At 43.0% G+C, this 72089-nt stretch overlaps 1 protein-coding gene across 1 annotated transcript; it reads right to left on the bottom strand.

The window, feature by feature from the left end:
• Positions 1-23702: 23702 nt before the first annotated feature.
• LOC120023519 (gamma-aminobutyric acid receptor subunit alpha-2-like) lies at positions 23703-49456 on the bottom strand. The gene is made up of 9 exons (XM_038967543.1): positions 49386-49456; positions 48506-48627; positions 38452-38519; positions 36108-36328; positions 35855-35937; positions 32956-33099; positions 28864-29016; positions 25220-25422; positions 23703-24023 (listed from the first exon to the last, which is right to left on the bottom strand). The coding sequence occupies exons 1-9, from the start codon at positions 49454-49456 to the stop codon at positions 23703-23705; spliced, it is 1386 nt and encodes a 461-aa protein (XP_038823471.1).
• Positions 49457-72089: the final 22633 nt, after the last annotated feature.

A 72089-nucleotide genomic window follows, 5' to 3' on the forward strand; every position in this document is an offset into this window, starting at 1 on the left:
AAAAGCATTCCAGGTGAAGCTGGTTGAGAGAATGCCAACCGTGTGCAAAGCTGTCATCAAGGCAAAGGGTGGCTACTTTGAAAAATATAAAATATTTTTGGGATACTACATGATTCCATGTGTTATTTCATAGTTTTGATGTCTTCACTATTATGCTACAATGTAGAAAATAGTAAAAAAATAAAGAAAAACCCTTGAATAAGTAGGTGTGTCCAAACTTTTGACTGGTATTGTATATTCAAATACTTTTCATTAAAATTCATATGGTTTGGTTTCAATACTTAAAAACCAAATGGTAGGTCCAGGTAGTCACACATATAGATTGGTGCTGGTTAAATGGTGATTTTAATGATTGGAGCAACACAGAGCGGTTTTTAGTGGAGACAATGAGCAATGAGCGGGATTTCCAACTACACAACTCCGATCACATGCTCTGGCTGGTAGGAAGGTCTAGGGTTGCAAAGGGAGGGGATATTACTGGAAACTTTCGAAGTTTACCAGTAAACTACCAGAATTTTGGAATCTTTCGAGTATTTTATGTCTATCAAATGACATCTAGTGGCCGTTTTTGGTACTTCAGATTATCACAGGTGTTTATAATTATTTCTGGCCCTCTGTGGCCTTATCACATGTACAATATTTGAAATAATCAAACAAGATTATTTTAAAATAAAATAGAATGACCAAGCTGTAAAACATGATCCTAAATATAAACCATCAACTTACTGAATATCATTGGTGTTTATATGAGGGTTTCAGCATGAAATATATTTGAATATTTTTATTTTACTATGTCAATATGTATTTGTTGTAAATGTTTTGGCGTCAAACTGGTTGCAGTTGTGAAAAAAGTCAACAATTGGAAGAGTTAATTGAAAATAATTCCATCGTTTATTAGATGCTTTTTAAATTAATGAGGCTATTTTCTCTTGAAACACATGGTGTCAAGTATGAAGGTAAGACCCAGATGCAGACCACGTCGAATAAACAATAGTTTAATGATCCAATAGGGGCAGGCAATAGACAGGTCAAGACAAGCAGGGGTCAGTAAACCAGAGGTGAGGCAACGGTACCGGACGGCAGGCAGGCTCAGGAACAGGCAGAGTGGTCAGGCAGGCGGGCTCGGAGTCAAGACAGGCAAGGGTCAAAACCAGGAGGGTGAGAAAAGAGAGACCGGGGAAAAGTAGGCATTGAGAAACAAAACGCTGGTTGACTTGACAAACAAGACGAACTGGGAACGGACAAACAGAACACAGGTTACACAGGGGATAATGGGGAAGATGGGAGACACCTGGAGGGGGGTGGAGACAATCACAAGGACAGGTGAAACAGTTCAGGGTGTGACATATGGTATATCTACTAAACTCATGGACACAGATATAATAAATGAATATTGAATAAAACAAATGTAAGTTATCCAAGTATAAATTACCAAAGTTACGATAGATTGCCATAGATTTTCTGTTAATTACCAAAATTACAGAAGATTCCGGTAACTTTGGTAAATTACTGGTACCTTTGCAACCCTAGGTAGGCCTATGACCCAGAGTCTGGCCTTGTTCGACTCTGCTGCCTTTATCTGTGAGCTATTGCTTAGAAATATAGTACAGGTGTCACGATCGTTGGAAGCATACTCGGACCAACGTGCAGCGTGATTTGGGTTCCACATCTTTATTTATTTAAAGTAAGTGAACCACATAACAAAAACAATAAAGAATAACAAAACATGACGACAATGGAGTGCTGACATACAACTACACATAAATAATATCCCACAAAACATAGGTGGAAAAAAGCTACCTAAATATGATCCCCAATTAGAGACAACGATTACCAACTGCCTCTAATTGGGAATCATACAAAGTCACCAACATAGAAAAACAAAACTAGAACCCCACATAGAAATAATAAACTAGACTAACCCCCAGTCACGCCCTGACCTACTCTACCTGTAACGGTTTTCGTCGTCTGAAGAAGAGTAGTCGGACCAAAGCACAGCGTGGTAAGTGTTCATGCTTTTTTATTAGAACAGAACACTATAACAAAATAACAAGAGAATAAATGAAACCGAAACGGTCCTGTAAGGTGCAAAACACTAAACAGAAAATAACTACCCACAAAAATCATGTGGGAAAAAGCTACCTAAGTATGCTTCTCAATCAGAGACAACGATAGACAGCTGCCTCTGATTGAGAACCACACCCGGCCAAACACAAAGAAATACAAAACATAGAAAATGAACATAGAATGCCCACCCAAATTACACCCTGACCAAACCAAAATAGAGACATAAAAAGCTCTCTAGGGTCAGGGCGTGACAGTACCTACCCCCCCCCCCCCCCCCCCCAAAGGTGCGGACTCCGGCCGCAAAACCTGAACCTATAGGGGAGGGTCTGGGTGGGCATTTCTCCACGGTGGCGGCTCTGGTGCAGGACGTAGACCCCGCTCCACCTCTGGCTTGGCCCACTTGGGTGGCGCCTTTAGAGTGGGGACCCTCGCCACCGACCCCGGACTGGGGACCCTCGTTGGAGGCTCCGGACTGGAGGGCGACTCTGGAGGCTCCGGACTGGAGGGCGACTCCGGACTGGAGGGCGACTCCGGACTGGAGGGCGACTCCGGACTGGAGGGCGGCTCCGGACTGGAGGGCGGCTCCGGACTGGAGGGCGGCTCCGGACTGGAGGGCGGCTCCGGACTGGAGGGAGGCTCCGGACTGGAGGGAGGCTCCGGACTGGAGGGAGGCTCCGGACTGGAGGGCGACTCTGGAGGCTCCGGACTGGAGGGCGACTCTGGAGGCTCCGGACTGGAGGGCGACTCTGGAGGCTCCGGACTGGAGGGCGACTCTGGAGGCTCCGGACTGGAGGGCGACTCTGGAGGCTCCGGACTGGAGGGCGACTCTGGAGGCTCCGGACTGGAGGGCGACTCTGGAGGCTCCAGACTGGAGGGCGACTCTGGAGGCTCCGGACTGGAGGGCGACTCTGGAGGCTCCGGACTGGAGGGCGACTCTGGAGGCTCCGGACTGGAGGGCGACTCTGGAGGGTCCGGACTGGAGGAAGACTCTGGAGGGAGGAGACGCAGAGACAGCCTGGTGCGTGGGGCTGCCACAGGGCCCACCAGGCTGGGGAGACCTACAGGAGGCCTGGTGCGTAGAGGAGGCACAGGATGAACCAGGCTGTGGGGGAGCACTGGAGCTCTGGTGCGCAGCCTTGGCACCACTCCTCCAGGCTGAATGCCCACTTTAGCCCGGCCCCTCCAGAGTGTAGGCACAGGTCGAACCGGGCTGTGGGGGAGCACTGGAGATCTGGTGCTTACCACTCGCACCTCTCCATTTGGCTCAATGCCCACTTTAGCCCGGCACGGGCGGAGCGCAGGCATAGGACGAACTGAACCGTAACATATTCACCTAGACATCAAGAGAGAAACACACACATGTAAAAGTGAACTTTTTTCGCATCATTTCGTAAAACTTTAAACCCACTCTCCTCAAACCAGAGGCAAATGTGCACTTTGAAAAAAGATGGATGTCATCCATATCCCTTACCTGACTGTGTATGTGCGACGTCTGATGTGTTTCGTAAACCGACGAAAGCAAACTGGTTGAGTCTTGTTAAAGTAATTTAAATGTTGAAGATAATGATGAAATAATTCCACTCTGAAACCATATAATTGTATGAAATTGATTAGAATCATAAAATTATATTCTGATGTGTGTAGTTTTAGTCAGAATTAGGTTAAAACAATGTATCTGTATAGTGGAAAACCTAGACTGTCTAAGCAAGGCGTAGCTCAGGATTTGAACTTGTATGGGGGGGGGGGGGGGGGGGGGGGATACCGAAAACAGAAAGATACCGAAAACAGTTAGACTGTGTTTGAACCCACCTGGCAGGAACTGAGAAAACGTAGGAGGACAGGGAGGATTTCTCAAGGTCTCAGGTCAGCTAGGCCTCAGAGATTTGGGTAGTGATACAGTATGTGCGTAGGATACCTACTGTTTGTGTGTGAAGGTATGTGCGTAAGGAGCCAGTATAAAATGGATGGGTTTGTACAATGGGGGAAGAGTACTCTCATGAATAAACATTTGACTATTGTAGGCTGGGCCTCTGTCTGTTTTCATTTCAACCAGTATCTTACAATCTTCTGGGTTGCAGACTGAGTAGTTAATTGAAGTTCAGTTTATGAACATTGAGAACATAATTCTCTTAACAAGTCTCCAGTACCTTTGGTCGGCCACTTCCACAGAACGCTTTTGCCAACGGTACAGAATCTCATTTTTAGGATAGCCATCTAGAGAGGGGTGTACGGTTGAACACACACAACACACATACATGTAACATTAACCTTTCTCGCCCCGGGGTTCCGCTAGCGGAACACCCACAACATTCCGCTGCGAAGGCCGCGAAATTCAAAAATATTTTTTTGAAATATTTAACTTCCACACATTTTTATTTATTTATTTAACCTTTATTTAACCAGGAAGGGCTCATTGAGATTTAAAATCTCTTTTTCAAGAGCGTCCTGGCCAAGATAGGGAGCACCAAGTCATTACAAAAAATTACAGACAGACAACATGAAAAACTAAGTAATCTAGTAATCTAGTAAAAACCATTCATGAATTCACAAGAGTATAACAATATCAAAAACAGCAAATTAAAAACATTGACAGGTCAGGGAATCAGCCTCAAAATCCTTCATCAGTGATTTAAAAACACCAATCGGGACAAGTTCTTCCAGTTTAAAATTATTTTGTAAGGTGTTCCAAGACGATGGCGCAGAGTACATAAAAGACCTTTTACCAAATTCAGTTCGGACATTTGGAACAGTTAGCAGGATAAAGTCCAGTGAACGAAGAGAGTACCCACCACATTTCTGAACAATAAAAATGCCCAAATAAAAAGGTAGTAAACCCAAAATGGCTTTGTAAATAAAAGTATACCAGTGACTGAGCCTACGAGTGACTAGAGAAGGCCAGCCAACCCTGGTATACAAAGTGCAGTGGTGCGTAAGGGTTTTGCAGTTTAAAATAAATCTCAAAGTGCCATGGTAAAGAGTGTCAATTGATCTCAAACACTGAGCAGAAGCATTCATATATAAAATATCCCCATAGTCTAGTAAAGGCATAAATGTAGCTGATACTAGCCTCCTTCTGGCTTCAAAAGAAAAACAGGCCTTATTCCTAAAATAAAATCCCAATTTCAGCTTCAATTTTTTGTAAGTTGTTGAATATGCAATTTAAAAGAGAGGCCGTCATCAATTAGAATTCCAAGATATTTGTATGAGGTTACAACCTCAATCTCCTTGCCCTGACAGGTAGTAACAGGTGAAAGGTTCAGAGGTCTATTTCTTGCATTAGAAAACACCATTAGTTTAGTTTTGTCAGTATTGAGGATAAGCTTCAATTGACACAAGGTATGTTGAACAGTATAAAAAGCAGTTTGCAAGTTCTGGAAAGCTTTTGTAAGAGATGAGGCACAACAGTAAATAACAGTATCATCAGCATAAAAATGAAGTTGTGCATTTTGGACATTTCTGTCTAAATCATTTATATAAATAGTGAATAAGAGAGGACCAAGTACAGAGCCCTGGGGCACACCATTCAGGACAGACAATTTAACAGACATAAGCCCATCAAATTGAGTGCACTGAGTTCTATCAGACAGATAGTTAGCAAACCAAACAAGTCCAATACAGCAAATGAAAGATAAACATCTTGTGAATCCAGCCAACATGTCCGATTTTTTAAATGTTTTACAGCGAAAACACAATATATATTTATATTAGCTCACCACAATAGCCAAACACACAACGCCATTTATTCACCGCCAACATAGCTTTCACAAAACCCACAAATAGAGATAAAATTAATCACTAACCTTTGAACAACTTCATCAGATGACAGTCTTATAACATCATGTCATACAATACATTTATGTTTTGTTCGAAAATGTGCATATTTAGAGGTATAAATCGTAGTTTTACATTGCAGCCACCGTCACAAATAGCACCAAAACAGCCAGAATAATTACAGAGAGCAACGTGAAATACATAAATACTCATCATAAAACATTTATGAAAAATACATGTTGTACAGCAAATGAAAGATAAACATCTTGTGAATCCAGCCAATATTTCCGATTTTTTAAGTGTTTTACAGCGAAAACACAATATATATTTATATTAGCTCACCACAATAGCCAAACACACAACGCCATTTATTCACCGCCAACATAGCTTTCACAAAACCCACAAATAGAGATAAAATTAATCACTAACCTTTGAACAACTTCATCAGATGACAGTCTTATAACATCATGTTATACAATACATATATGTTTTGTTCGAAAATGTGCATATTTAGAGCTACAAATCGTGGTTTTACATTGTGAATACGTAGCCAAAATGCACCAAATTGTCCGGAGAAATGTTGGACAGTCACGTAATCTAACCAAAAAACTCATCATAAACTTTACTAAAAAATATATGTTATACAGCAAATGAAAGATACCCTGGTTCTTAATGCAACCGCTGTGTTAGATTTAAAAAAATAACTTTAGTACAACGTACAGCATGCAATATTGTGAGACAGCGCCCAGCAATTCTCCGCCTTGTTGGAGCCAACATAAACCACAAAAATACGAAATAACATCATAAATATTCTCTTACCTTTGATGATCTTCCATCAGAATGTAGTGCAAGGAGTCCTAGTTCCAGAATAAATCGTTGTTTTGTTTTAGAATATCCATTTCTTCTGTCGAATTAGCAACTTTGGCTAGCCATGTGGAGCGCACAGGTCCAAGAACTCTGGACGCATGGAACGAAAAATTCCAAAATTCACAATAAACGTCGAATAAACTGGTCAAACTCGGTTGAAAATCCATCTTTATGATGTTTTTCTCATATGTATCCAATAAAGTCCGAGCCGGAGCATTTCGTCGTGTATACCTAACGCATTTCAGAAGACAATGTGGGGTTCCCTGGTGCGCAGTTGAATACTGCCAATAGAGCGGACCTGTCACTCCAAAAGCTCTCATTCGGTCTCACATCAAGCTAGACACCCCATTCAACATTCTACTGCCTGTTGACATCTAGTGGAAGGCGTATGAAGTGCATACAGATCCATAAATAAAAGGCAATTGAATAGGCAAGCCCTGACACAGAGCCCCATTTTCAGAATTTTCACTTCCTGTTTGGAAGTTTGCTGCCAAATGAGTTCTGTTTTACTCACAGATATAATTCAAACAGTTTTAGAAACTTCAGAGTGTTTTCTATCCAATAGTAATAATAATATGCATATTGTATGATCTAGAACAGAGTACGAGGCCGTTTAATTTGGGCACGGTTTTTTCCCAAAGTGAAAATAGCACCCCCTATTCACTAACAGGTTAAGAACCTATCATTGTCCAGGCTTGTAGAAGCCACAAACCAGAACACAACAGTAAATCTCAGTTCACCACAGAAGGCATACTATATGGCCAAGCAGGGCAGCATTCAGGATGGAATATGTCCTTTAACCATGGGATGCCCTTCAGTCTACGCTGGGGGTTAAGATCATGACAACGAGACATGAGACGCTGAAGCACAATGCAAGATGGATGGAGAATGTCATAGATAGAGCATTAATCAGTTTGGAGGGTGGGGCTGCATAATTCATTAGTCTGTCAGAGAATAGGATTTTGTGACCTATCTCCCCTGGTGGAGGAGATGATAGATTATACAGGCTGAAGGGCCAACCTCAAGCAGATGGGCTTGTGGGGTGCTGTGACTCAACTCCTAACGCTGGCAAGCTCTGACACCCTCTCTGGGCTGGCTACTGAAGCTGAAGTCGAAATGACGGATCAAAACGGGGAGAGTGTTTAAAAACACCTACTGCTCAAAAACTCCAGCGGACACGAGTGCTCGTCCATAGGAAAGTTATGCAGCTTTCCGCATTAATAGTCAACCTGACAAAAACAGAGTCGTGACAAAGAAAAGTTAATTGTTTATGATGTTTTACATTCATTTTGTAATGTGTTTTTTCCTTCCAAACAGAGTTGATCATAACAATTACGAACTAAGTGTTTCCCTCTCCTTTATCTAAACAAATGCCAGGGAAAGCTAACAATGGCTTCAAGATCATGCTTTGACAAATAGCGGGTGCCTAAAAGAGGGCTACAAGACAAAAGTACAGATGCACAAACTAGAGCTGAACATACAACAAGTATTAAACACAGAGTCCTCGAGAACACAGAATGGCAGCAGTCATACTCCTACCTCAGCGTGTACATCACTCTCCCGTTGTTCCACAGTCGCAGCAGACTGTTTGGAGTGGTGATCCAGTGGGCGTCAGACATTCTTGAATTCCGAAAGAAGGTGTCAGGAATCCAGATCTTTCCCACCATATTGCTGTTGAGCATCAGGCCTTTCATGGAGCTGTTGAACTTGAGGCGACTGTCATACCACGTCTGGGCAAAGAAGATGTCTATGGTGTACTCCTGAAACAAGATGGACACATGGGTTAACCCTGCCATGAAACAGTTATTTTACGCAAATGTATTGTGCCTCTGCCATGACTATCTACACTACATGGCCAGAAAGTATGTGGACACCCCTTCAAATTAGTGGATTCGGCTCTTTCAGCCCCACCTGTTGATGACAGGTGTATAAAATCGAGCACACATCCATGCAATCTACGTAGAAAAACATTGGCAGTAGAATGGCTTGTACTGAAGAGCTCAGTGACTTTCAACGTGGCACCGCCATAGGATGCCACCTTTCCATCAAGTCAGTTTGTCAAATTTCTGCCCTGCAAGAGTTGCCACGGTCAACTGTAAGTGCTGTTATTGTGAAGTGGAAACATCTAGGAGCAACAACGGCTCAACCGCGAAGTGGTAGACCACACAAGCTCACAGAACGGGACTGCCGAGTGCTGAAGCGCGTTCTCTGTTGCATCACTCGCTCCCGAGTTCAAAACTGCCTCTGGAAGCAACGTCAGCACAAGAACTGTTCATCGGGAGCTTCATGAAATGGGTTTACATGTGCGAGCAGCTGCATACAAGCCTAAGATCAACATGCGCAATGCCAAGCGTCGGCTGGACCCATTGGACTCATTGAGCAGTGGAAACTTATTTTCTAGAGTGATGAATCACGCTTCACCATCTGGCAGTCCGATGGACGAATCTGGGTTAGGCGGATGCCAGTAGAATGCTACCTGCTCCAATGCATAGTGCCAATTGTAAAGTTTGGTAGAGGAGGAATAATGGTCTGTGGCTGTTTTACATGGTTCGGGCTAGGCCCCACTACAACATACAATGACATTCTAGACGATTATGTGCTTCCAACTTTGTGGCAACAGTTTGGGGAAGGACATTTCCTGTTTCAGCATGACAATGGCCCCGTGCACAAAGCGAGGTCCATATAGAAATGGTTTGTCGAGATCGGTGTGGAAGAACTTGACTGGCCTGCACAGAGCCTTGACCTCAACCCCATCAAACACCTTTGGGATGAATTGGAACGCCGACTGCGAGCCAGTCCTAATCGGTCAACATCAGTGCCCGAGTTCACTAATGCTCTTGTGGGTGAATGGAAGCAAGTCCACGCAGCATGTTCAAACATCCAGTGGAAAAACTTCCCAGAAGACTGGAGGCTGTTATAGCAGCAAAGAGGGGACCAACTCCATATTAATGACCATGATTTTGAAATGAGATGTTTGACGAGCAGGTGTCCACATACTTTTGGCCCTGTAGTGTATGTGCCACATGCTGGGTGATGTATTAGATTGTTGCTCTCCTGTAATCATTAGGTTTCAAAGAAGAGCATCAATGCACTACATACTGTACAAACCCTCATTGAATTGAAACAACCTAGTCACAACCACGACAAGACAGATTTACTGATGTAGGATCTTAATTTGTCCAGTTTCTCACAGCAGAAAATGTATCCTGCAGCAACAGGAAATGTAAATTATTGTGTAGATTATAATTAATGGACATTTTTGTACGAGTTGATAGAGTACATTTTTTGTTAGGGCAAATCAAGTCTGAAATGTTCAAGTGGAAATCACAAACTTTAGAAGCCTTTTTTAACCTTGAATACACTACAAGTATTTTGTTTGTTTATTGGATAGAGAGAGATAGAGGTGAAAGGTAGGCCAGTAACTGCTGAATGTTGGCTGGATTCAAACCCATGCTGGGTTCCACATCGTACTGTACATGGTGGCGACCCATCATTCAGGGCAGGTGGGGCAATTTTTTGTTGTTGATAATAATAATCAAATGAATTTGTTGCCTGTTTTGCATGTTATTTTGGCATTAATACGTATGACATATCAGTTTGCAAACAATGAAAAAAAATATATATATTTAGTTAGTAAAGCCTCATACAAACATGGTCTCTTTTTGCTTTATTGAGAAAGGCAGCTCCAAAATGCAGGTGTTTCACACTAGCTCAGTGCTTTCTGTGTTGGAGGGGTAGCCAGCAGAAAATACAGAGCGTAGGTGTTGGTACTCTTCTCTAGTTGAGCCGTGATTGGCTCAGTGTTCCGTCACTCATGGGGTCACCGCGAAATCTACAGGGAGAGATAGAAAGTTCAAGCCCCCTTGGCTGCTGCCATATATTTACATTTACATCATTGGCCACAGATAACATGATGTCAAATCACGTTATATCTACTGTAGCTTTGATTGGCCTGATCATGTTCACATCAAACTTTCTAAATCTTAGCTAGCAATCTAGACAAGCAGTAATCGTCATGAATCACGTCGACAATCTACTGGCAAATCCTTTTCAATCCTGTCAAATGAAGAGAAATTATAGATAAAATGTATCGGTGCTCAACGGCCATTTGACATAAACATTACGCAACAAGTTCAAAATTGCAAATTCAACACATGAGTGGTTTGGAAGGAATCAGTGGCTAACTACAAGCATTGCAAAGCAATCATTATTTTGCTTCCCCTGCCTGGTGTTCGGTGGAGAGGGTTCGTGGTCCAAGTCTGGGTTTAAGGGTGTCTTTTCCAAGTTTAAAAGGATAAACATTCACACACAACACCATGGGCGTCGGGAACTCTGGCCTCTTTCTAGAACTTCGACCTGAAGATCACTGATTCATTTTTCTTATTTTATTTAACCTTTATTTAACTAGGCAAGTCAGTTAAGAACAAATTATTTTTTACAATGACGGCCTAGGAACAGTGGGTTAACTGCCTTGTTCATGATTCATGATTTTTTTCAAGATCCCAGTTGTCTTGAAAGGCCCATTAATCCAGAGAATAACAGAATTTGATGACAAAGTTTTATGATAAACTTTGCCCACAAGAAGAACCGCCACAACACCATCCTGTTCAAGTGAGCACAGCACAACGGTGAGTCCAAAAATGTCTTGTATGCTGCTGCATAAATTATGTAATATGCCAGGCAGATATGTACACTGTAGCTAAGAAAGTAATACTAAGTGTATGTTGTGAAATAAGCTGTTAGTAGCCCATGTGCCTCACCCTAATAATTTGCCCCCTTTCCCCCCTCATAACTTAGCCTACTATTCTGACTTGGTGGTGCACATGTAGCCTATAGCCTTTTTTAGAGAAATGTCACCATCAATATTGTAAGAGCTTTCATTGTCTGCTCATATGCCCCCTTTATTTATTCTACGATTCTGACTTGGTGTACAGGGAGAATACTGTAAGAACGGCCCATGTTCTGAATTTTGTCGCTGTACATTTCAAAAGTGCTGAACAAATAGTTATATTGACTACGTCCATCTTAGCTTGCTCATTAATGTCTTAATCGAAATTACGGATTGCTTCTTATCTGCTCATCGTTCCCTTATGCCATAGTTTGTTCTTCTCAATTTTCAGTAGAAAAAGCATTTGTTAAAGCAAGTCAGCCATATCAGCTATGTTTTTTCAAAAGCCAGTAAATGAGGCTGAATGAAATGTTTTGCTGCCAGACAAGGCACCGCTGATAGCCTGGCGTAGCAGTGGTAAGGATTCACTCCATGGTGCTGAACAGAAAGCTCTGCTGTTGGTACAGATTTATGTATGGGACAGCAGTGGAGAAGATGGAAAGTTATAATTTCCTGGGCGTACACATCACAGACAAACTGAAATGGTCCACCCACACAGACAGTGTGGTGAAGAAGGCGCAATAGCGCCTTCTTCACCACACTGTCTGTGTGGGTGGACACGGTTTGCGTCTGCAAACCGTAGTCTGGCTTTTTTATGGCGGTTTTGGAGCAGTGGCTTCTTCCTTGCTGAGTGGCCTTTCAGGTTATGTCAATATAGGACTCGTTTTACTGTGGATATATATATTTTTGCACCTGTTTCCTCCAGTATTTTCACAACGTCCTTTGCTGTTGTTCTGGGATTGATTTGCACTTTTCGCACCAATGTATGTTCATCTCCAGGAGACAGAATGCGTCACCTTTCTGAGCGGTATGACGGCTGCGTGGTCCCATGGTGTTTATGCTTGCATACTATTGTTTGTACAGATGAACGTGGTACTTTCAGGTGTTTGGAAATTGCTCCCAAGGATGAACGAGACTTGTGGAGGTCTACAATTATTTTCTGAGGTCTTGGCTGATTTCTTTTGATTTTCCCATGATGTCAAGCAAAGGCACTGAGTTTGATGGTAGGCCTTGAAATACATCCACAGGTACACCTCCAATTGACTCAAATGATGTCAATTAGCCTATCAGAAGCTTCTAAAGCCATGACATAATTTCTGGAATCTTCCAAGCTGTTTAAAGGCACAGTCAACTTAGTGTATGTTAATTTCTGACCCACTGAAATTGTGATACAGTGAATTATAAGTGAAATAATCTGTCTGTAAACAATTGTTGGAAAAATGACTTGTGTCATGCACAAAGTAACCGACTTGCCGAAACTATAGTTTGTTAACAAGAAATTTGTGGAGTGGTTGAAAAACGAGTTTTAATGACTCCAACCTAAGCGTATGTAAAATTCCGACTTCAACTGTGTATGCTTCAACAACGATATGCATAGAAGTATCAGTAGTAGGTGTATCAGTAGGCTATGTTCCAACCCTGCCATGACTTAGCTAGCCTATATTGACTTCGAAGATACCGCTCCTTCAAATTATGTCTATAAACAAAATGTATCTAGTGACTTGCGAGCCTATATCTGTCAATGTTTCCACAGTTCAAACAATGCTATTTAACAACTTTCCATCAAAGTTCCCACAACCCCTGAACCCAACCTACAGGATTGTGTTCTCACAAACCAACCTATGGATAATTAGCAACTCTACTTCAATGTTCCCATAAACCAACTTACTGTAAATTACTCTACTTCAATGTTCCCACAACCCCGCCAAGCTTATGACTATCCCTATGCGACACTTTGCCACACGACAGAGGTAAAGATCAGATGTTGATTAAACAAACAAGTTGTAATAGCAGCGATCAGCGATTCAGCACCACTGAAGTGGACAGCAACTTTTTGAGGGGCAGCCATTCAGCCTGGGTGCCAGTATGTTTCTACTCTCTTGCCAACTCCTTATGGAATTGTCATGCCAAACAATGACTGACAAGGAGTTAGCAAGATACCAGAAACAAATATTGGACTAGGCTACAGCCATCCCCAGTAGAATCCCTGAAAATGGAGGAAGGCCAGCCTAACCAGGCAGTGATTAGCCTAGAAGCCTGGAACCGGGAGGCTCACCTATCTGTTCAGCCTTTTTCAGTCATATTGACTTTTTTTTAAACAAACCTTAGAATTGTAAATAACAGGGAATAGATTGTAAGCTAAAATGTACCTCTCCATTTCTTTGAAATCCCAGCCTACAACACAAGCAATAGTAATGATACATCTGCCTTAAAGCACATTTTCCACTGGTTACATTGGACAGTATCCAACAGATATTTTTTAATTTAACCAGTCTTTAACCATACCAATCAATTGTGAACCAGTTCATTAATGATAGGCTATGCCACAAATCTTGCATTATTCATCAGACATCAAACAGTAACCTAATATTACTATGGTTTTCTCTGCCAATATCACGCCCTGATCTGTTTCACCTGTCCCTGTGATTGTCTCCACCCCCTACAGGTGTCGCTTATTTTCCCCAGTGTATTTATCCCTGTGTTTCCTGTCTCTCTGTGCCAGTTCGTCTTGTATGTTTTTCCCGTTCTCCTGATTTTTGCTATTTTCCTTTTTCTAGTCCTCCCGGTTTTGACCCTTGCCTGTTTCTGGACTCTGTACCCGCCTGCCTGACCATTCTGCCTGCCTTGACCATGATCCTGTCTGCCACTCTGTACCTCTTGGACTCTGATCTGGTTTTGACCGTTTTGCCTGTCTACGACCATTCTCTTGCCTACTCCTTTTGGATGAATAAACATTGTAAGACTCCAACCATCTGCCTCCTGTGTCTGTATCTGGGTCTTGCCTTGTGTCATGATAGCCAATCGCAGTGATGAATAATATGTGCTGCTGAGGCAGGGGAGCGTAAAACGCTAGTCAAATTAGTATGCAGCCAGACGCACTCCAGAAGGTGTCAGTGCAATAACATGAATAGAACCATAGAATTAGGAATAGGATCTCTATGGATAGAACTGCATGTCACCATGGTAATATCACTCATTAGCATTCCAAACTGCTCTGAGTCTCTCTACGCCAAACAAATCTACTGATGTCTGGCCAACAGGTACATGTACTTCTACACTACACTTGGCCCCCTGGGTATGGACAAATAAAAGGGGAGCAGGAGGGGGTTCTGACCCCAGCCTATTAAAATGTCAGCTGGCATGTTATCCGTTCTCCTTTTCTGTTTACGTGCCTCTATACAGTGATTTCCTATAGAAAATCAGATCTGCTTTTGAAATGGTTCTGACACCAATGGTCCAATGAGATGTATGTTCTAACAAAAAACATCCATCTTAATGCATGTCTAATTTCCTTTGAGGATGACCCTGAAAGGGAGGCCATGATAAATAAAAGGCTGAACGAGTCCTCTGAAGATAAGAGGAAGACCGAAGAGTAGCTGACATCACCATGGCTGTCTTAGGAGGACTATTCTATACCCACTCAGCAGTCAAAGTGAAGCCTCTCTGTTGGATGGTTGACTTTTTGCCTCTCACCTGTCTTGTTTTATGAAATGATCCTATGATAATCCAGACACGCAATCCCGACTCAAAGGGGGTGTTCACTTACTTTCAACATCAAAGCATCTGTTAGAAGACCTATCCGCTGTTGCTAGGCAACTGTATCAACACCCTGATCAGCTTGACTGGTGTGCCTTTAAAAGGGAATCTCGCATCTCCTGTTTTTTCCTTCACTGTTTCCTATTTTTCTCTGTTCACCAGAGCTGCGTCTTTCTGTGAACCCGTTAGGAGACCTGTGCGAAAAGACCTCATTCAAATATAATACTTTATGCTTTCTATATCAGGATAGCCAAGCCTCACATGCAGTGGTGGGCCGTCAGGGCCTGCAAGGCCTTCTCTGCTGGCCTAAACATCATCAGAATATAATTTTTTTTAAATATATTTTCCCACAAATATGTATTAAATTATTCCCCAGAGTAAGAGTTATACTCTTCATTTCATAGCTTTCCTCTTGGTTGCACTGCTTCCAGCCCCAGGTTGAGATTTGGAGGGCTGGTCTTTATGTTAGATCTTTTATCCAATCATATTCAGCCATCATGTGTTGCCAGGGATCTAAAATCTGCCCTCAGGCCTTCAGAATCAACAGTGCGGGCGCTTGTAGCTTATAGTGAATGGATATGAAAATTTAGTGTCAACCAATTAGCTTTAGAGTTGGCTATTGTACGCCTGCTGGCTGGCTCCAGTGTTACACAGGAGCCAGCTAGCAGGCGTAGTGCGTGCACGTCTTTTGATTGGATTACCAATATTGAGAGGCAGGTCCTATGGGCAGGTATATGCAGATCTAGGAAACTGAATTTGATAAACGAATTAATTTGCGTACTACTAAGCTGTTTTTTCAACCCACAATGGCGGAAGGAGGAGAAGATATCGATTTGGTCGAGGATATAATTATAACGCCATTCTCAAGACGAACTTTTCAAGAAAAGTTAGACATTGTAAGGGGTTGTTCGCTCGCCACTTTCAAAGTTTCAACTACGAGCGCTGTCAATGGCTCACAGGCTCCCCGAGAAGCACTGCAAACTGTACTGCTGGGAATGCCTATTATTTGCAAGTGATCGATTTGGTGTTTGGAGCCACACTGGCTTTGCAAACTTGAGTTGTCTAACCAAGGCAGCAACGAGACACCAAAGTACGGCTGGGCACTTACAAGCAATGGTGCTTTTGAAAACTTTTGGGGACACCGGAGTGGATCTACAGCTCAAAGAACAAGCGCGCAGGGCAACTGAGCTGCACAATGAAAAGGTGAAGGGAAATATTGAAAAGACTCATTGATTGTGTCATGTTTTTGGGTAAACACTGTTTACCCAAAAATGTCAATTTGTCAATTTCAAGGTGACGCAACGCCTGGTTATACTGCGTTTCTGTCTAAATGTATAGTGTCTAAAGCCATGGCATCATAATGATGGTAGAGGTGGATTAATTCGGGTGGGACTGTGTAGTACCTCACTGAAGGCCCAGGCCCCAGGCCCACGGCACGCCACTGCTCACATGCAAACACCAACGCAGTCCAATTCCATTCATTCTCAACTTCAGGATAAAATGGCTGACAGCCAAGTATTCGGGAAGACCGTGATGAAGTCTGCATTTCTGCAACTCCTAACGCCCATCTCCAGAGAGAAAATATAAAATATTATTTCTGAACAAAACTTCAGACTACCTTGATTTCTAATAGGCTCCTTTAGAGGGCAAGAAGTAGATGGGTGAAGGCTGAGAAGGAGAAAACTGTGAAGTGGGAGAGTAGGGTGGAGGAAGCGACTGATAGTACAAGGCAAGAGGGAGGGAAGGTAGATAGCCTAGGTCTTAGTTCACATTCTAAACTTCTCCACGGCCTAATTAATCTAAATGAGTCGACTCTGCTGTGACCTTGGCTACAAACAAACAAGTACATAAGAAACTATATATATGCATATTCTGAATACATTTGCAGTTTTCACATAAAAAGGCAAAGACTTGATGTTGATTCCTAAAATGAATTTTCTGTTTGGTTTCATATACTTTTTTTTTCTTCAAAAGAAGGGTTTCCCAGAGGGCTAGATAGAGGGTAGGAGGTACATAAACAGACAAACTGCATTGAGCTCTCTTGAGCCATGGTTACTCATGTTTGGATCGTTTGTCTCCTCTGGCAAAGGAGTCTGTTGATTATGTTTGGCAGGATCCTGTCCCAAATGGATCATACTGCACTGTGCCTGTCGACAAAGAGAGCTGAGGCAGAATTACATTTGGTATGTGGTCTGCGCTCCTGTTGTTTTCGCTGTGTGGCCGGTATGGATGTTTACTGTGGTCATGGAGGTTTGCGGTTGTGTTCAGTCTGTGCATTATGTGGATGCTATGGTTTGTTGTGGTTGGTGCTGTGATTGTGGTAAACTCATGTGACCTCACCTCAGTTTAAGCAAATCTGTGCATAAACCATACAGTGAAATGTAACTTACTTTATTGGAGGACTAAGTTTACCTTAACCTCCCCCCAAAAAGAACAACATTTATATAGGAAAAATACAGTGGACTCATTTCATGCTCAAAAATCTAAAGACTACTTAATTGTTACATTTTTGCACACAGGAAGACTGTGCAAACAAGCACACAGAAACCATTCATTAACTTTCCAACCTCTACCTTCCTAACAGAACAGTTGTCACAGTGTTTTTCAGTAACCCAGCCTAGACCCCCAAATTAATGTATCAATCAAGGTTATTGCTTAGTTAGTAACTCCCCTCAAATGGATGCCTAGTACTTAATTGGACAGGAATTGAAAATAAATAACAGAACCAGCTGCCACTCAGGCCTCCGAGATTTGAGTTTTACACCCCTGATTTACATCAAGCTGATAGGACAAGCCCCTATTACTGTAACCAGCACGTATTTTAGCTTTTCCAAGCCGCTGTGTATTTTCAGTCTAAGGCACCCATGCCTTTGAGCTCATATAGCAGGGAGATAAAGACAAGCTCCCTTGACATCTGCAGACAGACACAGGCTGACTGGTTAAGGGGGCACAGTGGGATGCGGTAGTGGAGATAAAAGTTCTAATGACACTCGACAGTTCTGCCCACTGGCAATGGGCTGGCCTTTAGAGGTCCACCTTAAAATAGATCAGGGAAGAGAGTTTATGCTTCCCCTGAAGGCCAGGTGGCATGGTATGTATGTGTGGACAAATGTAAGCTGTACTGCCATAGAGGGGTTATGTGTTAGTGTGTGTCTGTGTAGAGTATATGTCTGTGAGCCTGGATACTACTGTTGTCCTTATGCTTTAGGGTGCCTTCAAATAAAAACATAGTGGGGTGGGGAGAAATGATTCTGTAAAACGCTGTTCTACCTTTTCAATTGGTTGACGGATACGTCCTTGTAACTTTTCTGATGAACAGAGCAACACAACAATAGGCCCTGCCCCAATGCACTGCCCCCATTGAAAACATTGAGTTGTTCCGTTTTTACGCATCAGTTTGTCTAGTTTGAAGGCACCCTGAGTGCATGTGAAAGCGTCAGAGAATTTGTAGAATTTCGACTGTAGACAATAGTCTGGTATCTTCTATCACCCTAACGTAACCGCCACATGAATGATGTGTTATATAGAGGGCCTACATTATACCTACTGCCCATGGTTTAACAACCTCGTCAAGCACCATTTTACTTTCCAACGCAAGCATAGGATATAAGAGTACCGTACAGTTCATCTGAACAGGTCATGAACGCAACATTTGACTTTCAGCTACTTAATCAATTTATGGATAATATTAATTGATGGATAATATTTAGGACTATATGGGTTTCTAGGGAGGTCAATCTTATTGGAGTTTGCAGTTCGACACATTCAAAAGCAGACAAAACCTGAAACAAATAGGTAGAGAGACGATTTGAGGATTAAGGGTGAGCAGAAATGAAGATTCACACAGTGAGGTAATTCTGTTGACATACTGTGCAATGCTTGCTGTTTTCTTTAGAACACTGTACTGTATAGCCTGCTCTTATATAAATTGTGGCAAGTTCAGTGACACCAGGTATTCAGTAGTGTTGGGGTATCAGCAGTGTGGGTATTTCAACAACACTACAGTAGGTATTCAGTAGTGTTGGGGTATCAGCAGTGTGGGGATTTCAACAACACTACAGTAGGTATTCAGTAGTGTTGGGGTATCAGCAGTGTGGGGATTTCAACAACACTACAGTAGGTATTCAGTAGTGTTGGGGTATCAGCAGTGTGGGGATTTCAACAACACTACAGTAGGTATTCAGTAGTGTTGGGGTATCAGCAGTGTGGGGATTTCAGTAACACTAGGTATTCAGTAGTGTTGGGGTATCACAGTGTGGAGATTTCAGCAACACCACAGTAGGTATTCAGTAGTGTTGGGGTATCAGCAGTGTGGGGATTTCAACAACACTACAGTAGGTATTCAGTAGTGTTGGGGTATCAGCAGTGTGGGGATTTCAGTAACACTAGGTATTCAGTAGTGTTGGGGTATCACAGTGTGGAGATTTCAGCAACACCACAGTAGGTATTCAGTAGTGTTGGGGTATCAGCAGTGTGGGGATTTCAGCAACACTAGGTATTCAGTAGTGTTGAGGTATCAGCAGTGTGGGGATTTCAGTAACACTAGGTATTAGTTAGTGTTGGGGTATCAGCAGTGTGGGGATTTCAGCGGCACTAGGTATTCAGTAGTGTTGGGGTTTCAGCAGTGTGGGGATTTCAGTAACACTAGGTATTAGTTAGTGTTGGGGTATCAGCAGTGTGGGGATTTCAGCGGCACTAGGTATTCAGTAGTGTTGGGGTTTCAGCAGTGTGGGGATTTCAGTAACACTAGGTATTGTGGTGTTGGGGTATCAGCAGTGTGGGGATTTCAACAACACTAGGTATTCAGTGGTGTTGGGGTATCAGCAGTGTGGGGATTTCAGCAACACTAGGTATTGTGGTGTTGGGGTATCAGCAGTGTGGGGATTTCAGTAACACTAGGTATTCAGTGGTGTTGGGGTATCAGCAGTGTGGGGATTTCAGCAACACTAGGTATTCAGTAGTGTTGAGGTATCAGCAGTGTGGGGATTTCAGTAACACTAGGTATTCATTAGTGTTGGGGTATCAGCAGTGTGGGGATTTCAGCGGCACTAGGTATTCAGTGGTGTTGGGGTATCAGCAGTGTGGGGATTTCAACAACACTAGGTATTCAGTAGTGTTGGGGTATCAGCAGTGTGGGGATTTCAGTAACACTAGGTATTGTGGTGTTGGGGTATCAGCAGTGTGGGGATTTCAGCAACACTAGGTTTTCAGTAGTGTTGGGGTTTCAGCAGTGTGGGGATTTCAGCAACACTAGGTATTCAGTAATATTGGGGTATCACAGTGTGGAGATTTCATCAACACTAGGTATTCAGTAGTGTTGAGGTATCAACAGTGTGGGGATTTCAGTAACACTAGGTTTCAGTAGTGTTGGGGTATCAGCAGTGTGGGGATTTCAGCAACACTAGGTATTCAGTAGTATTGGGGTATCAGCAGTGTGGGGATTTCAGTAACACTAGGTATTCATTAGTGTTGGGGTATCAGCAGTGTGGGGATTTCAGCAACACTAGGTATTCAGTGGTGTTGAGGTATCAGCAGTGTGGGGATTTCAGTAACACTAGGTATTCATTAGTGTTGGGGTATCAGCAGTGTGGGGATTTCAGCGGCACTAGGTATTCAGTGGTGTTGGGGTATCAGCAGTGTGGGGATTTCAACAACACTAGGTATTCAGTAGTGTTGGGGTATCACAGTGTGGGGATTTCAGCAACACTACAGTATGTAATCAGTAGTGTTGGGGTATCAGCAGTGTGGGGATTTCAGCAACACTAGGTATTCAGTAGTGTTGGGGTATCAGCAGTGTGGGGATTTCAGCAACACTACAGTATGTAATCAGTAGTGTTGGGGTATCAGCAGTGTGGGGATTTCAGCAACACTAGGTATTCAGTAGTGTTGGGGTATCAGCAGTGTGGGGATTTCAGTGACACTAGGTATTCAGTAGAGTTGGGGTATCATCAGTGTGGGGATTTCAGCAGTTTTAGGAGCGCTGGGATTTGGGTGCCAGATGTCCTGCTGCTGACTGTCGTGTGTTGGCTCTGGGAGTGCTGAGGCTGCCTAAGGGAGGTGTGTGTGTCTGTACATTTCCATTTCCATTTCCCTTTAATTTGAGCATTTGGAGGTTTTGTACAGTATGAAATATATGCTTTATGAAAGGATGTGTTGGTGAGGTACAGTAAGGGAAATTATTGTTTACTTCATTAAGATCTGTGATTCAGCCACTCCCCCGGGCTTGAAGTGGCCTGAAGCCAGTAACAGTCAAGGACAGGCAAGGGCAGAGGTCAGGTTGGTAACACCAGGTCATATTACTGGACATGCTAGGTTAACACTTCCCTTCAGGCAGCTTCAAATAAAAGTCTTATGAATTCAGCCATTTTTTCTGAATATATTTTCCTGCTTCATACTATATGTCTACTGGCATAAGTATGACATTATCAATTCTCAGGCATTATGTCACTCTAATGGCAGTGTTATGTAGGCTCTGTGTACAGACTCCTCAAGTCAAGTGAAAAATAACTACTGTCTGTTTAACTGAAGCCAATAGTTTAAAGGAGGATGTCTTCACATGTCTTGTTAACTGATTAATCACAGGGAGGCTACTGTGTGAGAACGCTGACTAAATCCTTAATAGGGGAGCTCAATTCACCACCATTCATTGAGTCACTTCTAACATTTCTGTATCATATCTATTTGAAATGTTACGGTTGGAAAATCTCCACAATTTGGCACCTAATTACCATTGAAGTATTTTTATTTGTTATTTTATTTATTTAACTAGGCAGGTCAGTTAAGAACAAATTGTTATTTACAATGACGGCCTACCAAAAGGTAAAAGGCCTCGGGCGGGGACGGGGACGGGGGCTGGGATTGTAATTTTTTTTAGGACAAAACACATCACGACGAGAGACACCACAACACCATATAAATAGACACCTAAGACAACAACATAAGGTATCTAGTTGTTACAGCGCATGATAGGTATTTTTCATTGGATTTTTTTTGTTATCGCTGCCATGTCAAACTGAAATGCAGTTTGAAACCGCAAGAAACCGCAAGAAACACCTGTTCAGTTCAAGGGGACAGCTTCAAAATGGGAGATGAACCAGATTGTGTGCTCAGAGTTTTATAAACAACAATATCACCATGACAAAGCATGAGAGTAACAACAATTCCAGACATCCAGTAAAAGTTCAAAATTCATTGATTAGTAAAAACACTTAACATTGTGATTTTATAGTGTGAATTATCATCATAAAGTAAGTTGTACTACTATGGCTGACCATGTAAAGCAACACATTTCACTGCATCTATCCGGTGTGTAACAATAAACATGTATTTTGTTATTGTCTATTTTGTGCCACATCTTTAAATATACCAAATTTGTGTACAACACAGTAACAATTTCCACTAAACTACATATTTACTTACAACAGAAATGCCATGGCATAGTGCCCTCACCCATGGCTAAAACAGAAATTTGATCCTATGATGGAGTTAAAAGAGTGATCAATAGGGACAACTTGATGCCCTCAATCACACAAAATATACAAAAAAATAAGAACCCATGAATTAACTTAATTGTTAACAAACTATGAATTACAAAATAAAGTGTTACTTGATATGACCAAATGTAAAGCATTTAACATGATGTATTTGGGTCCTTTGATCTACATCAGAGAAGAAGGCTACATTGCTTTTAAAATTGGAAACAGGAAATCACAGACTTGATAAAGTCATTAAATTAATCTGTAAATACAAAACATTAATCTATGATAGATAAGGGTGATATTACATATTGGCACACAGTACATTCCTGCAAGCTTCACTTACACTTTGTGTCCATTCACTGCCCTTTGTCACAGTGTCTTAGAGCCTGTGAGTCATTACAAAAGCTACGATAAGAACAGTGAGTCTTCATCCATCCCTGAACTCATGGTGAGTCTAGCGGTGTACTGTAGGGACCTGCAGGATCAACACTCACTTGTGTGTACCTGGTCCAAAGACACGACACTGTGCACACTGTGTGACGAAAAAATGGTGCAACATTTCTTTCCAATGTGTGAATTGACACAATAAACATAAAGAAAAGCTCAAACGTGAACATGTACAGTATGTAAAATATGATGGGCATGGTGAGGGTTAATAATGGAACAAAAACAGGAAATTGGTGTCTGTGCTTTCTAATACAGGAGTCTTCAATAAAGGGTTATAATAAGGATTTGGTCACTAGTTCTCATGTTGATTGAATCGTGGCAGTTTTCTTTGAGGTTCATTAATCAGAACCTCAAATAGAAGTTAGATAAAGCATCAGATGTTTCTTTCTTTATATAAATATAAAATCCTTACACCACTTTTAAGTTAATGTGAACCTCTTTAACAAGTATAAATTACAATTTAACTAGAAAATTGTTAAAATTTACCCGCCTATCATCTTGTAATGAATGCACCTGCAATAGAAAGCAATCATACTGACTCCAGTGCATGCCACAGCTCCATGTAGCCTAACTCACACACAGATCCTCAGTCATGGGCCGGCAGCATAAAGTGAGTCCTGTCTCTTTGCAAAATAAATATTTAGTACTCATTTGGACGGGACCATGTCCTTTATGACTGGTTCTCTGTTCAGGTAGGTGGCCCAGTAGACCAGGTTGAAACCACCGAAGAGCACGGGGAACATAATCCGGGACATACGGTCAATTTTGCTGACGCTGTTGAAGGTCTTCTTGTTCTGCTCTGGCTTGACCTCTGGCTTGACCTCTGGCTTGGCCTTGTTGGGGTCAGAGGTGGCGCTCTTGGAGATGGTGGGCAGACCACTTTGGTCCTTGGTGACGTTCGGGGCATAGTTTGCCACAGCAACGGCATAGGCGTTGTTCTTCTTCATGGTGGACGCCTCCTTCTTCTGCTGAGGAGAGAAATAAAATACACAGAGACTTGGGAGGTGTTTGCAAGAAAATGAGAGGCACTAAAAGCAGGAGGTGATACTCTGAGACAGTGTTATGACGGCTTCCCGATCCTTCAAGTGTTTGATTGTTACTAGATTATGGTGTTTGTTTTCTCGGTACCTCTCACACAGCTAAGAGCTCACCTCAAGGTGTCAGACAGGGACCTGAGATCAAAAGTACAACACTCCATGTCTACTTGACTTGAGAGGCAATACCTCACAACAGTAGCCTATAGCTACTTCACAGTAATTATGATTCTGCCTTATTAACCATCAAAAAGTGTCTAATCTGTTAAATTGCCTGTTAAACCTTATGGGTTTCATCTGAATATCAATTTGGATGGAAATGTCCAGTACCTTTGAGGTCCTCAAGGAGTGTGAATCTCTTTGAAGTTTCTCATGACCATTTTAATTGGCCCCACTTGTCAAATATGTATTATGGCAGGATATATGTATGGCTACAACCAGCACAGATAATAATAGTTATTCTGAAGTAAAAGCACAGTCATCACTTTCAATGTCACACCCATTTCTCTGAGTATGTGAGCTGTGGAGAGAAAGTGTAATTATCAGAAAGGCTGGGAAAAGAATGAGCTGAAATCAGAACTACTTACGGAATGTGATTGTTGCCGTCACATAATTCTCTCGCTTAACTGTATCAACTGTCTCCTCCTTGAGAGATCACAGATCCTTTCTGCCTTTCTCCTCTGTGTTTGAAGCACACACACACAGCTCCTCATCTCCTTTTATCTTCCATTTCTTTCATCCCTCCCTCTCTTTTAATAAAGTACCGCTTTAGATTCAATATCTCAACATGGATATTCAATGAGGCAAACACTTCTGGGTACTAGACAGCTTGCTTTGAGTTTAATTAATCTATTTATATGCTTCATCTTTGTGCATTTCCTTTACATTTAATCTGTACATTAACTGAATGTATTATATTGTTCAAATTGTTATTTGTCTTAACAGCTGTTGTTCACTTGTTTTACACATGCCTCTTGTCACATCACCAAATGGAAACTGCTGTTAGTGAATACAGTAGAGTGATAAAGATGCAGTGTTCTTAACTCAAATGCAGGATTGCATGTGACACTCAATTTAATGAACAGCTCCAAGCACAATACGTCAGTGGTCAGTGTGGTTGCCATAGTTACCTTGACGTTGACCACACTTTTGCCATCCCAGGCCCAGCCTCTTTTGGTGAAGTAGTTGACGGTAGCAAACTCGATGAGGGCAGAGAACACGAAGGCGTAGCACACTGCAATGAACCAATCCATGGCCGTGGCGTAGGCCACCTTCGGCAGAGAGTTACGGGCACTGATACTGAGAGTCGTCATAGTGAGCACAGTGGTCACACCTGTGTCATTACAGGACAAGAAAACCAAAAGACAACAGTTCTTAGAAAATGTAGATCACAAGCTGATCAAAATGTTGACAGTAAATTAATTTCAATGATTCACAATAGTGATTCCATCTACGGTAAGAGAAGAGTACTGTAGTACTATGTTCACTTGTTTTTCTATTGTGAAAAAAGACAATGGTATTTCCATCCACATTGAAAAAGCTTATTCTTGTGGATAATTCTGTGGTATTTTCAGAAAGAAAAAATGCATTTAGATTACTGCATTGCAGGAGAAGGAGAAAGAACAAACAAACCTGGAAAACTTTTGCAGCAGACACACGCATATAAATAAACAGGGAGTCATTTCCTCCTTCAAACCTCTATGACTAAGATGACACTGATAGTGAAAGAATGGGGGTATTATTTTCCCACATGGCTGCTGACATGTTTTTTCGCTCTTTTTTCATTCCATTTGAGGGAACATGAAACTACATCAAACAACATCAAGCAGGCTAACGGGGTAAAATAACAATCCCGTGATTGCGAGGATCAAACAGCCTGTGGGGATGTGTTTCAGAGGCTGGAAGTGGTACATGCATTAATAATTTAACCAGGACAATACCACAAAGTCAGACATCATAAAACAGAGACAACAAGGAACAAGTTCTAAAAGAAACACTTTACTTTAGATGGCCTTTGCATTAAGCCCTATCTAGCCATTCCTAACACCTAAATGACATGATACATGACATAATGTTATCTATTAGCATACTGATGGTAGACTTAGGGATCAATCTATAGTGCTAAAGGGCCACGTTATAGCGCGATTGAAATGTAAAGGTCTTTTCCGATTGATCTGACATACTCAGTGTTTACCGTTAATGCAATCTCAGCGAACACGGTAACATTGCCTTTGGATTTAAAATGCGCTGTAGCGCGGATCTTCAGCGCTAAGGATTGAATCGAGCCCTTCATGTTACAGTGTATTTGTGAGATATTTGACAGGAGAAAGTCAAAAAACATTTGTAGGAAATTGCTTTGTTTTAGCCACAATTGTTTATGTAATTCATTCCTAGCTACCACAGGGGGAGACAAGTTACAGAGTGTGCCTTTATAGCATATTCATAACAACTTCATGACACCATTTCATTCTTTTGGTGTAGAATGGGAAGGGAGAGAAGGAAGATGTGTACCAAATCACAATGAAGAGAACGAGAAATCAGCCACAGTTCTTTGGCCCCTCAGAAACAGCTGGATTTACCAGTGAGTATCTGAATATTAAATCTTTAATAGTCTATCTATTCGTGCAAGGTTGTCTCAATGAGTGACTCACGAGGATTACCACTGAACATGTTCAGAATAGTAATCAATGTGTTCGATGCACTGGAAAACTGAGGGAGAATTGTGAACAGGTTAAAAGAATAGACTGAAAATCCTGCAGGTGTTGAATGTGTATGGTGAGCTGACCCCAAAATGTCAACAATAAGAAAAGACCAAGCTCATAATATAAAAGTATTCAAAGGAAAATAAATCTGTTCCATTAATGGATAGACTATCTCTTAAAATTGCAGAAACGTATAGAAACTATTCTACAATAATTTATGGTTAAATGGTTAAAGTTGTTTTTATATGGGGGCTGTTTAGTTGCAACCAAGGGCATTTAGAATAAGTGATCCTTAATACGCCTGTGGTCTGTGTTTACATAATTAGCCCTGATTATATGAGGGGAATCTACATTATGGAGCAGACAGAGATAGTGTATAGAAGCCCCTTGTTAGAGACCTCGGGCCTCAGGTCCAAATGGGATATACTGTATGTGTCTAGGCTTTTTTTAAACTTTGCGGTAGACTGGGCTTCTTGTAATAAGCATGCTGAGGGCTTGTCAGTGTGACCTCTTGGTTTGCTCCCCTCGTCTGTGATGCCCTGGTAGTGTTTTAATCCCAGCCCCGTCCCCGCAGGAGGCCTTTTTCCTTTTGGTACGCCGTCATTGTAAATAAGAATTTGTTCTTAACTGACTTGTCTAGTTAAATAAAGGTTAAATAAAAAATAAATACATAAACAATTACCCTGTCAGATTTAACACCCCTAATTACGAGAGACTAGTTCAGTCTGAGCTTCTACACTTCATGGGGCTCTGTACAGTATGTGCATCATGTGACTACAAATCAAAGAAATTTTGAACAGGCTCTGATCTAAGAACAGGTGTTGGACCTGACTGTAGAGTAACAAGTGTTGGACCTGACTGTAGAGTAACAAGTGTTGGACCTGACTGTAGAGTAACAAGTGTTGGACCTGTGTAACGGTTTTCTTCCAGGGGTGAAGGAGAGGACCAAAGTGCAGCGCGGCTAGTGTTAAACATGTTTAATAAAGAACAAGTGAAACACTACAAACAACAATACAAAATAACAAATGTGCAAAAACCGACACAGACCTATCTGGTGCAGACAATCACAGAGACAGGAAACAAACACCCACAAAATCCCAACACAAAACAAGCCTCCTATATATGATTCTCAATCAGGGACAACGATTACCATCTGCCTCTGATTGAGAACCATATTAGGCTGGACATAGAAACAGACAAACTAGACACACAACATAGAATTCCCACCCAGCTCACGTCCTGACCAACTAAACACATACAAAACAACAGAAAACAGGTCAGGAACGTGACAACCTGACTGTAGAGTAACAAGTGTTGGACCTGACTGTAGAGTAACAAGTGTTGGACCTGACTGTAGAGTAACAAGTGTTGGACCTGACTGTAGAGTAACAAGTGTTGGACCTGACTGTAGAGTAACAAGTGTTGGACCTGACTGTAGAGTAACAAGTGTTGGACCTGACTGTAGAGTAACAAGTGTTGGACCTGACTGTAGAGTAACAAGTGTTGGACCTGACTGTAGAGTAACAAGTGTTGGACCTGACTGTAGAGTAACAAGTGTTGGACCTGACTGTAGAGTAACAAGTGTTGGACCTGACTGTAGAGTAACAAGTGTTGGACCTGACTGTAGAGTAACAAGTGTTTGACCTGACTGTAGAGTAACAAGTGTTTGACCTGACTGTAGAGTAACAAGTGTTTGACCTGACTGTAGAGTAACAAGTGTTTGACCTGACTGTAGAGTAACAAGTGTTTGACCTGACTGTAGAGTAACAAGTGTTTGACCTGACTGTAGAGTAACAGGTAGGTTTTTGACCTGACCATCTAACAAGTGTTGTTTGGCTTGAAAAATGGAACATAGGATGTGTTTGACTTGACCATCAATGTGTTTGACCTGACCGTTGAGGAGCACTCGTGACCTAACCACTAAAGAGCAGAGACTACAGTGGAAGAATATGTTTTACTTGACTACATATGAAAACATATTCTGCCTGACTGAAGACAAAAGCTTGTGGCAGTAATTTCTATCTGCTATGAGTAAATAATTGTGTTTGAAAGCGATGATTTGAAGTGCTCACCAAAGACAGTTCTGGCGGGTACAGACTCTCGGTTGAGCCAGAAGGAGACCTGGGAGAGGATGACGGTCATGATGCAGGGCAGGTAGGTCTGGATCACAAAGTAGCCAATCTTCCTCTTCAGGTGGAAGTGGGCCGTCATGACAGTGTATTCACCTGCAGAGAGGGAATGAGTAGAAAATATACAGATGAGAATGTGTGTGATAATTTTATCTTTTTACACAAGTTGTTAAAGAGATTGTTGTCTCTGCTTGGTGTCTCTGCTCAGATCTAGTAGTGGCTACTGGTCTAGACTAGGGTTGAATGGCAGGAACCCGGTTACTGAGATTTACCATGATTTACTGCCCAAAACCACTCCCTTTTCCCATGATAAATAACTGCGAGAAACCGGTAAATTATTTATATGAACAGCATGATGTGAAATGGAACTGTTAAATTATATGCAAGGTCTTCTCTACGACCTCTGCATGATGAATCATCAACGCTCAGGGTGGGGACAGACAGCCCATCTCAAATTGAATGGCACTTCACAATGCACGTATCTCTATCTCATCATGGTAACTTTTTTTCTTGTGACAGGTAGGACAAAATTTTCTGCAGCATATTCTATAATATAAATAACTAATGCACATCTAATTGACCCATCTCCATCTGGCTTTCAGTAGGCACCTTATTTTATAATTGTAAAGTTTTTTTTTTTAATTGCAGCTGAATAGTTTTAAAATAGACTATCACTCGAATATCATTGCTTTAAATCAGTGCACGCGTGAGCACTCTCTCGCAGTCTCTCTCGCTCCATCAATTCCATTCAAATTGCATCACAGATAATCCTGTTCTAGATTGATATACTGTACAGTGCATTCGGAAACTATTCAGACCCCTTGACTTTTCCACATTTGTTACTTTACAAAGCTTTATTCTAAAATAGATTAAATTCAAAATGTTCCTCCATAATCTACACACAATACCCCCTAATGACAAAGTGAAAACAGGTTCTAAGAAAGTTTGGCAAATTTATGAAAAATACAAAACAGAAATACCTTATTTACAATGCAGTATTAGCCTTAAATTTATATAATTAATGATGGATTATGCATAATAAGCTTCTAACTTATAGCCTCTGTGTAATGGTTTTCGTCGGAAGGAAGAGACCAAGGCGCAGCGTTCTTAGAGTTCCTCATAATTTAATCACGAAGTGAAACTAAAACAGTACAAAACAATAAAGAATACAACGACCGAACAGCTTCGATGTGCAAACTCCCTGCACACAAACAAAGAACAAGATCCCACACAGAAGTAGGGAAAAGGGCAGCCTAAGAATGATCCCCAATCAGAGACAACGATAGACAGCTGCCTCTGATTAGGAACCACACTTGGCCAGAAACAAAGAAATACAAAACCTAGAAATACAGAACATAGAATGCCCACCCAAATCACACCCTGACCAAAACAAAATAGAGACATAAAAAGGATCTCTAAGGTCAGGGCATGACACTCTGTCTCTTGCACAATACGCAAGCACCTGTGCTCTGCTGGCCTCTCCTTAAAAAACGCTGCTTAGCTCTTGGCGTCCCATGCAGTAAAAAGCTAGACTAGAATAGCTTGCTGGATATTATTTTTTTTTGTTGCATTTCTTATACCAATAGATTATTTGAAGAGGTGCGCAAGCTTGCGTTTGCTGAATGTTAAATACAGCAGCCAACAGTGTGCCAACAATACAGCACACAGACAGTGTGCTGAAGAAGGTGCAACAGCGCCTCTTCAACCTCAGGAGGCAGAAGAAATTTGGCTTGGCACTTAAAACCCTCACAAACATTTCCAGATGCACAATTAAGAGCATCCTTTCGGGCTGTATCACAGCCTGGTACGGCAACTGCACAGCCCGCAACCGCAGGGCTCTCCAGAGGGTGGTGCGGTCTGCCCAACGCATCACCGGGGGCAAACTACCTGCCCTCCAGCACCCCCACAGCACCCGAAAAGATCATCAAGGACAACAACCACCTGAGCCACTGCCTGTTCACCATGCTATCATACAGAAGACAATGTCAGTACAGGTGCATCAAAGCTGGGACCGAGAAACTGAAAAACAGCTCCTATCTCAATGCCATCAGACTGTTAAATAGCCATCACTAGCACATTAGAGGCTGCTGCCCTATATACATAGACTTGAAATCACTGGCCACTTTAATAATGGAACACTAGTCACTTAAAAAAAAATGCATATTTTGCCTTACTCATCTCATATGTATATACTGTATTCTATCCTACTGTATCTTAGTCTGTGCCGATCTGACATTGCTCGTCCAAATATTTATATATTCTTAATTCCATTCCTTTACTTTAGATTGTGTGTATTGTTAGATATTACTTGTTAGATATCACTGCACTGTTAGAGCTAGAAACACAAGCATTTTGCTACACCCGCAATAAACACATGTGACACATTTGATTTGATTTGATTTGATATATGTGTCAGACTACGAATTGTACAAATAGGCCCTATTAGATTTCAAAATTCAAATCAAATTCGCTATCCTATACTTGGCCCCATGTGCTCCAGCAGAATCCCATGTTCACCTCTACTTTATCATGGTTTAACATACAGTATAATACAATAGAGTACAGTAATACAGTTCACACAAAAAGATTAGCCTACTGGAGCGAGTTTCATTTATTTACCCAGGAGAGCATATAGTTAGCTACATCTATGAGCTTTTATGTTTTTCTGTCATGCTTAATGTTCAGTAGCCTATGTCATATAGTACCAGTCAAAAGTTTGGACACACTTACTCATTCAAGGGAGATCATCCGTTCACCTACTCTGCGTCTCACAAAGACACTGGTCTAATGTCCATTGCTCGTGTTCCTTGACCCAAGCAAGTCTGTTCTTCTTATTGGTGTCCTTTAGTAGTGGTTTCTTTGCTGCAATTCAACCATGAAGGCCTGATTCACACAGTCTCCTCTGAACAGTTGATGTTGAGATGTGTCTGTTACTTGAACTCCGAAGCATTTATTTGGACTGCAATTTCTGAGACTGGTAACTCTAATGAACTTTATCCTCTGCATCTTCCTTTCCTGTGGTGGTCCTCATGAGAGCCAGTTTCATCATAGCGCTTGATGGTTTTTGTGACTGCACTTGAAGAAACTTTCAAAGTTCTTGAAATTTTCCGCATTGACTGACCTTCATGGACTGTCGTTTCTCTTTGCTTATTTGAGCTGTTCTTGCCATAATATGGACTTGGTATTTTACCAAATAGGGCTATCTTCTGTGTACCACCCCTACCTTGTCACAACATAACTGATTGGCTCAAACACATTAAGAAGCATTAAGAAGGAAATAAAATCCACAAATTAACTTTTAACAAGGCACACATGTTAATTGAAATGCATTCCAGGTGACTATCTCATGAAGCTGGTTGCGAGAATGCCAAGAGTGTGCAAAGCTGTCAACAAGCCAAAGGGTGGCTACTTTGAAGAATCTCAAATACAATACAAGATTCCATATGTGTTATTTCATAGTTTTTATGTCTTCACTATTATTCTACAATGTAGAAAATAGTCAAATAAAGACAAACCCTTGAATGAGCAGGTGTGTCCAAACTTTTGACTGGTACTGTATATGTATTGGATAACGACACAATAATTTGGCCTTTTTTGGGCTTGGGCTCATTAAAGGTCTTTAATGTAGGGCTCATTAAATGTTTTTAATGTATAGCTCATCAGGCTCAGGTAGCATCAGGCTTGAATTTTTGATCAAGGCTCTAATCAAATCCAGACATAAGCCTATTAATATGCTTTATAATGCTTTTGAATGACACTTCCGGTTTTGGCGGGAAATACCGGGTTGCCCGGGAGAACAGTAATTAATTCTCAGGATGGAACATTTGTAAAACAACGGGAAAATATTCAACCCTATTCTAGACTTATCAACTCGAAAACTCACACTCACTGCTAAGAGTCAAAATACTATTACTAGTGAGTGTGGTTTCTCGTTTTCCAGTTGATTTGCCTTTCCAACCCTTCACCCAAAGAGTTTTGTTTAAAGAATATTTGATTTGAGCATGCTAAATCTCGATCATTCTGGTCTAGACTTACCAGTGCTTGATTTAATGGTCTCTGTCCCCACAGTTTGTCCCTGAAGGTGATACTGGTTCAGTCTGGATCCATCTAGTGCTACCTCCACTGACGCCGATGCGTTTCGGGTCCAAATGTACGTCACCTCGGCCATTGTGTAGGCATCTGCAGACAATAAAGGTCAATACAGTTCACACTACATAACAAGGGACAGATAGTGATTATGAGGGCCTCTAAAGAAGGAGAGGTGAATAGAATAACTCCCCATCTACAAAGAATAGTAGGCTTTCAACTATGTCATTATGCACAGCCATGTGCTCAGCACAACATGGGGTATACTTTACAATCTGATCATGTTGACGCATATATAATAATCAATATCTGTTAGTGTGAAATTTGAAAATTACATTTCACATAGAAAGGAGAGAAATTCAATCACAATGAAATGCAAAACAGACAATATTTTCTGATAGAAGATCGATAGGACTTGGCAGATAGGTCTTTGTAGAGAGGCACATGATATTGCTGTTTATGAAAATCCAGATATAATGAAGCGTTCCCTTAATCCTGGCAAAGCGAAGGTCTGGACCACATTTTCAGCCGCTTCAAAGGTCAGATTTTTCTTGACCTTTTCTTGTACAGCAACAACCCGCACTAGCTTTTTATAGTGGAACTTGACTCGTGAACTCAGAATGAATCCAATTAACCTGCCAAAACTAGACGTTTCAGTCTCACAGGCAACCAGCTAAACATAGCTGCAACCAGCTAAACATAGCTGCAACCAGTTAAACATAGCTGCAACCAGCTAAACATAGCTGCAACCAGTTAAACATAGCTGCAACCAGTTAAACATAGCTGCAACCAGCTAAACATAGCTGCAACCAGCTAAACATAGCTGCAACCAGTTAAACATAGCTGCAACCAGTTAAACATAGCTGCAACCAGCTAAACATAGCTGCAACCAGCTAAACATAGCTACAACCAGCTAAACATAGCTACAACCAGTTAAACATAGCTACAACCAGCTAAACATAGCTACAACCAGCTAAACATAGCTGCAACCAGCTAAACATAGCTGCAACCAGCTAAACATAGCTGCAACCAGCTAAACATAGCTGCAACCAGCTAAACATAGCTACAACCAGCTAAACATAGCTACAACCAGTTAAACATAGCTACAACCAGCTAAACATAGCTACAACCAGCTAAACATAGCTACAACCAGTTAAACATAGCTACAACCAGCTAAACATAGCTACAACCAGCTAAACATAGCTACAACCAGCTAAACATAGCTACAACCAGTTAAACATAGCTACAACCAGCTAAACATAGCTACAACCAGCTAAACATAGCTACAACCAGCTAAACATAGCTACAACCAGCTAAACATAGCTACAACCAGCTAAACATAGCTACAACCAGTTAAACATAGCTACAACCAGTTAAACATAGCTACAACCAGTTTAACATAGCTTCAACCAGTTAAACATAGCTTCAACCAGTTAAACATAGCTACAACCAGTTAAACATAGCTACAACCAGTTAAACATAGCTACAACCAGTTAAACATAGCTACAACCAGTTAAACATAGCTACAACCAGTTAAACATAGCTACAACCAGTTAAACATAGCTACAACCAGTTAAACATAGCTACAACCAGTTAAACATAGCTACAACCAGTTAAACATAGCTACAACCAGTTAAACATAGCTACAACCAGTTAAACATAGCTACAACCAGTTAAACATAGCTACAACCAGCTTAACATAGCTACAACCAGCTTAACATACCTACAACCAGCTTAACATACCTACAACCAGTTAAACATAGCTACAACCAGTTAAACATAGCTACAACCAGTTAAACATAGCTACAACCAGTTAAACATAGCTACAACCAGCTTAACATAGCTACAACCAGCTTAACATAGCTACAACCAGCTAAACATAGCTACAACCAGTTAAACATAGCTACAACCAGTTAAACATAGCTACAACCAGCTTAACATAGCTACAACCAGCTAAACATAGCTACAACCAGCTAAAAATAGCTACAACCAGCTAAACATAGCTACAACCAGTTAAACATAGCTGCAACCAGTTAAACATAGCTGCAACCAGTTAAACATAGCTGCAACCAGCTAAACATAGCTACAACCAGCTAAACATAGCTACAACCAGCTAAACATAGCTACAACCAGTTAAACATAGCTACAACCAGCTAAACATAGCTACAACCAGCTAAACATAGCTACAACCAGCTAAACATAGCTACAACCAGTTAAACATAGCTACAACCAGTTAAACATAGCTACAACCAGTTAAACATAGCTACAACCAGTTAAACATAGCTACAACCAGCTAAACATAGCTACAACCAGCTAAACATAGCTACAACCAGCTTAACATAGCTACAACCAGCTTAACATAGCTACAACCAGTTAAACATAGCTACAACCAGCTTAACATAGCTACAACCAGCTAAACATAGCTACAACCAGTTAAACATAGCTTCAACCAGTTAAACATAGCTTCAGCCAGTTAAACATAGCTACAACCAGTTAAACATAGCTACAACCAGTTAAACATAGCTACAACCAGTTAAACATAGCTACAACCAGTTAAACATAGCTACAACCAGTTAAACATAGCTACAACCAGTTAAACATAGCTACAACCAGCTTAACATAGCTACAACCAGCTTAACATAGCTACAACCAGTTAAACATAGCTACAACCAGTTAAACATAGCTACAACCAGCTAAACATAGCTACAACCAGCTAAACATAGCTACAACCAGCTAAACATAGCTACAACCAGCTAAACATAGCTATAGCAAGAAAGAATGTTCTGCCGCTAGCTCAATCGGTTCTTTACAGAGTAAAATAAAAGCAAGAATGGGGAGATAAGCTTACAGCTGCCAAACTTCAGTGGACAGGAGTGGGAATCCATGGGGAAATCTTCGAGGTGCATGGGACATTCTGCCTGGACCGTTAACCTGAGTAAATATACAAAGACACAAGAGTTCACATCATACCAGAACCTCACAGCTATTCTCACAGTGTTGTTATTGGGCTGCTGCACTGACATCGTGGGCTGCTGCACTGACATCACCTTGTCTGAGACCTGAGGACAGCTCTGTTAGCTCTCTAATGAAACTAAGGATACCTCATAGTGTACAGCAGTGTTCCATCCTCCATGATCCGGAGCAGTTTGTTGGGCATGGTCATGTTGTGAGCCACAGATTTCTTCCCGTTGTGGAAAAAGGTGTCGGGCGTCCAGATCTTACTGGCCATCAGGTTGTTCAGCCGCAGGATGTTCATGGGACCGTTGAACTTCAGCCGCTCGTCAATCCAGCTCTGACGGAAGAACACGTCCACAGTGTACTCCTGACACAGAGAAGATGACAAAAGACCGTAGCACAGGTTGGGGTTTTGGTAATGTCCCCCCCTTCCATCACAATATGTAATGAAGAGACTGGAATGGCAGAGGGTGTTATTAAAACATATTTAAACCTACAGCTGCATTGTAACATGTGTTTTGAATAATTAGAATGAAATCCACTTTTATCACCTGGTCAGGCAAATGAAAGAGTTTTATAGTCTAGAGATTTCTAGTACAATAGTAATAATGATTAGTTGTGTCTCACACACAGAGAGACAGAGAGACAGAGAGACAGAGAGAGAGAGATACCACTATCAGAAAAACACTATCAAAGAGTGACGGCCCAAGAGTGAAATTTTCCACCTTGAGTTAAAAAGATCCTCTAAATGAATTATACATGTGCCATTTCTTCTTCTTTTTTAAGGCGCTGGCTCGGTGGTGGCTCGGGGGGGGGGGGGGGGGGGGGGGGGTCTAGCAGGAAAAACTGTTACAGAATTTTCCCATTATAGTGTACCTGGGTTTCCAACGGCAACAAAGACAGACAAAAACAGAAGCAGTAGTGATGCTACCCCAAAATCACATGAAATGTTGATGGAACAACCTCAATTTAAAGGGTCAGTCCCTGTCCTACATAAAATGTATGTGAAATATATTACATACATTTGAAGTCGGAAGTTTACATACACTTAGGTTGGAGTAATTAAAACTAGTTTTTTAACCACTCCACAAATTTCTTATTAACAAACTATAATGTTGGCAAGTCGGTTAGGACATCTACTTTGTGCATGACACAATTGTTTACAGATAGATTATTTCACTTATAATTCACTGTATCACAATTTCAGTGGGTCAGAAGTTTACATACACTAAGTTGACTGTGCCTTTAAACAGCTTGGAAAATTACAGAAAATGATGGCATGGCTTTAGAAGCTTTTGATAGGCTAATTGACATCATTTGAGTAGATGGCATCATGAGGCAGGAAAATTATGTGGATATATTGAAGCAACATCTCAAGACATCAGTCAGGAAGTTAAAGCTTGGTCGCAAATGGGTCTTCCAAATGGACAATGACCCCAAGCATACTTCCAAAGTTGTGGCAAAATGGCTTAAGGACAACAAAGTCAAGGTATTGCAGTGGCCATCACAAAGCCCTGACCTCAATCCTATAGAAAATTTGTGGGCAGAATTGAAAAAGCGTGTGTGAGCAAGGAGGCCTACAAACCTGACTCAGTTACACCAGCTCTGTCAGGAGGCATGGGCCAAAATTCACTCAACTTATTGTGGGAAGCTTGTGGAAGGCTACCCGAAACATCTGACCCAAGGTAAACAATTTAAAGGCAATGCTACCAAATACTAATTGAGTGTATGTGAACTTCTGACCCACTGGGAATGTGATGAAAGAAATAAAAGCTGAAATAAATCATTATCTCTACTATTATTCAGACATTTAACATTCTTAAAATAAAGTGGTGATCCTGACTAACCTAAGACAGGGAATTTTTACTAGGATTAAATGTCAGGAATTGTGAAAAGCTGAGTTTAAATATATTTGGCTAAGGTGTATGTAAACTTCTGACTTCAACTGTATATCAATATACAGTATATGTCACGCTCGTCGTCCTCCTCGTCTGAGTTGGAAGGATCGGAGGACCAAAATGCAGCGTGGTATGTGTTTATCATGAATTTAATAAACAGAGAACACTGAACAAACTATACAAAACAATAAACGAACAAGACGCTATATAAGAAATGTGCTGACACAAGCAACTAACATAGACAATCACCCACAACCCACAATGACAAAACAGGCTACCTAAATATGGTTCCCAATCAGAGACAACGACTAACACCTGCCTCTGATTGAGAACCATATCAGGCCAAACACAGAAACAGACAAACTAGACATACAACAGAATGCCCACTCAGATCACGCCCTGACCAAACAAAACATAAAACATACAAAGCAAACTATGGTCAGGGCGTGACAGTATATTGTTAAACATAAGCTTATATCAAAACAATTAAATAATGAAATGCTGTGTCTTCTTAAATAAAACAAGCTGAATGTATTTTACTAAAGGCTGTGTCACAGTAGTTCATATGTATAATACCTAGTATAACACTTACCATGTCTGTGTCTGACACTGGACCGAAACTTGTGACATAAATATCAGTCTTCACCTCCGTCACCCGATCTGTAAAATATACACATATTTAATCTTGTTTGATATAATATTTTTTTCACTAAATTGCAACAACCCTTTTGAATATTTCATTCATGTTTTATATGTATCTTTGTAGGTCCATATTGCTCAGCGACAGCCCCGAAACCTGAAGGATCTGGAGAAGGTCTGTATCAGGGGTGTCAAACTCATTCCACGGAGGGCCTAGTGTCTGCAGGTTTTTGGTTTTTCCTTTCAATAAAGCCCTAGACAACCAGGTGTGGGGAGTTCCTAACTAATTAGTGATGTTAATTCATCAATCAAGTATAAGGGAGGAGCGAAAACCCGCAGACACTCGGCCCCCCGTGGAATGAGTTTGACACCTGTGGTCTGTATGGAGGAGTGGGCCAAAATCCCTGCTGCAGTGTGTGCAAACCTGGTCAAGAACTACAGGAAACGTATGATCTCTGTAATTGCAAACAAAGGTTTCTGTACCAAATATTAAGTTCTGCTTCTCTGATGTATCAAATACTTATGTCATGCAATAAAATTCAAATTAATTACTTAAAAATCATACAATGTCATTTTCTGGATTTTTGTTTTAGATTCCGTCTCTCACAGTTGAAGTGTACCTATGATAAAAAATTACAGACCTCTACATGCTTTGTAAGTAGGAAAACCTGCAAAATCGGCAGTGTATCAAATACTTGTTCTCCCCACTGTATATCTGCTCATACGTTAACAAGGCATCCACTCCCAAATCCCATGTTAAGACATGTTATGTTTCTGAGAACTGTGACGTACATCTGGAAAGAGATGTGGTTGAGAACAATCCAGTCACTGAAAGCCATGATTTCACATTAATTTTAGATGACTGCTGTCATGGCAACGCTTTGTCCACAATGCCACATTTACAGTACATTCGTCCTCTTTCCTCAGACTCCCCCATGGATGGTGTGAAGGCAACACACACTCCTGTGAAATCTGAGTGAGAAATCACACTCCCTCCTCACTGCCCTTCAGACACTTTAGGAGCATCTCAATTGGCTAAAGTGGCCTCCTTTCCTGGTGTCCAACTCTCCATACACTAGGAATGAATATGACCTCTACTGCCTGACACTAATGCTTTTGTCATCTTTAAAAATATCAGTCAAAGCAATAGTGGATGTCTACCAAGTGGGAGCTACATATTGATGGTGGGTAGGGCGAATTAATATACTCCCAAATAATCTAAAAGCAATAGCCCAGAAAAGGCTCCCTCCGGCCGACATTTGATACCTAGTGAAAAGCACAATTTAAATCTAATCCATTACTAACATATCATCAATAGACACTTATAGAAACGCAAGTGTCCACGAAAACTCAGGCCATTACACACATTCACAAACACAGCCACACTCACAAAGAATATGGGGAAGGAACAGCAAACAACTGCCAAAAGCAAAAGGGTTCAAGCAGCACCCCAGTGATGAGTCACACTGAGTAAATGTGGAGTAAAAGTGCTACTGTCACGACTTCTGCCGAAGTCGTTGCCTCTCCTTGTTCGGGCGGTGTTCGGCGGTCGACGTCACCGGTCTTCTAGCCATCATCGATTCATTTTTCATTTTCCATTGGTTTTGTCTTGTCTTCCCACACACCTGTTTTCAATCCCATCCATTACCTCTTGTGTATTTAACCCTCTGTTTCCCCTCATGTCTTTGTCAGAGATTGTTTCTTGTTAGTATTGTTTTTTATGTGTATAGGTGCGCGACGGGTCTTCGTACCCATATTTTGTTTGTTCGTTTCTTATTAGTGTTATGGAGCATGTATTTGGACTTTCATTAAAAGACTCCATTTTACACTCCGTTTGCCTCTCCTGCGCCTGACTTCCCTGCCACCTATACACACGACTCTGACAGAATCTCTGACCAAAATATGAAGTCAGCAGGAGAGGACACTACGCTTATGGAGGTGGAGGAACGCGTCCGGAAACAAACGGAGGAGATTGAATGTTTGACCGCAGTCATGGATCGCATTGTCCAGAATATGGACCGCTGGGAGAGACAGGGAGTTTCTCCAGCGCCTCCACTCCCACAACCAGGGTATTCCTTGAACACTTTTTCCCCTCCTGAACCGAACAAAATCCATTTACCCCTACCCATTGGATACAACGGAGATACTGCCGGCTGCCAGGGTTTCCTCCTTAAACTTAAGTTGTATCTGGCCACGGTCTCCCCAGTACCATCGGACCGTGAGAAGAGTTACGCCCTCGTCTCATGCCTCACCGGGAAAGCCCGGGAGTGGGCCAGCGCTGTGTGTAGAGAGGAGGATGCGGCGTTGGACCATTTTGAGGAGTTCATCCGCCATTTCCGGATGGTATACGACCACCCATCCGAAGGCAAAGCGGCGGGTGAGCGCCTCTATCATCTGAGGCAGGAGACGAGGAGTGCACAGGAGTTTGCTTTGGAGTTTAGAACCTTGGCTGCCGGCGCTGGATGGAGCGACAGGGCCCTGATCGACCATTACCGCTGTAGTCTACGCGAGGACGTCCGTCGGGAGCTGGCCTGTAGAGACACCACCCTCAACTTCGACCAGCTGGTGGACATGTCCATCAGGCTGGACAACATGCTGGCTACTCGTGGACGTCTAGATCGGGGTCTGGTTGTTCCATCCTCCCGCACCCTCTCTCCCGAACCTATGGAATTGGGAGGGATGGTGCGCAGGGAGACCGGAGGGGGTTCCCGCTCGAGCACCATCTATGGTCGCAGAGATCACACTGCTGGTCGGTGCCGGGTTGGTTCCTCTGGGAATAGAGAAGGCAGGCAGGGCACTCTGGCATCACCCCAGGTGAGTAGGCACCATTCTCATCCAGAGCCCTCTGTCGCACTAATGTTTGTCTCTGTCACTTTTCCGGATTTTTCCCTGCATTCCCAGTATAAGGCGCTAGTAGATTCAGGCGCAGCTGGGAATTTCATTAATAAAGATTTAGCTCATAGTTTAGGGATCCCTATTGTTTCTGTGGATATGCCTTTCCCTATTCATGCCTTAGATAGTCGACCATTAGGTTCAGGGTTTATCAGGGAGGTCACCGCACCTTTGTGTATGATAACGCAGGAGGGTCACAAGGAGAAGATTAGTCTTTTCCTTATTGATTCTCCTGCGTATTCTGTGGTGCTAGGCCTACCCTGGTTAACTTGTCATAACCCCACTGTTTCTTGGCCACAGAGGGCTCTCACAGGGTGGTCGCGAGAGTGCTCAGGTAGGTGTTTAGGGGTTTCCGTTGGTGCTACTACGGTGGAAAGTCCAGACCAGGTCTCCACCGTGCGCATTCCCCCCGAATATGCCGATTTGGCTCTCGCCTTCTGTAAAAAGAAGGCGACTCAATTACCACCCCATCGACGGGGGGATTGTGCGATAGATCTCCTGGTAGACGCTGCATATCCCAGGAGTCACGTGTATCCCCTGTCGCAAGCGGAGACGGTGGCTATGGATACATATATCTCTGAATCCCTGCATCAGGGGTTCATTCAGCCATCCATTTCACCAGCCTCTTCGAGTTTCTTTTTTGTGAAGAAGAAGGATGGCGGTTTACGCCCGTGCATTGATTATCGATGTCTCAATAAAATCACAGTGAAATATAATTACCCGTTACCTCTGATAAATACAGTTATTGAGTCAATGAACGGGGCACGCTTCTTCACAAAATTGGATCTCAGGAGTGAGTACAATCTGGTGCGTATTCGGAAGGGTGATGAGTGGAAGACGGCATTTAGCACCACCTCAGGTCATTATGAGTACCTTGTCATGCCATATGGGTTGATGAATGCTCCATCAGTCTTCCAATCATTTGTAGATGAGATCTTCAGGGACCTGCATGGGCAGGGTGTAGTGGTGTATATCGATGATATTCTGATATACTCCGCTACACGCGCCGAGCATGTGTCCCTGGTGCGCAGGGTGCTTGGTCGCCTGTTGGAGCATGATCTATATGTCAAGGCTGAGAAATGCTTGTTCTTCCAACAATCCATCTCCTTCCTAGGGCATCGGATTTTCACTTCAGGAGTGGAAATGGAGAGCGACCGCATTACAGCCGTGCGTAATTGGCCGACTCCAACCACGGTAAAGGAGGTGCAGCGTTTTTTAGGGTTTGCCAATTACTACCGGAGGTTTATCCGGGGTTTTGGTCAGGTGGCTGCTCCCATTACCTCACTGCTAAAGGGGGGCCCGGTGCGCTTGCAGTGGTCGGCTGAGGCGAACAGGGCTTTTGGACACCTGAAGACTCTGTTTACCTCGGTGCCTGTGTTGGCTCATCCGGATCCCTCTTTGCCATTCATAGTGGAGGTGGACGCATCCGAAGCTGGGATAGGAGCAGTGCTCTCTCAGCGTTCGGGTGTGCCACTGAAGCTTCGCCCCTGTGCTTTCTTTTCGAAAAAGCTCAGCGGAGCGAAACTATGATGTGGGGGACCGGGAGCTGTTAGCTGTCGTACAAGCCTTGAAGGCGTGGAGGCATTGGCTTGAGGGGGCTAAACACCCTTTTCTCATCTGGACTGACCACCGCAATCTGGAGTACATCCGGCAGGCGAAGAGACTGAATCCTCGCCAGGCAAGGTGGGCCATGTTTTTCACTCGTTTTGTGTTTACCCTTACTTACAGACCAGGCTCCCAGAACGTCAAGGCTGCCAGTAGTGTGGGAGCTGGACGCGGACATTGAGCGGGCGTCACGTGCAGAGCCCTCTCCTCCTGAGTGTCCAGCTGGTCGTCTGTACGTTCCGTCTGCTGTCCGCGACCGATTGATCTATTGGGCTCACACGTCACCCTCCTCTGGTCATCCTGGGATAGGTCGGACGATGCGCTGTCTTGATGGGAGGTACTGGTGGCCCACTTTAGCCAAGGACGTGAGGATTTATGTTTCCTCCTGCTCGGTGTGCGCCCAGTGCAAGGCTCCTAGACACCTGCCCAGAGGTAAGCTTCAACCTTTACCCGTTCCTCAACGGCCGTGGTCGCACCTGTCGGTGGATTTTTTGACTGATCTTCCACCTTCACAGGGTTACACCACGATCCTGGTCGTTGTGGATCGGTTTTCGAAGTCCTGTCGTCTCCTCCCTTTGCCCGGTCTCCCTACGGCCTTACAAACTGCAGAGGCCCTGTTTACACACGTTCTCCGGCACTATGGGGTGCCTGAGGATATAGTGTCTGATCGGGGTCCCCAGTTCACATCAAGGGTCTGGAAGGCGTTCATGGAACGTCTGGGGATCTCGGTTAGTCTTACCTCAGGTTTTCACCCCGAGAGTAATGGGCAGGTGGAGAGAGTTAACCAGGATGTGGGCAGGTTTTTGCGGTCCTATTGCCAGGACCGGCCGGGGGAGTGGGCGAAGTTCGTGCCCTGGGCAGAGATGGCCCAGAACTCCCTACGTCACTCCTCCACTAACCTCACTCCTTTTCAATGTGTATTAGGGTATCAGCCGGTTCTGGCTCCTTGGCATCAGAGCCAGACCGAGGCTCCTGCGGTGGACAATTGGTTTCGGCGCGCTGAGGAAACCTGGGAGGCAGCCCACGTCCACCTTCAGCGCGCCAGAAAATTGGCGCAGACCGTCGCCGCAGTGAGGCCCCGGTGTTCGCACCAGGGGACAGGGTCTGGCTCTCGACCCGAAACCTGCCCCTCCGCCTGCTCTGCCGGAAGCTGGGTCCGCGGTTTGTGGGGCCGTTTAAAGTCCTGAGGAGAGTGAACGAGGTATGTTATAGGTTACAACTGCCCACTAATTACCGTATTAACCCCTCGTTCCATGTGTCTCTCCTCAGGCCGGTGGTGGCTGGCCCGCTCCAGGAGGCTGAAGTGCGTGAAGTTCCTCCGCCTCCTCTTGACATCGAGGGGGTCCAGGCGTACTCTGTTCGATCCATTTTGGATTCGAGACGTCGGGCGAGGGGCCTTCAGTACCTCGTGGACTGGGAGGGGTACGGGCCGGAGAAGAGATGCTGGGTTCCGGTGGAGGACGTTTTAGATCCTTCCATGTTAAAAGAATTCCACCGCCTCCATCCGGATCGCCCTGCACCTCGCCCTCCGGGTCGTCCCCGAGGCCGGTGTCGACGCGCAGCTGGAGCCGCGCGTCAGGGGGGGGGGTACTGTCACGACTTCTGCCGAAGTCGTTGCCTCTCCTTGTTCGGGCGGTGTTCGGCGGTCGACGTCACCGGTCTTCTAGCCATCATCGATCCATTTTTCATTTTCCATTGGTTTTGTCTTGTCTTCCCACACACCTGTTTTCAATCCCATCCATTACCTCTTGTGTATTTAACCCTCTGTTTCCCCTCATGTCTTTGTCAGAGATTGTTTCTTAGTATTGTTTTTTATGTGTATAGGTGCGCGACGGGTCTTCGTACCCATATTTTGTTTGTTCGTTTCTTATTAGTGTTATGGAGCATGTATTTGGACTTTCATTAAGACTCCATTTTACACTCCGTTTGCCTCTCCTGCGCCTGACTTCCCTGCCACCTATACACACGACTCTGACAGCTACTGAGGTCTTGACAGGCCATAGTTAGGCTACACCACCATCCACACTATTACTGAGCTTGACAGTCATCCTATTTAGTATAGCCCCCTCAACATTCCAGTCTTATATTGCCATTCTCTATGAAGAACATTGACTGTTACTCCTAATTAAGCTGGAAAATGCATGTCATCAACCACTAGCTAACTAGTTGTAGATGGGAATGACTTGTGGCTATACAACTTTTGAGTGTTAGTATATCAGTTTCAAATCAAGCTTTCTATAGGGCCCTATTCAATCCAAACCAAAATCTGTAGATTTCTGCAGTGAGGGAAAAAAATTATACCAGGATGCTGTTTGGATTACACAGTATTATCCAATTAAATCATGTTTCAGTTTACACTTGTGTATGTGTGGACAGGGTGTAACATCAGTGGAGCCCTACGTTACCTCAACCAGTGTTTTGAATCCCATTATAACTTTGTTTTTTGTATTCTTTGTAATCTCAATGCCCCAGAATGAATGCATTTTCTGTTTGTTATGAAGTAATTTGCTGAGCTTGTTAAATTTCTTCTTAACCTTTCTACGACACACGTTCCGCTAGAGGAACCCCCCCACAACATTACGCTGAAAAGGCAGCGCGGGAAATTCAAAAATATTTTTTAGAAATATGTAACTTTCACACATTAACATGTCCAATACAGCAAATGAAAGATAAACATCTTGTTAATCTACCCATCGTGTCCGATTTAAAAAATGCTTTACAGCGAAAACACAACATATGATTGTTAGATCACCACCAAAAAACACACAGCCATTTTCCCAGCCAAAGATAGGAGTCACAAAAACAGAAATAGAGATAAAATTAATCACTAACCTTTGATGATCTTCATCAGATGACACTCATAGGACATCATGTTACACAATACATGTATTTTCTGTTCGATAATGTGCATATTTATATCCAAAAACCTTAGTTTACATTGGCACCATGTTCAGAAATGCCTCCAAAATATTCGGAGAAATTGCAGAGGGCCACGTCAAATAACAGAAATACTCATCATACACTTTGATGAAAGATACATGTTTTACATATAATTAAAGATACACTTGTTCTTAATGCAACCGCTGTGTCAGATTTCAAAAAAACTTTACGAAAAAAAAAACACCATGCAATAATCTGAGACGGCGCTCAAATATAAATAACATTTCTCCGCCATGTTGGAGTCAACAGAAATACGAAATTACATCATAAATATTCCCTTACCTTTGAATATCTTCATCAGAATGCATTCCCAGGAATCCTAGTTCGACAATAAATTGTTGTTTTGTTCGATAATGTCAATTATTTATGTCCAAATAGCTGCTTTTGCTAGCGCGTTTAGTACACATATCCAAACGCTCGTGCAAGTGACACATAACGTCGGACGAAAACTTCAAAAAGTTACAAGTCGAATAAACTAGTCAAACTTAGTAGAGAATCAATCTTCAGGATGTTGTTATAATATATATCCAATAACGTTCCAACCGGAGTATTCCTTCGTGCCTGTAAAAGTTATGGAATGCAAGGCGATATCATGGGAAATGCGCGTGACCAGGAACTGGAAATCTGCCAGACCACTGACTGAAGCACCTCCCATCCGGTCCCACATCACAGTATACACTTCATTCAACGTTCTACCGACTGTTGACATCTAGTGGAAGGCATAGGAAGTGCAAACAAATCCATATCTTCCTGGGATTTGAATAGGCGATGAGTAGAAAAAACACCAGCCTCAGAATTTCCACTTCCTGTTTGGAAGTTTGCCTGCCATATGAGTTCTGTTATACTCACAGACATAATTCAAACAGTTTTAGAAACTTCAGAGTGTTTTCTATCCAATAGTAATAATAATATGCATGTATTAGCATCTGGGACAGAGTAGGAGGCAGTTCACTATGGGCACGCAATTCATCCAAAGTGAAAATGCTGCCCCCTATCCCTAAAAGGTTAATTAAAAATTGATGTCAAGAGTAAAAAACAAACAGAAGCAATTTATTTCGAATTACACTAAATTGTCTACAACTTCCAGCCTTGATTTAAGATAACTCCAAAACTGTGACCTAAACTGATTCTAAAAACTCTCAGTGAAAAAAAAGAATTTCCCATAAATAAATCAGTTATTTCCCAGTACACATCTGGTGCATCTGTCTTCAATCAAATTCCCATTAGACCAAATAACTCTACTGCCTAACTCTAATGCTTCTGTCATCTTTAAATAATATCTACAACTAGATAAACATCAACATAAATCATAGCACCTTGTGGGCTATTTCAAGGATCCATGAAAAGTTAAAACAGCATTAAGTTAAATCCTCATTAAACAAGCCAAGGAAGCATATTCAGCCACACCAGTGGGAACAGTGAGAGGCTACAGTATAACCATCATCGGTCATCTTTAACGGACCAAATATTATAAATGACACCACTCACACGTAGGGATATACTTCGGCTGGCGCAAGTTCCAAACACGTTAGTTTGCCATTTAAACATGTAAGAACTGGCGTTCTGGCATTTTCCACCCCATGCGCCAGGTTCAGCAATTTGCCTGTCTAGTATCAGGTCACTTGCACTGAGGTGGGAGGGGTGGAAATATTTGAGGTGTGTCCTTGAAAACATGCGCAAAAGTGACAATTTCATGCAGAGCAGGTCTTAGCGGTAATAAGAGTGGAGATGTGCCCATTCCCTCAATGATGGCTGTTTTTTTTGTCCTGCCCAATGCGTTCACCAAGTAGCCAAGCCTATCAATCAGGGGCACAAATTTGCTTTTAGAAGTGGGGGGACATAATTATTATTACTAAAAAATATATAATTTGTTACTTCTGGATGGGAATTTTCAGCAAAGCCTAGTGACAGTTGTCATCATGACAATCAATTTGTACATTATTATTTTTATTTTTTTTAACAGAACTCCCTTGTTGTGACTAAGACTATAGACTTAGCTGTGTACATCTTGTCCAGTGTCTGTACTGCTCATCAGAACTGGAACAAAGGGAACCTCTCCTGGGAGCCATTGAGGTATACACTGACTGGGTGTTTTGTACACTCAAATAGCTATTATCTATTATTCTGTTTACCAGATAATTCTGTATGTCTGTAAGGTTGTCCTGGTGATAAGGGGGATGCACATGCAAGCTCAGAAACGTATTCTGACATGCCAGACAAGTTATGTATATATACAGTATATAAACAAGCTTGAAAAAAGAAAATATTTAATCTCAAAGTAATGTAAAACTTTGAATAAATATATCCTGGAGTGCTATTGGGTAGGCAGGCTTTTGTTCCAGCCCTATTCGAACACACCTGATTCTACTAATCAAGGTCCTGCTGAGCAGATGATAAGCAGAATCAGGAGTGTAAGAGCAGGGTTGGAGTAAAACCCTGAACACCCAGTATCTCTCCAGGAAGAGGGTTGGCCATCCCTGTTCCAAAGTTTATTGAGATTTAAAAGCACTTTAAAAAACGCTTAATTTCAATTGATTTGATACGGTAAGTATGACATGTTAGGTGCTCACCTCCAAGTCCAGGTCGTAATCGGTTGTCATAGCCATCCAGAAGGCGGTCCAAGATCCGGGTAAACAGAGTGATGTTGTTTTTGAAGGCCTCTGAAGCATATGCAGACGATTGCACTATTGATCTAAGTAGGAGAAACATAAATGATTGTGAGAGAGATGTGTGGGGAAAATTAATTGAAGTAACAAATATGTAATTCAGTCAACCTCTCTGCCAACTTCCTCTTGATAAGATCACTGTGTGTGTTATTTAATTCATGTGGCTCAGTTTGTTTCGTACAAAGACAACCATCCTCACTCTCATTAGTTCATTATGGAATAGACAGTTCCACTTCGCCAAAGAAAGTTCTAAGCATTTCCGAAGAGAAACGGGAAGATACCAAGGAATTGTGCATCAATCAAGTTATCACGTCACTGAGTTCTCCCTCCCTCCCCCCCCAATTCGGATTAATACCCATCTTCTAACTCCCGGGAGTTGTGCGTAATCTTTACCCTCTAATTTACACGTCACCGCGCAATTGGTGTTTCAGCTCTCCAAACAAATTGTGCCATCGTGTTATCACGCTTTTTTTGTGTGCAAAATAGTATTTTCACGTCAATAACAGCTATATTCCAATCTAAGAACCATTTAGATCGGCGAAAAGCTATCGAGGCGATATAGAACGCGCAGACAAATGTGCAACAGTGTTCTTAGTACGCACAATCACTGTGTTTTGTTTTTTTCTAGTGATTTCTATGGTCTCGAACCCTCGACCTCCTAGCCCGAGGTCCGGCGCGCTATCGACTGTGCCGCAAAAGCATGCTCGAGCGGCAGAGTCGATTTCCGCGCTTATAAACCCAGGGTCGTTACACTATATATATTTGATAATACAACGAAACTTACCTTGACTGCCACAGTACCATCAACGAGAAGAACACCGCTAGATAATACGATAAGTCCCATCGCTCTCTCATTGCTGAAATCCAAACCTACAGAATGGGGTGCCCAATTAAAGGTAATATTCAGAACACGAAATTCCATTCATGAAGACATTCGATTCAAATGCTGTGCGGTGCCATTCATTCTGAATTATTGCCTTTTGTTTAACAAATTCATGTAAACGATTTATATAAACATTTTTCTCTATCCAAAATCTAAAGTAATCGTGCGCTTTATAGCCTACATGCATACTTCAAATTTGATTGCAACATGCAAATAAAAATTATTTCGACCACTTCATAAAAAACAATAGGCCTATACATTTTAAAATAACTTATTGAAGTTATTGAAAACTCCATTCTTATTTGCTGGAATGAGGAGCAACTAGATTTTTGGAAACGTTTTGGAAATCTCCAAACCTTCAAGGAAACTGTCGCTTTAGTCGCAGCAAAACAATAAGGCGGGTTGATAACAAGGCTACCTGACTAGCGCGAGGGATCTCCTTATGAATTTCTTCTGACAACCCAGATGTAAAGTTGCGCCCAAAGGCGCTGGGCATCAACTAAATTACACCACAGGGATGTGGGAATACATCCGGAGTGGGTGTAAAGATGATAAGGACGAGTTTGACAATATTTCAAACCCTGGGAATCCAAAACACCGATTGTAGATACTGTCCACCCGTATACAAGTGCCGTGGTTCCCTGATAAATTCGTTTTTGGCTCCCGCCTATAACCTGTAACAATGCACACGCGCGCCCAACTCCGTGTGTCTCGAAAGTCTGAGGAAGACGAGCAAGTCAGATGTACTAGGTCCTATTTATAGCTTCCACGCATTGACCGCCAGAATAAATCCCAGATTTGATATCAAATGAAATAGATGAACGTTCTGTAAAAGCTGCTTTCTCTGCAACCAAAAGCGCATCACTACGCGTGTAGAAACTAGAACTGGTTTTATTAAGTGAAGGAGCTGGAAAGATGCGAGGATGCGGCGTCACTTACCTCAGAAATGTATACTGTATGTCCTATATGCAGTAAACCTATGCACCGCCTGCGAATTCTGGCCTTGTCTTTTAGATTTGCAACACGTTGTTAGAGTGCAGTTTATTTTCAAGACGACATTATAGCCACCATGCAATAGCGATTAAATGTGTGCTTTCATGTGGGAAAGTGTTTTTTTTATTGTTTAAATAAATGTATGTTTAAATATAAAGTAGTGGAATAGTTGATACAATGACTGAAAAAAATGGAGGAGAGGGACATCAGTGATGGAGAAAAATAAATAGCTGGGGCTCAGCTAACTCTGAAGAGGAGTGTATGCTCCTATGTAAATGTCATAATGTCCATGTGATTGAATAATAGCCATTGATGATATAACTAACTCATGATGATAGTCACTGTCATGTTTTGTCTTTGATCATCATGTCTTGTCCCTGTGCTTCCCTCTGCTGGTCTTATTAGGTTCTTTCCCTCTTTCTATCCCTCTCTCTCCCCCTCCCTCTCTCCCTCTCTCGCTCTCTCTCTCTATCGTTCCGTTCCTGCTCCCAGCTGTTTCTCATTCTCCTAACGACCTCATTTACTCTTTCACACCTGTCCCCTATTTTGCCCTCTGATTAGAGTCCCTATTTCTTCCTCTGTTTTCCGCTTCCGTCCTTGTCGGATTCTTGTTTGATGTTTGCTGTTCTGTGTCCGTGTTCCGCCCTGTCGTGTTTTTGCCTTCTTCAGATGCTGCGTGTGAGCAGGTGTCTATGTCAGCTACGGCCTGTGCCTTCCTGAAGCGACCTGCAGTCTGTGGTCGCGTCTCCAGTCGTTCCTCTCTACTGACGAGAGGATTTCAGTTTCCTGTTTTGGATTTACCTTTGATAATATCCAGGAGAATCATTGTTTGTTTAATACTGGAATAAAGACTCTGTTTCTATTACGTCGCTTTTGGGTCCTCATTCACCAGCATAACAGAAGAATCCGACCAGTATGGACCCAGCGACTATGGATTCTCTCAACACTGCTCGTCATGCCGTTGAGACCCTGGCCGCTCAGGTCTCCGATCTCTCTGGACAGTTTCAGAGTCTTCGTCTCGTGCCACCAGCTACTTCCTGGTCTTCCGAGTCTCCGGAACCTAGGGTTAATAACCCACCATGTTACTCTGGGCAGCCCACTGAGTGTCGCTCCTTTCTCACCCAGTGTGATATTGTGTTCTCTCTCCAGCCCAACACGTACTCAAGAGAGAGAGCTCGGATCGCTTACGTCATATCACTCCTTACTGGTCGGGCTCGGGAGTGGGGCACAGCTATCTGGGAGGCAAGGGCTGAGTGTTCTAACGATTATCAGAACTTTAAAGAGGAGATGATACGGGTTTTTGATCGTTCAGTTTTTGGGAAGGAGGCTTCCAGGGCCCTGGCTTCCCTATGTCAAGGTGATCGATCCATAACGGATTACTCTATAGAGTTTCGCACTCTTGCTGCCTCCAGTGACTGGAACGAGCCGGCGTTGCTCGCTCGTTTTCTGGAGGGACTTCACGCTGAGGTTAAGGATGAGATTCTCTCCCGGGAGGTTCCTTCCAGCGTGGACTCTTTGATTGCACTCGCCATCCGCATAGAACGACGGATAGATCTTCGTCACCGAGCTCGTGGAAGAGAGCTCGCGTTAACGGTGCTTCCCCTCTCCGCATCTCAACCATCTCCTCCCACCGGCTCAGAGACTGAGCCCATGCAGCTGGGAGGTATTCGCATCTCGACTAAGGAGAGGGAACGGAGAATCACCAACCGCCTTTGCCTCTATTGCGGTTCTGCTGGACATTTTGTCATGTCATGTCCAGTAAAAGCCAGAGCTCATCAGTAAGCGGAGGGCTACTGGTGAGCGCTACTACTCAAGTCTCTCCATCAAGATCCTGTACTACCTTGTCGGTCCATCTACGCTGGACCGGTTCGGCTGCTTCCTGCAGTGCTTTGATAGACTCTGGGGCTGAGGGTTGTTTTATGGACGAAGCATGGGCTCGGAAACATGACATTCCTCTCAGACAGTTAGGGAAGCCCACGCCCATGTTCGCCTTAGATGGTAGTCTTCTCCCCAGTATCAGATGTGAGACACTACCTTTAACCCTCACAGTATCTGGTAACCACAGTGAGACCATTTCCTTTTTGATTTTTCGTTCACCTTTTACACCTGTTGTTTTGGGTCATCCCTGGCTAGTATGTCATAATCCTTCTATTAATTGGTCTAGTAATTCTATCCTATCCTGGAACGTTTCTTGTCATGTGAAGTGTTTAATGTCTGCTATCCCTCCTGTTTCTTCTGTCCCCTCTACTCAGGAGGAACCTGGTGATTTGACAGGAGTGCCGGAGGAATATCATGATCTACGCACGGTCTTCAGTCGGTCCAGAGCCAACTCTCTTCCTCCTCACCGGTCGTATGATTGTTGTATTGATCTCCTTCCGGGGACCACTCCCCCTCGGGGTAGACTATACTCTCTGTCGGCTCCCGAACGTAAGGCTCTCGAGGATTATCTGTCTGTTTCTCTCGACGCCGGTACCGTGGTGCCTTCTTCCTCTCCCGCCGGAGCGGGGTTTTTCTTTGTTAAGAAGAAGGACGGTACTCTGCGCCCCTGCGTGGATTATCGAGGGCTGAATGACATAACGGTTAAGAATCGTTATCCGCTTCCCCTTATGTCGTCAGCCTTCGAGATTCTGCAGGGAGCCAGGTGCTTTACTAAGTTGGACCTTCGTAACGCTTACCATCTCGTACGCATCAGAGAGGGGGACGAGTGGAAAACGGCGTTTAACACTCCGTTAGGGCATTTTGAATACCGGGTTCTGCCGTTCGGTCTCGCTAATGCTCCAGCTGTCTTTCAGGCATTAGTTAATGATGTACTGAGAGACATGCTGAACATCTTTGTTTTCGTTTACCTTGACGATATCCTGATTTTTTTCACCGTCACTCGAGATTCATGTTCAGCACGTTCGACGTGTACTCCAGCGCCTTTTAGAGAATTGTCTCTACGTGAAGGCTGAGAAGTGCGCCTTTCATGTCTCCTCTGTCACATTTCTCGGTTCTGTTATTTCCGCTGAAGGCATTCAGATGGATCCCGCTAAGGTCCAGGCTGTCAGCGATTGGCCCGTTCCTAAGTCACGTGTCGAGTTGCAGCGCTTTCTCGGTTTCGCTAATTTCTATCGGCGTTTCATTCGTAATTTCGGTCAAGTGGCTGCCCCTCTCACAGCTCTGACTTCTGTCAAGACTTGCTTTAAGTGGTCCGGTTCCGCCCAGGGAGCTTTTGATCTCCTCAAGAAGCGTTTTACATCCGCCCCTATCCTTGTTACTCCTGACGTCACTAAACAATTCATTGTAGAGGTTGACGCTTCAGAGGTGGGCGTGGGAGCCATTCTGTCCCAGCGCTTCCATTCTGACGATAAGGTCCATCCTTGCGCTTACTTTTCTCATCGCCTGTCGCCATCGGAACGCAACTATGATGTGGGTAACCGCGAACTGCTCGCCATCCGCTTAGCCATAGGCGAATGGCGACAGTGGTTGGAGGGGGCGACCGTCCCTTTTGTCGTTTGGACTGACCATAAGAACCTTGAGTACATCCGTTCTGCCAAACGACTTAATGCACGTCAAGCTCGTTGGGCGTTGTTTTTCGCTCGTTTCGAGTTCGTGATTTCCTATCGCCCGGGAAATAAGAACACCAAGCCTGATGCCTTATCTCGTCTCTTTAGTTCTTCTGTGGCTTCTACCGACCCCGAGGGGATTCTCCCTGAAGGGCGTGTTGTCGGGTTGACTGTCTGGGGAATTGAGAGACAGGTAAAGCAAGCACTCACTCACACTGCGTCGCCGCGCGCTTGTCCTAATAACCTTCTGTTCGTTCCTGTCTCTACTCGTCTGGCTGTTCTTCAGTGGGCTCATTCTGCCAAGTTAGCTGGCCACCCCGGCGTTCGGGGTACGCTTGCTTCTATTCGCCAGCGGTTTTGGTGGCCTACTCAGGAGCGGGACACGCGCCGTTTCGTGGCTGCTTGTTCGGACTGCGCGCAGACTAAGTCAGGTAACTCTCCTCCTGCCGGTCGTCTCAGACCGCTTCCCATTCCTTCTCGACCATGGTCTCACATCGCCTTAGACTTTATTACCGGTCTGCCTTCGTCTGCGGGGAAGACAGTGATTCTTACGGTTATCGATAGGTTCTCTAAGGCGGCACATTTCATTCCCCTCGCTAAGCTTCCTTCCGCTAAGGAGACGGCACAAATCATCATTGAGAATGTGTTCAGAATTCATGGCCTCCCGTTAGACGCCGTTTCAGACAGAGGTCCGCAATTCACGTCACAGTTTTGGAGGGAGTTCTGTCGTTTGATTGGTGCTTCCGTCAGTCTCTCTTCCGGGTTTCATCCCCAGTCTAACGGTCAAGCAGAAAGGGCCAATCAGTCGATTGGTCGCATATTACGCAGCCTTTCGTTTCGAAACCCTGCGTCTTGGGCAGAACAGCTCCCCTGGGCTGAGTACGCTCACAACTCGCTTCCTTCGTCTGCTACCGGGCTATCTCCGTTTCAGAGTAGTCTTGGGTACCAGCCTCCTCTGTTCTCGTCCCAGCTCGCCGAGTCCTGCGTTCCCTCCGCTCAGGCTTTTGTCCAACGTTGTGAGCGCACCTGGAGGAGGGTCAGGTCTGCACTTTGCCGTTACAGGGCGCAGACTGTGAGAGCCGCCAATAAACGTAGGATTAAGAGTCCTAGGTATTGTCGCGGTCAGAGAGTGTGGCTTTCCACTCGTAACCTTCCCCTTACGACAGCTTCTCGCAAGTTGACTCCGCGGTTCATTGGTCCGTTCCGTGTCTCTCAGGTCGTCAATCCTGTCGCTGTGCGACTGCTTCTTCCGCGACATCTTCGTCGCGTCCACCCTGTCTTCCATGTCTCCTGTGTCAAGCCTTTTCTTCGCGCCCCCGTTCGTCTTCCCTCCCCCCCCCCCGTCCTTGTCGAGGGCGCACCTATTTACAAGGTACGGAGGATCATGGACATGCGTTCTCGGGGACGTGGTCACCAGTACTTAGTGGATTGGGAGGGTTACGGTCCTGAGGAGAGGAGTTGGGTTCCATCTCGGGACGTGCTGGACCGTTCGTTGATTGATGATTTCCTTCGTTGCCGCCAGGGTTCCTCCTCGAGTGCGCCAGGAGGCGCTCGGTGAGTGGGGGGGTACTGTCATGTTTTGTCTTTGATCATCATGTCTTGTCCCTGTGCTTCCCTCTGCTGGTCTTATTAGGTTCTTTCCCTCTTTCTATCCCTCTCTCTCCCCCTCCCTCTCTCCCTCTCTCGCTCTCTCTCTCTATCGTTCCGTTCCTGCTCCCAGCTGTTTCTCATTCTCCTAACGACCTCATTTACTCTTTCACACCTGTCCCCTATTTTGCCCTCTGATTAGAGTCCCTATTTCTTCCTCTGTTTTCCGCTTCCGTCCTTGTCGGATTCTTGTTTGATGTTTGCTGTTCTGTGTCCGTGTTCCGCCCTGTCGTGTTTTTGCCTTCTTCAGATGCTGCGTGTGAGCAGGTGTCTATGTCAGCTACGGCCTGTGCCTTCCTGAAGCGACCTGCAGTCTGTGGTCGCGTCTCCAGTCGTTCCTCTCTACTGACGAGAGGATTTCAGTTTCCTGTTTTGGATTTACCTTTGATAATATCCAGGAGAATCATTGTTTGTTTAATACTGGAATAAAGACTCTGTTTCTATTACGTCGCTTTTGGGTCCTCATTCACCAGCATAACAGTCACTTCCTAAATAATTCAAATGCAAAATCATTTTAGCATACCTTTCTTGACTGGTAATAATAATGACATCTCACACACACTGAGCTTTTACACAATAAATACTAGCACTTTTACTCACTTTCAGACCTTGAGCAGATGAGGTGTGGAACTCACAAAAATTCAACTGAAATGAGCAAGATTAAAATCAAATCACCACACACTGTAGTCCAGTCTATTGAATGAGCAAATGCTCAAATCAAACAAATAACACTTAAATCATATGACCACAATTAAACTCATGAAAGGCCTAACGGTCCAATGAAATGCACGACTCTCATATAATGTAATTGGATTTGGAGTGTAAGGTAAAGGTAATACTCAAAGGTAATATTGTGTCTGTTTAGGCTTTCAGGCAGTATGTGCCTGTAATATCAACTACATATGTGAGAAAGGCTGGGAATAACACACCTCAAAGATAAAGACTTTGGCTAATAAACAGTAATATATTTTGCCCGGGAGGTGGGCAAAATATCAATTAGGGCACCCGAAAGGCTGCATACAATGGGGAGTGTCATTGAGAATATAGGCCAATAATTGTTCTCGGAGACAGAGGGGTTTGGGGACATTCTGTTCTGCTTTGTTCATAATGTATTTTTGGCAGACTTTGCCCTGCCCAGCAGGAGAAAGAGAAGAGGCAATTAACGCACATGGACTATGGCGTGAGACAGGGGCCTGGGAAGAATAAGTTGAAGTTTTGCAGGAGATGAGATGTGTCCATCTGACGTCTGGGATAGCATGTTTGCTGAAAAGAGGGTCATTTAGGTGATTGCCAGCCTCCAGCTGAGAATCTACATTAGGTGTGAATGTGGGGTCACAATGACCTACCACAACAGACACTGCACGGAGGTTGGGTCCCATCGGTTACAACAACAAAAATGCAAAAGTACTATTACGTTTGGTCACTCACTATCTCAACAGGCCTGTTTTTGAACAACAATTACCATCATAGAAGACCACATTTTTAACAGCATGTCACATACCAGAGGAAAAACAACTCTAGGCCACCTTTACTCCACACACAGAGATGCATACAAAGCTCTTCCCCGCCTTCCATTTGGCAAATCTGTTGGGGGTTACCCTGGGGGTCGGGTGTGGGACTACACCAATGCCATGATTACTGTATATATGTGATAACCTTTGTATGCTTGCAAAGCGCAATGATGGAAAAGTACTGGGTAAATGGAGATGTACTGCTTTAGTTCTCAGGCTGAGAACTAAAGCACCTGCTGATAGTCACACAGCCTCAAGGTTGAGATAGTAGAGGGAGAAACCACAGTCTAGACATGTTTTTCTCATCTTAGATCATTTGTATCTAATCCAATAAAACAATGTTAGAATATGATTGACGGTATGTTGTAAAAAAGGGTGTTGTCTCCTGTTTCGCCACACAGATCTTTACTATATACTACTGAGGTATTCTGTATGTGTATCTCTGTCAGCAATTGCATTTTATTACTAAAGAGTTTTATACCAAGGTTCCAGTGTCTGTGTCATCTATCTGGAAGACTGATTGTTAACAGAAACTTACATCACCCCATGCAAAGAACCACCCAACAAATCTGACCATAATTCTATCCTCTTGATTCCCGCTTACAAGCAAAAACTAAAGCAGGAAGTACCAGTGACTCACTCAATACGGAAGTGGTCAGATGACACGGATGCTACACTACAGGACTGTTTTGCTAGCACAGACTGGAATATGTTCCGGGATTCAACCAGTGGCATTGAGGAGAACACCACCTCAGTCAAAGGCTTCATCAATAAGTGCATCGACGACGTCGTCCCCACAGTGACCGTACGTACATATCCCAACCAGAAGCCATGGATTACAGGCAACATCCTCATCGAGCTAAAGGCTAGAGCTGCCGCTTTCAAGGAGCGGGACACTAATCCGGACGCTTACAAGAAATCCCGCTATGCCCTCAGACGAACCATCAAACAAGCAAAGCGTCAATACAGGATTAAGAATGAATCCTACTACACCGGCTCTGACGCTCGTCGGATGTGGCAGGGCTTGTAAACTATTACGGACTACAAAGGGAAACCCAGACGCGAGCTGCCCAGTGACACAAGCCTACCAGACGAGCTAAATGCCTTTTATCCTTGCTCCAAGGCAAGCAACACTGAAGCATGCACGAGAGCACCAGCTGTTCTGGATGACTGTGTGAAAAACGCTCTCGGTAGCCGATGTGATCAAGACCTTTAAACAGGTCAGCGTTCACAAAGCCGCGGGACCAGACTGATTACCAGTACATGTACACAAAGCATGCGAATACCAACTGGCAAGTGTCTTCACTGACATTTTCAACCTCTCCCTGACCGAGTCTGTAATACCTGCATATTTCAAGCAGACCACCATAGTCCCTTTGCCCAAGGAAGCGAAGGTAACCTGCCAAAATTATTACCGCCCCGTAGCACTCACATCGGTAGCCATGAAGTGCTTTGAAAGGCTGGTCATGGCTCACATCAACAGCATCCTCCCGGATACCCTAGACCCACTCCAATTAATATACCACCCCAACAGATCCACAGATGACACAATCTCAATTGCACTCCACACTGCCCTTTCCCACCTGGACAAAAGGAACACCTACGTGAGAATGCTGTTCACTGACTACAGCTCAGCGTTCAACACCATAGTGCCCTCAAAGCTCATCACTAAACTAAGGACTCTGGGACTAAACCTCCCTCTGCAACTGGATCCTGGACTTCCTGACAGGCTGCCCTCAGGTGGTATGGGTAGGCAACAACACATCTGCCACGCTGATCCTCAACACTGGGGCCTCTCAGGGGTGTGTACTTAGTCCCCTCCTGTGTTCCCTGTTCACCCACCCATGGCCAAGCACGACTCCAACACCATCATTAAGTTTGCTGACCACACAACAGTGGTAGGCCTGATCACCGACAATGATGAGACAGCCTATAGGGAGCAGGTCAGAGAATTGGCTGTGTGGTGCCAGGACAACAAGCTCTCCCTCAATGTGATCACAACAAAGGAGCTGATCGTGGACTACAGGAAAAGGCGGGCCGAACAGGCCCCCAATCTCATCGACGGGGCTGTACTGGAGCGGGTCGAGAGTTTCAAGATCCTTGGTGTCCACACACCAAGACAGTCATGAAGAGGGCACGACAAAACCTTTTCCCCCTCAGGAGACTGAAAAGATTTGGCATGGGTCCCCAGATCCTTAAAAACTTCTACAGCTGCACCATCAAGAGCATCCGGACCGGTTGCATCACCGCCTGGTATGGCAACTGTTTGACATCTGACCATAAGGCGCTACAGAAGGAGGTGCGTACTGCCCAGTACATCACTGGGGCCAAGCTTCCTGCCATCCAGGACCTATATAATAGGCGGTGTCAGAGGAAAGCCCATAAAATTGTCAGTCACTCCAGTCACCCAAGTCATAGACTGCTACCGCATGGCAAGCGGTACCGGAGTGCCAAGTCTAGAACAAAAGGGCTCCTTAACAGCTTCTACCCCCAAGCCATAAGACTGCTGAACAATTCATCAAATGGCCACCGGACTATTTGACCTCTGCAGAGGCCGCGATACAGACCTCTGCAGAGGCTGCGATACATATATTTTCTTTTGGTGAGCAGTGGGTGGCAGCACTGCGCCAATTTTGTGAGGCTTGTGCTGGTGAACCACAGACAGGAAGTGGCATGAGTGCAGACAGTTGCCTAGAGGCGAGAGCATGCTGCCACTGCACAGCTGTGGAATCCATGTTTGATTTAGATTGGAGGGGGGGTAGCATCCATCAATTTGATTTAATTATTTCTTGCTCAGTGACGCAAACGCCATCTTCCCAACGTATCTCCATCTCTTCATTCAAAGCCTCAATCATGTGCATTCTTACTGACAGTTGTGGCTGCTTCCCGTGATGTATTGCTGTCTCTACCTTCTTGCCCTTTGTGGTCTTGTCTGTGCCCAATAATGTTTGTACTATGTTTTGTGCTGCTACCATGTTGTGCTGCTGCCATGTTGTGTTGCTGCCATGCTATGTTGTTGTCTTAGGTCTCTCTTTATGTAGTGTCGTGGTGTCTCTCTTGTCATGATGTGTGTTTTGTCCTATATATATATATTTAATCCCAGCCCGTGTCAACGCTTACCTGGGTGAAATAAAATTGAATGTAAATGAATTTGTCTGGCTACCAAATCAAACTGCACAACAAAATATTTAGGAACATAAGCGATCAAAATGGTGGCATTAGAGACATGCATATGAGTCAATGCTGACCTAGAATCTGCCTCAAACTCTGTCTCTCTGAATGCTATGGCAGTCCATGGCAGAGCTGAAATAAGCTCACAATAGATTCTGCACTCGACATTTACAGCTTCACCTTTTTTGTCACTACTGTAAGCGAATGCTCAAATTACTGTAGCCTAAACCAGTCGTGACTGTGACACTGTTGCAGAAGTGTGATTACAATTCGATACAAGTACGATACAAGGCACTCAAATCAGTGCTATAGATTACACCTTTCACCCTGAGGAATTATTTGAAAGGGAAATTCCCTCAATCGGTGTCTGTTCCTGATTCCATTAATGCAGAAAGATAAGATTCTCAGTCTGACCCTATAAGCGAAAGGCTTCTTACCCTCAGGAGAAATGTGTATACAGCACTGAACATGTCACAACTGATTTGAGCTGTAGGAAAGGCAGCTTGGGATATGTTGGGTCTATGAAGTAATAACATCACTGTATACATCTACTAGCATCCGACATGTATCTAAATATGACATGATTCAGTATCTAGTTTTTTTATGGTGAATTGCTGAAAATAATATATGTAATGTTAGTGATACTATTATGAGGGCTTTAGGATCTTATGATTGTAAATTACCTAATCTATTTCTAACATTTAGTAAAATCAGATTTCTTTCCAATCATATCCGTTGCATCTGTCTACAAATCCTAGCATGCTTATCTGTCTGTGGAGCACACTGAATATTGAGCAACATTGTCTCGATATCCATACACAGTGCCTTCAGAAATCTTTTCCACATTTTGCTGGGTTACAGCCTGAATTTAAAATTAATTTAATTTATATGTTGTGTCACTGGCTTACAAACAATACCCCATAATGTCAAAGTTGAATGAATTTTTACAAATGAATAACAAATGAAAAGTTGAAATGTCTTGAGTCAGTAAGTATTCAACCCCTTTATTATGGCAAGCCTAAATAAGTTCAGGAGTAAAAATACGCTTAACAAGTCACATAATAAGTTGCATGGACTCACTCTGTGTGCAATAATAGTGTTTATCATGAATTTTAAATGACTACCTCATCTCTGTATCCCACACATACAATTATCTGTAAGGTCCCTCAGTCGAGCAGTGAATTTCAAACACAGATACAACCAAAACGACCAGGGAGGTTTTCCAATACCTCACAAAAAGTGCACCTATTGGTAGATGGGTTAAAATAAAAAAAAGCAGACATTGAATATTCCTTTGAGCATGGTGAAGTTAGTAATTGCACTTTGGTGTATCAATACATCCAGTCACTACAAAGATACAGGCGTCCTTTCTAACTCAGTTGCCAGAAGAGGGAGGAAACTGCTCAGGGATATCAATATGAGGCCAATTTTTTTAATTTAACGAGGCAAGTATTTACAATGACGGCCTAGGAACAGTGGGTTAACTACCTTGCTCAGAACGACATATTTTTGCCTTGTAAGCTCAGGGATTTGATCTAGGAACCTGTCGGTTACTGGCCCAACACTCTAACCACTAGGCTACCTGCCACCCCCAATGGGGACTTTTAAAACAGTTAGAGTTCAATGGCTGTGATAAGAGAAAACTGAGGATGGATCAACAACATTGTAGTTACTAACCTAAATGACAAAGTAAAAAGAAACCTGTACAGAATAAAACATATTCCAAAACATGCATTGTGTTTGCAATAATGCACTAAAGTAAAACAAAACAAATAAATGGTCAAAGAAATTAACTTAATGTCCTGAATACAAAGAGTTATGTTTGAGGCAAATCCAACACAACACATCACTGAGTACCATTCTTCATATTTTCTAGCATGGTGGTGGCTGCATCATGTTATAGGTATGATTGTCATCGGCAAGGACTAGGGAGTTTTTTAGGATAAAAAGAAACGGAACAGAGCTAAAAACAGGCAAAATCCTAGAGGAAAACCTGGTTCAGTCTGCTTTCCAAAAGACACTGGGAGAAATGTTTTCCTTTCATCAGGACAATAACCTTAAACACAAGGCCAAACATACACTGAAGTTGCCTACCAAGACAATATTGAATGTTCCTGAGTGGCATAGTTACAGTTTAGATTTAAATCGGCTTGAGACTTGAAAAATGTCTTGAAAATGGCTGTCTAGCAATGATCAACAACAAGCTTGACAGAGCTTGAAGAATTTTAAAAAGAATAATGTGCAAATATTGTACAATCCAGGTGTGCAAAACTCTTAGAGACTTACCCAGAAAGACCCACAGTTGCAATCACTGCCAAAGGTGATTCTAACATGTATTGATTCAGGGGTGTGAATGCTTATGTAAATTAGATAATTCTGTATTTAATTTTCAATAAAGTAAAAAAAAAAAATATTGTGTATTGTGTGTAGATGGGTGAGAAAACAAAATACAAATAAATCCATTTCATTCATTTCAGATTCAGGCTTTAACACAGCTAAATGTGGAATAAGTCAAGGGGTATGAATACTTTCTGAAGGCACCTTAAATTAGTATGGCTTTATGACAGTGCGGCTATGATTAATATATTATTTTATTGGTCAACACAGAAATTGTCATGATCTTGCTACATATTGCACCCACAGAAAAATCTGCTTTCACTTCTGATGCATGAAACATGAGTTATAGAAGGTATTGTGTAGAGGATTAATTTCTCCCTGATGGCTTCTGTCTCACATCAACCAATAGGCCATGTATATTTAGCATTGTGTGGAAGCTGTACCGCAGTACAATGAAAATTCAAAGTTCATGCTAGACAAATATAAGATTTCTGTTGGAAATCTTATATATATATATATATATATATATATATATATATATATACATATATCTCTTTATTCCACAGCAGTATTCTTCAATCCTAGTTCTGTGGACCCATGGGGTGTGGAGGCTCTTGTCTGACTTCCAAAACTGTATTACTTTATTTAAGCTTAGTTCATATGAAGTGTAAGAGTATAAATATCATAGAAGTAACTCCCCACACAGCATTCAACGTATCTGGCACACCACGCATACTTTAGTGAGTCCCAGTGAGACGCAAAGAAGCTGATTCCTCATGTGTTCAGGCAGTTCAGATACGCTATTCCCTCCGCCTGAACCTACTCTCAACGCCCTGTTGGGAAAAGGCCATAGGCAGACATTTAGGAATAGTTTGTTTCTGTTTCTCATGTGTTTATTACTCCTTCCTTTACTACACTACAGCTTAACACTTTCATGGGACTTGGTGCTTTGCTTAAATATTGGACTGTTTTCACACACTGTACCAAAAAGCTGGTGTGCAAAATTTTGCTGCTGAATAATTTTCAGATTAGTCCAATTATTGCAAAAGGGGAAAAGTGCTGTTTCGTTTGGCCAAATTTGTATATGACATGTGAGCGGACCAAGTACTTTGAGGTTGCGCTAAAGCGGAAAGGTGGAACAAACGAGTCGGGAGCAGATTTTCTTACATTGAACAAAGTTCTCTATTGAGGTATTTCCTTCTTCTCAAACAATCCCACACAATCAAGGATGATCTTAACAGGAAAACACAAATCTTCTTCTTTACAGGAACAAGGAACACAAGGTGAGTAACTTAACTACTACATAAATTACGGGTGTGTCCCCGCCTTAACTATCCGTTCGTGGAGAGCTCCCTTTGGGTGGTGGTGCGGATCCGTGGTTGCCATTCCCAAGAGGTAGTTTGTCCTCTTCTTCTCCCTTCCGTCTGGTAAATCCTCTCGTTTGGAGAAGCAATCACTCTTTTTTTTCTTCTCCAGTCTCCCCCACTACCGGTTCCCTCCTCTCTCTTGTAGGGGGAAGAGAATATTTGTACTGTCAGCTGTGCTTAATTGCCTCTGATCACCTTGACTCACATGCTGGGCTGGGCTACTATCCCGGGGATCAGCCTGCCCCCTGGTGGTCCTTCCATAGACATTTGTTGACATTTTATGAACTGGTTCATACCAATTGACACAATATAGTCTTGAGGCATGCAATTGTTGCTGTAGTCCGTCTCATGTGTTATGATAGGTGTTATGTCACCTGTCGTTGTCATGAGTTGCTATCTACAACCTAAAAGGGTTATTCGGCGGTCCCATAGGAGTACCTTTTGAAGAACCTTTTTGATTCCAAGTAGAACCCACTCCACAGAGGGTTCTACATGGAACCACAAAAAGTTCTACCTGGAACCAAAAAAGGGTTTTCCGATGGGGACAGTCAAAGAACCCTTTTTGAACTTTGTTTTTCTAATAGTGTAGGCATGTAATCATGGAGGGTGGACAATGACCAAATAAGGGCAAATGATTGATTGACATAGATGAGTCATTGTTTCTGTTAACCACTTGGAGTGGTTGGTTTATGCCAGTTGAGAATTGGATTGCCCTGACCGGAATTCACACACAATTCTGGTGAGATGTTTCGATCTGCACCCAAGTCCTTTACCACTTGGTGTCTTTCTTGCAAATAACTTCCAACAAGTTGATTTGTGAAGTTGCCAAATGAACGACAGTGGGCGAGATTCCAATAGTTCTCCAATGATCTCCACATTAGATCCAGGCCCTAACTCCCTTCCCTCTCCTCAGGGAGTCCAGTCTGCCTGCTGCTGTATGGATATCCATTGATGGATGGGTGGAAGGGGACCAGCATGCATGGCGGTTTAAGGGACTAAAATTGAGGGCTGATGTGGTTTAAATTATTGTACAAGGCTGATTGAGCTCAGCTCTTGTAAAACACGTGGAGGGGTTGATTGACGTCATTAGGGAATCCATCCCTTAACCCTTGGCTGTAAGTGTTATGAATAGGGTGTGGGTGACATGGGTGCCTCTTATACTGGTTCATTCACTGAATCCTCATGGGATTGGGAGTGCATTTCAGACCACAAGGTTTAACTAGTTTGTTAGGGTTTTGAGGATTTTCACAGGTGCATGCTCAGTGTGGGAAAGTGTGCCAAGAAATGTGAAAATGTGATTTATTTCTCCTTTCTTTATGCTGCTACGCTCAGTAATTCAGCAACAACAGTGTGTTCCTTTGTCAGATTTATAGACATAAAAAACTTGAATCCAACAATTATAATAAATTACTTTGGGCTGTCCCGCTGTGTACACACTGGTTGAATCAATGTTGTTTCCATGTAATTTCAATAAAATTGCGTGGAACCAAAGTGGAATCAACGCTGAATTGACGTCTGTACCCAGTTGGATGTTTCACTTACAATGTGCCCTATTGTCTGTTAATTCATCATGTCTGTCTGCCTTGTCATCCCTTATTTGTCTGTGTTGTCATCCAATTTCCTACTACAATGGACAATTCAAATGTGAACCTTCTGTTGTCCTCGGGAGCAGTGCCGCAATGGGTGTGTCTCGAAGCATCTCACCGTGAATTTTTGAGAAGGTATGACCAGACCATGGAGACCAACAGGGAACACTTTGAAGCATCACAGCAATTACAGTTACACAGGCCATAAGGAGAAAACCCATTTGTAGACCTGATTATCAATTTAGTAGTCACCTCAATAATCAATCAAATAATTAAGACCAAAAATTCAAGGGCTGTCTAGTAATGGCTTTAACATTTTTCAAGACATTGAAAAGACATGTAATTCAAAATGATTCAATTACAATCATTCTGCTTATTAGATACTATGAAGAGTAACAACATCAATGATATCATGCTGTTATTAAAACATCTGCACTGTAATTTCCAATGACCATATGCAAATACATACACACATTTTCTGAGTCTCAACGTCAAGGTGATATATTTGATGCTGCATCTGAAAATGTTGTTAATAACTGAGGAAATCAAAACCAAACAAATTCACCAGGAATTAAGAGCTGTGAATACTATTTTACCTCAATGGGCACATTGCTAATCAGTTATGAATAGCTATGGTTGTCACGCCCTGACCTTAGAGATCCTTATTACTCTCTATGTTTGGTTAGGTCAGGGTGTGACTCGTGTGGGAAAGTCTGTTTTCTATTTCTTTGTTTTTTGAGTGTGTTTTTTTTTGAGTGTGGTTCTTTGTTTTTTGAGTGTGGTTCCCAATCAGAGGCAGCTGTTTATCATTGTCTCTGATTGGGGATCATATATAAGTTGTCATTTTCCTTTTGGGTTTTGTGGGGTGTTGTTTTCTGTTTAGTGTCTGTACCTGACAGAACTGTTCGCTTTGTTATTTTGTTTGAGTGTTTTTTGATAATAAAAATCATGAACACTTTCCACGCTGTGCTTTGGTCCACTCCTTTCGACGAGAGCCGTTACAATGGTTGCATATTTTATAGAGGAGTATTAAGCAAACTTAGTATGCCATCTTATGGGGAAGTTTGGAAGGACAAATATTTCAAAGGATTAAACTTGGGAAATGTGGTTTTGGTGTTCGTTGCAAAGAAATTACATTGCATACTGGTATTTGAGTTCTGTATTCAAGATGGCAAATAATCAGAACTAAATATACTTTTAATTTAAGTCAAATTTGAACCATAAAATGTTTTTACAGTGTAGTATGCAGTGTAGTATCCACCCAAACCCGAATACCCAAGACTCGACCTGGGACCACGACACCTGCATAGCCTACAGCATATACTTATTTTGCTAATAAGGTGAATTTATTGACTTACAGAAAGCCAAGCCAACATTTAAAGACCTATTCGTTAACCAGAAGAGCAACTTGGCTGATAAACATAATTTGTTTGTCATTCGGGTCGAATAATGTCTGGTCTAGACCCAGATCCGTTAGCGTACTGATCCGGTTTAAGTCTGATTGTCCTCGGGTCTGTTTTGGTCCGGGTCCAACTTTTTTGCAATTAGTTTTTTCCTTTTTTCTCTAGTATGCAGACGAGTAGGAACATATAGTAGTGAAACATGTGTTGATGTCATATAGCCCCTGATAGCACCTATTGAAATGTATCTTGTGATCAGACCTGTGACATCTGTTGAGATCCGATCACCGTTGCCAGGTGAAAAAACGCTTTGGGACAGGCCGCCATGCTGGTGGTGTCAGACAGGTTACCACAGCAACCGGCCACACACTGCATCTGGGAAATCTGCCACTGAAGATGGTGTCATCTTGGAAATAGAACACGTGTGTGAATGGGGGGAGGAACAAAACTGACAATGAGCAAAATTGTTTGACAGGGTTAGGGTTAGGGTTGAGGTAAGGGTTAGGGTTGAGCCAGAATGTGTACACCAGTCTTGGGTTAGGGTTGAGGGTTGAGGGTAGGGTTAGGGTTGAGCCAGGATTGGACATGAGTCTAGGTTCAGGGGTAGGGTTGGGGTTAGTGTAAGAGTTAACAATATGTACAATCACCGTGGCAAATAAGGAATTCCATTATATCAGTTGGACCAAATCAGAAAGGACCACCCTAACCATAAATCCCTTTGGTCACACTAATTGTACCGTGGCAACGCACCCCACAAACAAACGTGTTGCTGTTGCACTTCACTTGAACTTCCATTTTAATATGTAATTTAGCTCCATGCTCCAGTTGTTAGTGGTTTCCGGCATCTGACGCTAAGTGTGTGTGTTTTGTGTGGTGTGTGTGTGTGTGTGTGTGTGTGTGTGTGTGTGTGTGTGTGTGTGTGTGTGTGTGTGTGTGTGTGTGTGTGTGTGTGTGTGTGTGTGTGTGTGTGTGTGTGTGCGTGGTTGCTCACAGAGCATGTGCGTGGGTTAGCCCGAGGCTGTACATATGAGTGTGTCTTTGTTCTATAAATACACAGTTGAACATGCCTGCCTGTGAGATTCAGACTCTCCTCAGACACTAACACTAGTCACAGTTGGCCATTTGTGTGGAGGAAGAGATCAGGAAGACCCTGGAATATGTCTGTTTCTCTCTCTCTCTCGCTCTTAATTCAGTTTCAATTTAAGGGACTTTATTGGCTTGGGAAACATATGTTACATTGCCAAAGAAAGTGAAATAGTTAATAAACAAAAGTGAAATAAACAATAAAAAATTAACAGTAAAGATTACACTCCAAAAGAATAAAGACATTTAAAATGGCATATTATGCCTATATACAGTCGTGGCCAAACGTTTTGAGAATGACACAAATACACTGCTCAAAAAAATAAAGGGAACACTTAAACAACACAATGTAACTCCAAGTCAATCACACTTCTGTGAAATCAAACTGTACACTTAGGAAGCAACACTGATTGACAATAAATTTCACATGCTGTTGTGCAAATGGAATAGACAACAGGTAGAAATTATAGGCAATTAGCAAGACACCCCCAAAAAAGGAGTGGTTCTGCAGGTGGTGACCACAGACCACTTCTCAGTTCCTATGCTTCCTGGCTGATGTTTTGGTCACTTTTGAATGCTGGCGGTGCTTTCACTCTAGTGGTAGCATGAGACAGAGTCTACAACCCACACAAGTGGCTCAGGTAGTGCAGCTCATCCAGGATGGCACATCAATGCGAGCTGTGGCAAGAAGGTTTGCTGTGTCTGTCAGCGTAGTGTCCAGAGCATGGAGGCACTACCAGGAGACAGGCCAGTACATCAGGAGACGTGGAGGAGGCCGTAGGAGGGCAACAACCCAGCAGCAGGACCACTACCTCTGCCTTTGTGCAAGGAGGAGCACTGCCAGAGCCCTGCAAAATGACCTCCAGCAGGTCACAAATGTGCATGTGTCTGCTCAAACGGTCAGAAACAGACTCCATGAGGGTGGTATGAGGGCCCGACGTCCACAGGTGGGGGTTGTGCTTACAGCCCAACACCGTGCAGGACGTTTGGCATTTGCCAGAGAACACCAAGATTGGCAAATTCGCCACTGGCGCCCTGTGCTCTTCACAGATGAAAGCAGGTTCACACTGAGCACATGTGACAGACGTGACAGTCTGGAGACGCCGTGGAGAACGTTCTGCTGCCTGCAACATCCTCCAGCATGACCGGTTTGGCGGTGGGTCAGTCATGGTGTGGGGTGGCATTTCTTTGGGGGGCCGCACAGCCCTCCATGGGCTCGCCAGAGGTAGCCTGACTGCCATTAGGTACCGAGATGAGATCCTCAGACCCCTTGTGAGACCATATGCTGGTGCGGTTGGCCCTGGGTTCCTCTTAATGCAAGACAATGCTAGACCTCATGTGGCTGGAGTGTGTCAGCAGTTCCTGCAAGAGGAAGGCATTGATGCTATGGACTGGCCCGCCCGTTCCCCAGACCTGAATCCAATTGAGCACATCTGGGACATCATGTCTCGCTCCATCCACCAACGCCACGTTGCACCAGAGACTGTCCAGGAGTTGGCGGATGCTTTAGTCCAGGTCTGGGAGGAGATCCCTCAGGAGACCATCCGCCACCTCATCAGGAGCATGCCCAGGCGTTGTAGGGAGGTCATACAGGCACGTGGAGGCCACACACACTACTGAGCCTCATTTTGACTTGTTTTAAGGACATTACATCAAAGTTGGATCAGCCTGTAGTGTGGTTTTCCACTTTAATTTTGAGTGTGACTCCAAATCCAGACCTCCATGGGTTGATAAATTTGATTTCCATTGATAATTTTGGTGTGATTTTGTTGTCAGCACATTCAACTATGTAAAGAAAAAAGTATTTAATAAGAATAGTTCATTCATTCAGATCTAGGATGTGTTATTTTAGTGTTCCCTTTATTTTTTTGAGCAGTGTATTAATTTTCACAAAGTCTGCTGCCTCAGTTTGTATGATGGCAATTTGCAAATACTCCAGAATGTTATGAAGAGTGATCAGATGAATTGCAATTAATTGCAAAGTCCCTCTTTGCCATACACATGAACTGAATCCCCAAAAAACATTTCCACTGCATTTCAGTCCTGCCACAAAAGGACCAGCTGACATCATGTCAGTGATTCTCTCGTTAACACAGGTGTGAGTGTTGACGAGGACAAGGCTGGAGATCACTCTGTCATGCTGATTGAGTTCGAATAACAGACTGGAAGCTTCAAAAGTAGGGTGGTGCTTGGAATCATTGTTCTTCCTCTGTCAACCATGGTTTCCACCAAGGAAACACGTGCCGTCATCATTGCTTTGCACAAAAAGGGCTTCACAGGCAAGGATATTGCTGCCATTAAGATTGCACCTAAATCAACCATTTATCGGATCATCAAGAACTTCAAGGAGAGTTGTGAAGAAGGCTTCAGGGCGCCCAAGAAAGTCCAGCAAGCGCCAGGACCGTCTCCTAAAGTTGATTCAGCTGCGGGATCGGGGCACCACCAGTACAGAGCTTGCTCAGGAATGGCAGCAGGCAGGTGTGAGTGCATCTGCACGCACAGTGAGGCGAAGACTTTTGGAGGATGGCCTGGTGTCAAGAAGGGCAGCAAAGTCATTTTCTCTGATGAATCCCCTTTCCGATTGTTTGGGGCATCCGGAAAAAAAGCTGAGGTGACCGCTACCATCAGTCCTGTGTCATGCCAAAGGTAAAGCATCCTGAGATCATTCATGTGTGGGGTTGCTTCTCAGCCAAGGGAGTGGGCTCACTCACAATTTTGCCTAAGAACACAGCCATGAATAAAGAATGGTACCAACACATCCTCCGAGAGCAACTTCTTCCATCCATTCAATAACATTTTGGTGACGAACAATGCCTTTTCCAGCATGATGGAGCACCTTGCCATAAGGTAAAAGTGATAACTAAGTGGTTAGGGGAACAAAACATCAATATTTTGGGTCCATGGCCAGGAAACTCCACAGACCTTAATCCCATTGAGAACTTGTGGTCAATCTTCAAGAGGCGGGTGGACAAACAAAAACCCACAAATTCTGACAAACTCCAAGCATTGATTATGCAAGAATGGGCTGCCATCAGTCAGGATGTGGCTCAGAAGTTAATTGACAGCATGCCAGGGCGGATTGCAGAGGTCTTGATAAAGAAGGGTCAACACTGCAAATATTGACTCTTTGCATCAACTTCATGTAATTGTCAAAAAAGCCTTTGACACTAAAAAGCCTTTGACACATGAAATGCTTGTAATTATACTTCAGTATTCCATAGTAACATCTGACAAAAATATCTAAAGACACTGAAGCAGCAAACTTTGTGAAAATGTATATTTGTGTCATTCTCAAAACTTTTGGCCACGACTGTACAGTGGTGTAACAATGTGCAAATAGTTAAAGTACAAAAGGGGGAAAAAAGAAACATAAATATGGGTTCAAATCAAATCCTATTTTAATTGTCACATGCGCCGAATACAACAGGTGTAGTAGACCTTACTGTGAAATGCTTACTTACAAGCCAACAATGCAGTTTTAAGAAAAAGATTTACTAAATAGTCCGGGTAGCCATTTGATTAGCTTTTCAGCAGTCTTATGGCTTGGGGGTAGAAGCTGTTAAAACTTCTTAGGGAAAGCCCCCTTTTTTTAGATTTTCACCTAAAATGACATACCAAATCTAACTGCTTGTTGCTCAAGCCCTGAAGCAAGGATATGCATATTCTTGGTACCATTTGAAAGGAAACACTTTGAAGTTGGTGTAAATATGAATTGAATGTAGGAGAATATAACACAATAGATCTGGTAGAAGAAAATACAAAGAAAGAACCCACCAGTGTTTTTCTACCACCATCTTTGAAATGCAAGAGAAAGGTCCCAGTTCTAGCCATTACTCTGGTTGCAATTCCGCTGGTGTCCACAAGATGGCAGCAGTGTATGTGCAAAGTTTCAGACAGATAACTTGAAGTATGAGCAAACTACATGACATTTAGTGTGAAGTCACCCAGGTACATTTGGGCAAATC

Source organism: Salvelinus namaycush, chromosome 28 (genome assembly GCF_016432855.1).
Source record: "Salvelinus namaycush isolate Seneca chromosome 28, SaNama_1.0, whole genome shotgun sequence".
In the NCBI taxonomy this organism is placed as follows: domain Eukaryota; kingdom Metazoa; phylum Chordata; class Actinopteri; order Salmoniformes; family Salmonidae; genus Salvelinus; species Salvelinus namaycush.

Bases quoted from the DNA above. Each gene is read 5' to 3' on its own strand.
- LOC120023519 (XM_038967543.1), bottom strand. From the start codon at position 49,456: ATGAGAGAGCGATGGGACTTATCGTATTATCTAGCGGTGTTCTTCTCG. The intron at 33,100-35,854 runs GTAAGCTTATCT...TATTGTCTGCAG, and splicing joins TCCACTGAAGTTTGGCAGCT to ATGCCTACACAATGGCCGAG. The intron at 24,024-25,219 runs GTAACTATGGCA...TTCTCTCCTCAG, and splicing joins AAAGTGTGGTCAACGTCAAG to CAGAAGAAGGAGGCGTCCAC.